Genomic DNA, 72,089 nt, shown 5'->3' on the forward strand with positions numbered 1-72,089 from the left:
TTGACAAAACCTTCTGGTTGCATCATATACAACTCTTCTTTAATAAATCCATTAAAGAATGCAGTTTTGTTTATCCATTTGCCAGATTTCATAAAATGCGGCAATTGCTAACATGATTCGGACAGACTTAAGAATAGATACGAGTGAGAAACTCTCATTGTAGTCAACACCTTGAACTTGTCGAAAACCTTTTTGCGACAATTCTAGCTTTGTAGATAGTAACACTACTATCAGCGTCCGTCTTCCTCTTGAAGATCCATTTAATCTCAATGGCTCGCCGATCATTGGGCAAGTCAATCAAAGTCCATACTTTGTTCTCATACATGGATCTCATCTCAGATTTCATGGCCTCAAGCCATTTCGCGGAATCTGTGCTCATCGTCGCTTCCTCATAGTTTGTAGGCTCGTCATGGTCAAGTAACACGACCTCCAGAACAGGATTACCATACCACTCTGGTGCGGACCTCACTCTGGTTTACCTACGAGGTTTGGTAGTAACTTGATCTGAAGTTACATGATCATCATCATTAGCTTCCTCACTAATTGGTGTAGTAGTCACAGGAACAGATTTCTGTGATGAACTACTTTCCAATAAGGGAGTGGGTACAGTTTACCTCATCAAGTTCTACTTTCCTCCCACTCACTTCATTCGAGAGAAACTCCTTCTCTAGGAAGGATCCATTCTCAGCAATGAATATCTTGCCTTCGGATCTGTGATAGAAGGTGTACCCAACATTTTATTTTGGGTATCCTATGAAGACGCACTTCTACGATTTGGGTTTGAGCTTATCAGGTTGAAACTTTTTCACATAAGCATTGCAACCTCACACTTTAAGAAACGACAGCTTAGGTTTCTTGCCAAACCATAGTTCATACGGTGTCGTCTCAACGGATTTAGATGGTGCCCTATTTAACGTGAATGTAGATGTCTCTAATGCATAACCTCAAAACTATAGTGGTTAATCGGTAAGAAACATCATATATTGCACTATATCCAATAATAGTATGGTTATGATGTTTGGACACACCATTATGCTGTGGTGTTCCAGGTGGCACAATTTTGTGAAACTATTCCACATTGTTTTAATTGAAGACCAAACTCGTAACTCAAATATTTGTCTCTACGATCATATCGTAGAAACTTTATTTTCTTGTCACGATGATTTTCCACTTCACTCTGAAGTTTTTGAACTTTTCAAATGTTTTGGACTTATGTTTCATCAAGTAGATATACCCATATCTGCTCAAATCATCTGTGAAGGTCAGAAAATAACGATACCCGCCACGAGCCTCAACATTCATCGGACTGCATACATTAGTATGTATTATTTCCAATAAGTTAGTTGCTTGCTCCATTGTTCCGGAGAACGGAGTCTTAGTCATCTTGCCCATGAGGCACGGTTCGCAAGCATCAACTGATTCATAATCAAGTGATTCCAAAAGCCCATCAACATGGATTTTCTTCATGCGCTTTACACCAATATGACCTAAACGGCAGTGCCACAAATAAGTTGCACTATCATTATTAACTTTGCATCTTTTGGCTTCAATATTATGAGAATGTGTATCACCACGATCGAGATCCAACAAACCATTTTCATTGGGTGTATGACCATAGAAGGTTTTATTCATGTAAACAGAACACCAATTTATTCTCTTACTTAAATGAATAACTGTATTGCAATAAACATGATCAAATCATATTCATGCTCAACGCAAACACCAAATAATACTTATTTAGGTTCAACACTAATCCCGAAAGTATAGGGAGTGTGCGATGATGATCATATCAATCTTGGAACCACTTCCAACACACATCGTCACTTCACCCTTAACTAGTCTCTGTTCATTCTACAACTCCCGTTTCGAGTTACTACTCTTAGCAACTGAACCAGTATCAAATACCGAGGGGTTGCTACGAACACTAGTAAAATACACATCAAAAATCTGTATATCAAATATACCTTTGTTCACTTTGCCATCCTTCTTATCCGCCAAATACTTGAGGCAGTTCCGCTTCCAGTGACCAGTCCCTTTGCAGTAGAAGCACTTAGTCTCAGGCTTAGGACCAGACTTGGGCTTCTTCACTTGAGCAGCAACTTGCTTGCCGTTCTTCTTGAAGTTCCCTTTCTTTCCCTTTGCCCTTTTCTTGAAACTAGTGGTCTTGTTAATCATCAACACTTGATGCTCTTTCTTGATTTCTACCTTCATCGATTTCATCATCATGAAAAGTTCGGGAATCGTTTTCATCATCCCTTGCATACTATAGTTCATCACAAAGTTCTACTAACTTGGTGATGGTGACTAGAGAATTCTGTCAATCACTATTTTATCTGGAAGATTAACTCCCACTTGATTCAAGCGATTGTAGTACCCAGACAATCTGAACACATGCTCACTGCTTGAGCTATTCTCCTCCATCTTTTAGCTATAGAACTTGTTGGAGACTTCATATCTCTCAACTCGGGTATTTGCTTGAAATATTAACTTCAACTCCTGGAACATCCATATGATCCATGACATTCAAAACATCTTTGAAGTCCCGATTCTAAGCTGTTAAGCATGGTGCACTAAACTATCAAGTAGTCATCATATTGAGCTAGCCAAACGTTCATGACGTCTGCATCTGCTCCTGCAATAGGTCTGTCACCTAGCGGTGCATTAAGGACATAATTCTTCTGTGCAGCAATGAGTATAAACCTCAGATCACGGATCCAATCCGCATCATTTCTACTAACATCTCTCAACTTAGTTTTCTCTAGGAACATATCAAAAATAAAACAGAGGAGCTAAACGCGAGCTATTGATCTACAACATAGATATGCTAATACTACCAGGACTAAGTTCATGATAAATTTAAGTTCAATTAATCATATTAGTTAAGAACTCCCACTTAGAAAGACATCCCTCTAATCTTCTAAGTAATCATGTGATCCAAATCAACTAAAGCATAACCGATCATCACGTGAAATGGAGTAGTTTTCAATGGTGAACATCACTATGTTGATCATATCTACTATATGATTCACGCTCGACCTTTCGGTCTCAGTGTTCCGAGGCCATATCTGCATATCCTAGGCTCGTCAAGTTTAACCTGAGTATTCTGCGTGTGCAAAAACTGGCTTGCACCCGTTGTAGATGGACGTAGAGCTTATCACACCCGATCATCACGTGGTGTCTGGGCATGACGAACTTTGGCAATGGTGCATACTCAGGGAGAACACTTTTATCTTCAAATTTAGTGAGAGATCATCTTATAATGCTACCGTCAATCAAAGCAAGATAAGATGCATAAAAGATAAACATCACATGCAATCAATATAAGTGATATGATATGGCCATCATTATCTTGTGCTTGTGATCTCCATCTCGGAAGCACCGTCATGATCACCATCGTCACCGGCGCGAAACCTTGATCTCCATCATAGCATCATTGACGTCTCGCCAATCTTATGCTTCCATGACTATCGCTACCGCTTAGTGATAAAGTAAAGCATTACAGCGCAATTGCATTGCATACAATAAAGTGACAACCATATGGCTCCTTCCAGTTGCCGATAACTCGGTTACAAAACATGGTCATCTCATACAATAAAATTTAGCATCATGTCTTGTCCATATCACATCACAACATGCCCTGCAAAAACAAGTTAGATGTCCTCTACTTTGTTGTTGCAAGTTTTACGTGGTTGCAACGGGCTTAGCAAGAACCGTTCTCACCTACGCATCAAAACCACAATGATAGTTTGTCAAGTTGATGCTGTTTTAACCTTCGCAAGGACCGGACGTAGCCACACTTGGTTCAACTAAAGTTGGAGAAACTGACACCCGCCAGCCACCTGTGTGCAAAGCACGTCGGTAGAACCAGTCTCGCGTAAGCGTACGCGTAATGTCGGTCCGGGCCGCTTCATCCAACAATACCGCCGAACCAAAGTATGACATGCTGGTAAGCAGTATGACTTATATCGCCCACAACTCACTTGTGTTCTACTCGTGCATATAACATCAACGCATAAAACCTAGGCTCGAATGCCACTGTTGGGGAACGTAGTAATTTCAAAATTTTCCTACGCACATGCAAGATCATGGTGATGCATAGCAACGAGAGGGGAGAGTGTTGTCTACGTACCCTCGTAGACTGAAAGCAGAAGCGTTAGCACAACGCGGTTGATGTAGTCGTACGTCTTCACGATCCGACCGATCCAAGTACCGAACGCACGTCACCTTCGAGTTCAGCACACATTCAGCTCGATGACGTCCCGCGAACTCCAATCCAGTAGAGCTTCACGGGAGAGTTCCGTTAGCACGACGGCATGGTGACGATGATGATGTTCTATCATCGCAGGGTTTCGCCTAAGCACCGCTATGATATGATCAAGGTGGATTATGGTGGAAGGGGGCACCGCACACGGCTAAGAGATCTAGAGATCAATTATTGTGTCTTTGGGGTGCCCCCTACCCCCGTATATAAAGGAGTGGAGGAGGGGAGGGTCGGCCCTCTCTATGGCGCGCCCTAGGGGAGTCCTACTCCCACCGGGAGTAGGATTCCCCCTTTCCTAGTAGAACTAGGAGCCCTTCCAAGTAGTAGGAGTAGGAGGGAAGGAAAGGGAAGGGAAAAAGAGAAGGAAGGAAGGGGGCGCCCACCTCCCTAGTCCAATTCGGACCAGCCCATGGGGAGGGGTGCGGCCACCCTTTGAGGCCTTTCTCTCCTTTCCCGTATGGCCCATTAAGGCCCAATACGATTTCCCGTAACTCCCCGGTACTCCCGAAAATACCCGAATCACTCGGAACCTTTCCGATATCCGAATATAGTCGTCCAATATATCGATCTTTACGTCTCGACCATTTCGAGACTCCTCGTCATGTCCCCGATCTCATCCGGACTCCGAACTCCTTCGGTACATCAAAACTCATAAACTCATAATATAACTGTCATCGAAACCTTAGGCGTGCGGACCCTACGGGTTCGAGAACTATGTAGACATGACCGAGACACGTCTCCGGTCAACAACCAATAGCGGAACCTGGATGCTCATATTGGCTCCCACATATTCTACGAAGATCTTTATCGGTCAGACCGCATAACAACATACGTTGTTCCCTTTGTCATCGGTATGTTACTTGCCTGATATTCGATCGTCGGTATCTCAATACCTAGTTCAATCTCGTTACCGGCAAGTCTCTTTTACTTGTTCCATAATACATCATCCCGCAACTAACTTATTAGTTGCAATGCTTGCAAGGCTTAAGTGATGTGCATTACCCAGAGGGCCCAGAGATACCTCTCCGACAATCGGAGTGACAAATCCTAATCTCGAAATACGCCAACCCAACAAGTACCTTCGGAGACACCTGTAGAGCACCTTTATAATCACCTAGTTACGTTGTGACATTTGGTAGCACACAAAGTGTTCCTCCGGTAAACGGGAGTTGCATAATCTCATAGTCATAGGAACATGTATAAGTTATGAAGAAAGCAATAGCAACAAACTAAACGATCAAGTGCTAAGCTAATGGAATGGGTCAAGTCAATCACATCATTCTCCTAATGATGTGATCCCGTTAATCAAATGACAACTCATGTCTATGGCTAGGAAACATAACCATCTTCGATCAACGAGCTAGTCAAGTAGAGGCATACTAGTGACACTCTGTTTGTCTATGTATTCACACATGTATTATGTTTCCGGTTAATACAATTCTAGCATGAATAATAAACATTTATCATGATATAAGGAAATAAATAATAACTTTATTATTGCCTCTAGGGCATATTTCCTTCATATGTGACATAGGTGCTAGCGTGAGTGCTATTCCTTTTACCTTATATCAAGAAATTATGAATGATATAGACCCGCTGAAATAAAAGACATAGATGTTACTATTAAACTTGCTAATAGAGACACCATCACACCACTTGGGATTGTTAGAGATGTTGAAGTCTTGCGTGGGAAAATAAAATACCCTACTAATTTTCTTGTTCTTGGTTCCCCACAAGATGACTTTTGTCCCATTTTCTTTGGTAGACCTTTCTTAAACACCATTAGTGCTAAAATAGATTGTGAGAAACAAACTGTCAGTGTTAGCTTTGGTGATGGGTCTCATGAATTTAATTTTTCCATGTTTAGTAGAAAACCTCATAAAAAGAATTGCCTAATAAGGATGAAATTATTGGTCTTGCTTCTATTTCTATACCTCCTACTGATCCTTTAGAACAATATTCACTAGACCATGAAAATGATATGCATATGCATGAAAGAAATGAAATAGATAAGATTTTGTTTGAACAATGTCCTCTGCTTAAACACAATTTACCTATTGAAACTCTAGGAGGTCCTCCTCCACCTAAGGGTGATCCTGTGTTTGAATAAGAAAAATTGTCTGACACTTTGAAATATGATTATCTTGATGAGAAAAAAATTTATCCTGTTATTATTAGTGCTAACCTTTCAAAACATGAAGAAGAAAGATTATTGAAAGTTCTAAGGAAGCACCGAGCTGCTATTGGATATACTCTTGATGATCTTAAGGGCATCAGTCCCACTCTATGTCAGCACAAGATTAATATGGAACCTGATGCTAAACCCGTTGTTGATCACCAACGTTGGTTAAATTCGAAGGTGAAAGAAGTGGTAAGAACAGAAATATTAAAATTTCTAGGAGCAGGTATAATCTATCCTATAGCTGATAGTAGATGGGTAAGTCATGTTCATTGTGTCCCTAAGAAAGGAGGTACTACTGTTGTTCCTAATGATAAGAATGAACTTATTCCACAAATAATTATTACACGCTATAGAATGGTAATTGATTTTAGAAAATTAAACAAAGCAACTAGAAAAGATCATTACCCTATACTTTTATTGATCAAATGCTAGAAAGATTATCTAAGCACACACATTTTTTCTTTCTTGATGGATACTCTGGACTTTCACAAATACCTGTTTCTCAACCTGATCAAGAAAAGACCATTTTTACTTGTCCTTTCAGAACTTATGCTTATAGACGTATGCCTTTTGGTTTATGTAATGCACCTACTACATTTCAAAGATGCATGACTGCTATATTCTCTAACTTTTGTGAAAATATTGTTGAGGTTTTCATGGATGACTTTTCTGTTTATGGGAAGTCTTTTGATGATTGTTTGAGCAATCTTGATAGAGTTTTGCAGAGATGTGAGCAAACAAATCTTGTCTTGAATTGGGAGAAGTGCCACTTTATGGTTAAAGAAGGTATTGTTTTGGGCCATAAAATTTCTGAAAGAGGTATTGAGGTGGAAAAAGCCAAGGTTGATGCAATTGAGAAAATGCCATGTCCTAAAGATATCAAAGGTATCCGTTTTCCTTGCTCATGCTAATTTCTATAGGAGATTTATCAAAGACTTTTCTAAAATTTCTAGGCCTCTTACAAATCTTTTGCAAAAGGATATTCCATTTGTTTTTGATGATGATTGTTTAGAAGCCTTTGAAACACTCAAGAAAGCCTTAATATCTGCACATATTGTTCAACCACCTGATTGGAACCTGCCTTTTGAAATTATTTGTGATGCTAGTGATTATGTTGTTGGTGCTATTCTGGGACAAAGAGTTGATAAGAAACTGAATGTTATTCATTATTCTAGTAAAACTCTCGACGGTGCTCAACGAAATTATGCTACTACTGGAAAAGAATTTCTAGCAGTGGTGTTTGCTTGTGATAAATTCAGATCTTACATTGTTGATTCTAATGTTGTTGTTCACACTGGTCATGCTGCTATAAAATATCTTATGGAAAAGAAAGATGCTAAACCTAGACTCATTATGTGGGTTCTCTTGCTACAAGAATTTGATTTGCACATCATTGATAGAAAAGGAGCGGAGAACCCCGTAGCTGATAACTTGTCTAGACTTGAAAATAACCTTGATGACCCACAACCTATTGATGATAGTTTTCCTGATGAGCAATTAGTTGCAATAAATGTTTCTAATAGTACACCTTGGTATGCTAACTATGCTAATTATATTGTTGCTAAATACATACCCCCTAGCTTTACATACCAACAAAAGAAAAAATTCTTCTATGATTTAAGACACTACTTTTGGGATGACCCACATCTTTATTATTAGACGTTGTGTACCTGAGCATGAACACGGACAAATCCTACGGAAATGTCACTCGGAAGCTTATGGAGGACATCATGCGGGAGACAGAACTGCTCATAAGGTATTGCAATCTGGGTTTTATTGGCCTACTCTCTTGAAGGATGCTCGTAAGTTTGTCTCATCTTGTAATGAATGTCAAAGACTAGGTAATATCGGTAAGCGTCAAGATATGCCTATGAATTATTCACTTGTTGTTGAACAATTTGATGTTTGGGATTTTTATTACATGGGACCTTTTCCTTCCTCTAATGGGTATACTCATATTTTGGTTGCCGTTGATTATGTTAGTAAGTGGGTAGAAGCTATTCCAACTAGTAGTGTTGATCACAACACCTCTATTAAAATGCTTAAGGAAGTTATTTTACCAAGGTTTGGAGTCCCTAGATATTTAATGACTGATGGTGGTTCACACTTTATTCATGGTGCTTTCCATAAATTGCTTGCCAAGTATGATGTTAACCATAGAATTGCATCACCCTATCATCCTCAGTCTAGTGGTCAAGTTGAACTTAGCAATAGAGAAATAAAATTAATTTTACAAAAGACTATCAATAGGTCCCAGAAGAATTGGTCTAAGAAATTAGATGATGCACTTTGGTCTTATAGAACAATATATAAAAATCCTATAGGTATGTCTCCTTATAAAATGGTTTATGGAAAAGCTTGTCATTTGCCTCTTGAGTTAGAACATAAATCATATTGGGCAATTAAAGAACTCAACTATGATTTCAAACTTGCCGGTGAAAAGAGGTTATTTGATATTAGCTCACTAGATGAATGGAGAACCCAAGCTTATGAAAATGCCAAGTTATTTAAAGAAAAAGTTAAAAGATGGCATGATAGGAGAATCCAAACGTGTGAGTTCAAAGTCGGAGAATATGTTCTTTTGTACAACTCTCATTTTAGTTTCTTTGCAGGAAAACTCCTCTCCAAATGGGAAGAACCCTATGTTATAGAGGAGGTTTATCGATTTGGAGCCATCAAAATAAATAATGCCGAAGGTACTAACCCGAAGGTTGTTAATGGGCAACAAATAAAACATTATATCTCAAGTATGCCCATTAATGTTGAAAGCAATATTATTATCCAAACTATGACACCGGAAGAACACACAAAAGAAACCTTCTGGAACACTCCAAAATCGTGAAAAAGAGGAGAGGTGTGTGATAATGTAAGTAAACGGACTCCGAAAAATCCGCAAAAATATTTTTTGTCAGTTTTGGAATATTTAAAAAATTAGGAAAATAAGAAACTACCAGGGAGGTGACCCTGGTGGGCACAAGACACCAGGGCATGCCAGGTGCGCCCAGGTGGGTTGTGCCCACCTCGGGTACCTTTCGGACTCCGTTTTTCTTCTGTTTGCTGGTTTCTCAAGATAAAAAAATCTTTATATACCCCCCGAACCTATTGACCACAATATCATGGAAAAATCTTCGGTTTTCTTTTCCTTGCTGTTTTGTCAGATCTAATCCATCATGGACGCTTCAAGCTCCTCCAAGGACAAGTTCTTCGATAATGTCATCAACCCATATTTGCGGGAGGTGATGCAGCACCCACAAGCTATCCAGATGCGTGAGGGGGTGCTCCACATCCGCAATGTGCAAGGCCCCAAAGGGACTGGATCCATGGAGGCTAGGCTTAAAGCTATGGAGCAGGAAGTCTTCCAGTGTAAGGGGATGGTGGAACATGGACTCAATGCCAATAACCCATGATCGCGGACTACACCCATGATCTCAAGGTGGATAGAAAGTCCATGAAGGACATCATCTTCTCCTTCAACGAGCAAATCAACTTCCTCCAAAGCCAGATCTACGATCTCCAAAACCAAGTCTTTGAATACGAGGCAAGGGTTAAAGGTATGAGTTTGGCTGCCAGTTGCAGGACCCGTGAGACTCACTCCTCCTCTTATGATGGCAAGCCTCTGCCATGGAAACCCGAGGATAAGATCGCTTCTTCATCACTACCACCTCTTTCTTCATCACCAAAAGAAAATTGAGTATCGGGTATGGGCACTCCCCTTGGCTTGCACCAAGCTTGGGGGAGGTGCCTCGGTATCGTATCACCCCCACTATCTTTTGCCTTTACTTATCTTAGTTCGATCCATAGTTATCTTTTGCTTTAGATGAATAAAAGTTTAGTTCGATCCTTTCTCTTTGAGAGTTTGCTTAGTGATCTATCTTTGCAATCATGTGCAAGATATATAATAAAGCATAGTTTGAGTTTTGCTTTCTTTACATTCATGTTTCAATAAAACGAAAGGAAATAAATGAAAAAGATCATATGTTAATCTTATGGCAAGTAATGACACCACGTAAGGAAAATATAAGTAGAAAATTTTATTGGAGATTGACAAACATAGCATTGGTCAATGATGCAATTCATGAAAGAATTAATAAAGGAAGAGAATATTCACATGAAAATATACTATCTTGGAAATCTTTTGTGATTGTGAGCCCTCATCAAAATATTATATGCCAAAATTGTTGACATCGGACAAGGAAGACAACGTAATTATTTATGTTTGTTCATATTCACATAGAAGTTATATTGTCATAGATCCTTCAACATGTGGTGCTTGACCCCATCTTTGCTAGCCAAAAATTCCGCACCAAGTAGAGATACTACTTGTGCATCCAAAACCCTTAAACCCAAATATTATTTTCAAGAGTACACCATACCTACCTAAGGATAGAGTAAGATCCTTCAAGTAAGTTGTCATCGGTGCAATAAGGCAATAAGATTGTTTCTAAAAGTGTTAGATCATTTAGTGTAAGAGAAAATTGAGCGTTGTACAAACTTGTGATGGCAAAGAATAAAAGCGACAGACTGCATAATAAAGGTTGCTATCACAAGGGGCAATATAACGTGATGTTCTTTTGCATTGAGGGATTGAGCATACAAACAAAAAGCGCATGGAAACCTCTGCTTCCCTCTGCGAAGGGCCTATCTTTTACTTTTATGCAAGAGTCAAGGTTCTTCTCTCTATTCCTTTTTATTTTCTCTTTTGGCAAGCATCATGTGGTGAGGAAAGATCTAGGCACATATATCCAGTTGGATATGGGTAGCATGAGTTATTATTGTTGACATCACCCTTGAGGTGAATACGTTGGGAGGCGAAACTATAAGCCCCTATCTTTCTATGTGCCCGATTGAACCATTTTGCTCATGTTTATGCGGTGAGTGTTAGCAATCAGAGAAGACTATATGATGGTTGAGTATGTGGACTTGCCTAAAGGCTCCGATATGTGACCCTTCCTGAAAAGATGATGAATTGTAGTTGCAAAGTTGACTGAGAACATAGTTTGTTGGTTTCTAATAGAGTCTATGCTTTATACTTTGATGTTGTGATGAATTGTTACTTATTCATGAGAAGTCTATGATAAAAGTTTTATGCTAAATTTGTTGCTGTTATAATAATTTACATGATGCTTCCATGTTTGTATTTTGTTTTTATTGACACCTCTCTCACTCTCTCTAAGCATGTGGACATGTTCTTCGATTTTGGTTTTCACTTGAGGACAAGCGAGGTCTTAGCTTGGGGGAGTTGATATGTCCATTTTGCATCATGTTTACCTACTATTATTTATAATGTTTTTATGCGTAATAATGCTTTTTTGAGTAATTCTAATGTCTTTTCTCTCATAATATGCAAGGTTCACACAAAGAGGGAGAATTCCGGCAGCTGGAAATCTGGACCAGAAAAAGCTACATCAGGCTACCAAGTCCTTTCACTAGGACATCCGCCGTGACAAATCCACGACAGTGGGCGCCCACTGTGGGTCACTTGGGGGCTTCCTGCTCAATGAGCATAGCTATTCATACCCTCTTGATCCGGTTTATAAGCCGTCTTATTGGTCACTTGGGGGGCTTCCTGCTCAAAGAGCATAGCTATTCATACCCACTTGATTCGGCTTCCATGCCAGAGGTCAATTGGGGGCTTCTTACTCAATGAGTATAGCTTTCATACCCACTTGGTCGGCTTGCATGCCAAATCCGAGTTAAACCTGCCTGTTTGCAACTTGCTACTCCGCTAGGTGACCCGCCGAACTCTTGACAGTTACTCTTTTCAATAAGACCCTGAACTTGTCAAGGTTAAAATGACGGCTTTTGTCACGTGAGAGCCGGCTTACAGGGAGGTAGGATAAACTCACTTGTTGTCATAGTCTCTTCGCTATGTGGCCTGTTCGTACTCTCGACAGTCAATCTTTTCAATAAGACCCTAAACTAGTTACGGTTAAAACAACGAATTTATGTCACGTGAGAGCCGGCTTATGGGATAAAAGGCTTTCATGCCAAGCTTCTTTGAAGCAAAACTGGAATTTTTCAAAACAAAATAGAGCTAGTCTCTTCTGGTCTTGCGCAGTTTCTGGCTTACAAATTTTAAGGTGCCAGGGTAATTTGCCTTTAAAGAATTCAAGTCATGATTTTTCATATTTACGGGTTAAATACCCATGCTGGATTACAATCATTGCAGTGTCATTATGATATCAGCGTACATGTATGATTTTCATATTTGAATAAAATATTTCAGGTTTCTTCTAACCCACCTAGCCTTCGATTTTAAGTCGTCGGTATATTTCCAGCTTAAATAACCTTTTAGTTTTTTTATGAAAGACCATATATCAGGGTTTTTCAAAGATATTTGTGACCCACCCTCATGTAAACCGCCAGGGCATATGTTGTTTCCTTGTATACAGGAAATATGATGATGCTCGATCTGATTCCCATAATTGATAGTGTTATATGCACAAGTGGCGGGTGATAAAAATCAAGCATGTCAGTTCAAACATTCAATGGATAACACATGCACGATGGCATGGAATAGTATTGTTTCAACTAGCCTATTATATGGCTTTCAAAAGCCCAGATATTAAGAGTTTTCAAAGAAAGCATTCAACATTGTGATCTCAAAGCCGCCCCTTGGATCAGTTCTGGTCTGGATGAGTGGAAGCTTTCGGGTTATCCTGCGCTGGCTCTTCTTCTTCCTTCATTGTCTGGAAGTCAGATGAGGTCTAGTCGATGCCGGTGAAAGCTTGGAACACAGCCTTGTCATCTATAAGGTTGGACGGATCAACATCAGGAGCAAAAGTGTGCTTACATATTGGAGGAATGAGCTCTACAATTTCATATGCCGGCGCTTTCACTTTTTCGTTCTCCTGGGTATAAGCCGCCTGATACTTAGACAAGTCTGTCTCTTCAGCCAATTTGCTTGCCAGAGGGTGGATCTCTTTAACACATTTAGTAAAGTCGCTGGCATCAAAGGGAGACCCGTCTTCTTTGACTCTCGGGCAGCCAGCGGCCAGCTCCTCTGGGTCTAACTTAGCTTGCCATGCCTTGGCCCGGCTTAAAGTAGTAATGGCACCGGCTCGGGCAGATGATCGCTTGATCTCTTCAATCCTCTTGGGCATGAGAGATAGTTTATCAAGCACCTCCCTGATGAGTGAAGGTGGTTGTTTGCTGTGTGAGATGGCCACTATGGCTCGCTGAGTTCATGTGTACTGTTGTTCAACCAAAGTATAGACCGCCTTCAGCTTCACTAACATGTCTGGTCCAAGATTGGAGCTTCTGGGGCATGCATGTGTAAACATATGATAAGTCGCCCGGCGGGTCAAAAGGAATTATTAGTATAAAAGTGTGATGCGATGCCACTTACCAAAGATGGCGGCTGTCATATGATTCACATGCCGCTTTAAACCGGATAACTCTTCCCTCGCCGGCTTAAGAGCAGCTTTAGCATCTTCAATAGAGCTTCCTTCTTGGTCTCCCATCCGGTTCTTTGTGTGTGGAAGTTCGTCTTCAATTTTTTGATATTTCCAAGGCGGCTTTCAGTTCGTATTTGGCCTTGGACGTCTCTAATTGTTGCAATTTAATGTTTTGACGCAGATTGACCAACTAAGACTCCTTCATGCTTAGTTCAGCCTGCAAAGGTAATCTAGCAGTACTTAGGAAATATGATATTCCTTCTATTGAAGTCCCAAGCACAGTACAAGTATTCTACTTGGCACTTGGGGCTAATGTGGATCATTTTTTATATAGAATACTTAATGACCCGGGTCAATTTTCAATTTGAGTCGGCTCATGGGGGCTACATATTTGGATTTCTTGCAATATGGTCTTAAGTACCGGCTAAACTATTCAGTTTAAACCGGCCCTTGGGGGCTACTCGTTTAAATCTAATGAAGATCAACTGGCCTGGAGAAGCTACAAGATCAAGGATTTTTCTAAGTCTACAGCATTTTCGATTCTTTCATATTCTTTAGACTTGGCGGCTAACATATATTCATATGAGAAGAATTTCAGTGTTACCTCAAAGCGCTCCTTCATTAAATTAACCGAGTTTGCTTCCGTGTCACAGCTGGAATGAAGGCGGCTTAAATAGCCCACATGAATCTCATTGGCGGTGAAGCCGGCGTAGCTTTCCAAGTCCAATTTCCATTTGCATTTGTCAGCAGCTGAAAATCCTTCCTTGGCGTTGTGCTTTGACAAGACTGTGGGGTTTCTTGGCTCAGTATAGCCAATCCCAGTGACTACAACGTATTTAGCCTCTTCCTCAGAAGGCTTTATGGGGCTTGGCGGCTTAGCACTGCGCATAGCAATGCCCATTGGATCCACTGAGATATTGAGAGTCTTTGGTGGCGGGTCATCAGCAGGAGTATGGTGTGAAGCTTCAGATATGGTTTGCTCAGCGACCTTGGGGTCTTCGTCCGGCTGGTTTATCTTCACTTTCTTGCTTGGTTTGGCTTTTCCACTGAAAATAAGACATATGAAGATGTTAATATGACAATTTGTAAAGTGTTTAAAAAACAAAGAAGTTAAAGGTTCTCACCCAGGAGCAACTTTGAAGAGTGGAATTTGGGTTCTAGTAGAATCGCCAGAAGAGGAGTGAGAGGTTCCCTGATAATTTGAGTCGGAAGGATTAATTGGTTGACGGATAAGACCCGCCTTGGGAAAAGAAAAGTTTAAGTTCTGAGGCACCTCTGCTCGGTGTTTTCGAGGGACCGACGTATTGGGTAAGCCGGCGTGAAGTTCTCCCCCTCCGCTGTTCCGAGTTGTACGCCGAGCCTCATGATGTTGTTTCTTCAAAATAAAGTTTGGGTCCAAGTAAGCCAAAGGGTGAGAAAACCTTACTTTCCGGGTCACTCGCCGAACATTCTATCTTGGTAAAGGCTCTGAGTCAGAGGAAATAATAGTTACCTCTACAGCCTCAGCCTGGCTGGTCTCTGCATCATCCTGAGAGGGGTCAGCGTCAATAAGATCTACAAAAAAGGAGCCAAGGGAATCAAGTTCTACCTCCGACTCATCATCATTCAATGCAAAGAGTTCTGATGTGTTTGCCTTCTTCTTGGCGGTTTCTTGGAAGCTTTCGTCTTGTCTCTAGTCTTCTTGCCCAGTTTATCTTGCAATTTCTTGCTCCAGAAAGGAGCGTCAGCCTAAAAAAGAAGCAAACCAAGATGAAGAATGTGCAATGCAGTATGAATAATGACTATAGAAAAATCAGGTTAAAATACTTACGTCTGGAGCCGGGTTAAGAGTGCAGAAGGGGTTTAGCCCCGCTTTACTGCAAGTTCTAAACTCTCGTTGAGTAGCATCTTAGTCATGTCATTGATCTCCTTCTCTTCCAGACGGATTGAAGAGTAATGTAGCGGGTCTTTGACATCACCAGTATATTCACACATTAAACTGGAGCGGCGGCTTAAAGGTATGATTCTCCAAGCGACCCAGCACCGAACCAGGTCCACTCCGGTCAATCCATTGGCTAGCAAGGCCCTCACCTTTGAGAAGGTAGGCATATACGTAGCACGTTCAATAGTGGTGAGCCAGTCTGGAAGTGGATGATTCGGGCTAAGCCAACGATCACAGAAACCCGATAAAGGATTTTCATCAGATGGAGAAGTATCTTGACAGTAAAACTAGGTATGATTCCAGTCCTTAGAATGACTGGGAAGTGAATCTATGAGAAAGATGGCATCTCTACGCCTTCGGGTTGAAATGCCCCCAAGTTCCAGGCAAGGTCCATCTGTGAACTCAGTCTGGCGGTTTATATAGTAATACTTTCGAAAAAGATTGACGTTGGGCTCCTCTTGAAGATAGACTTCGCAAAAGACTTGAAAGTTGCAGACGTTGTAGATGGAACTGGGTCCAATATCTTGGGGATGCACGTTGAAAAAGTGCAACACATCGCGAAAGAATTTTGAGCCGGACGGTGAGAAATCACGGTTTATGTGGTCAGCAAAGACTATGACCTCGCCCTCCTTCGGCTCCGGTCTCACCTCTGTTCCTGGGGCTCGCCAGTGAATAACATCTTTGTGGATAGGAAGCCCACTTGAACGTATTCCGTGAGAGTTTGTTCTGTGATAGTGGAGGTGACCCAGTCGCATGAGGTGACAGTCTTGGTCATTTTTAAACAACAGACGCCTAAGAAATATAGTATGATGGATCAGTATTGAGAGGAAGAACCACCCAATGTTTTTAAGGTTCATGTTTAAGTCGGTTGTTTTCATAGTAAAAGGCTATTGATATTCAATGGGTGAGTCGGCTAAAGGTTTTGGCGGGTTACAGAAGATTGACGGTTAAGCCGCCCGGTGATTAATGGCAGGTTAAGTAACTTATCAAGGCAATTGAAATTTCACCAAGTGTTACACAAACAGGTTCCACAAATCTGTTCTAGAATTTTGGATCTATAGCAGGTTCAGAAAAAGGGAATAATTGCTAAACCTAAATATGACAGTGTAAGAACACATAAGTGGAGCTTGAATCTCAGGGAGACATGACGCATCTACGATTGGAAAGGGATGTTAAAACTGCTACCACACAAACTTTGCACTACTTTTCATATTGAACTAAGCGATGGCGGAGAGGCCACGATGAACTCCGACAAACACCAACAAACGCTGATAAACTAGGGCACCCTAACGTAGATTGGGGGTAAGGAAAGAGGAGTACACATGTTGATGCTGACGAGCAGCGGAAGAGTGCCGCGATCTCTCGACACGATCAGGTTGATGCAGCGGCCTGGGTCGGAGTTGTTGAAGACGGTCGATGGCAGCGGCAGAGCTCAGGTCACGGCGTCACGAGGAAAGAGAAGAAAAGGAAGATGCAGGGGTAAAAAATGAAGAAGAGGCCCCCCCTGTGGTGTCATGTGAACATTGACTACATGACACTTCACCATATTTGGGCCTAAGGGAATGCATCGTGGAGTAGTTATTAGATAATGGGTTGCGAGAGTGATAGAAGGTTAAACCCTAGTTTATGCGCTATTCCGTAAGGGGCCGATTGGATCCAAAAGTTTAATGCTATGGTTAGAATTTATTCTCAATACTTTTCTTGTAGTTGCGGATGCTTGCGAGGGGGTAATCATAAGTAGGAGGTTTGTTCAAGTAAGAACATCACCTAAGCACCGATCCACCCACATATCAAATTATCAAAGTAGCGAAGACAAATCAAACCAGCATGATGAAAGTGACTAGATGAAATTCCCGTGTACCCTCAAGAACACTTTGCTTATCATAAGAGACTGTTTTGGCCTGTCCTTTGCCTCAAAAGGATCGGGCTACCTTGCTGCACTTTTGTTACTATTATCATTACTTGCTCATCACAAATTATCTTGCTATCAAACTACTCGTTACTTACAATTTCAGTGCTTGCAGACATCACCTTGCTGAAAACCACTTGTCATTTCCTTCTGCTCCTCGTTGGGTTTGACATTCTTACTTATCGAAAGGACTATGATTGATCCCCTATACTTGTCGGTCATCATATTACATGTACAATCTTGGTTCAGTTTCCATCTCATTGAAATCATTTTGACATCCATCTATCATATCTCATAATTGAAATATTAGTAATTGCTAGTATAACCTGAACAGACTTTAAGCATTTCTATGATGAGACAATCTCGTCATCGTTAACTCCTTGATCTTGTCATAGCTATTTGTAACAAGTCGAGTATTATGAAACATTTGTATCTTTGTCGGTTTATAGATCCATTGCTATTCTTTATACTCTAAGTCTTCCGGAGGGTTCATCAAGTTCTAAGTTGAATTGTGTGTATGGATACTATCTTGATTTATGTTGGCATATAGCCAATTTCTAGAGTCAGGGCCCATTAGCACTTCTTTGTGTATTATAGGTTCATTGTTTGTTCAATAATATCTCGTCTGCACACCATGAAGGTTTCCACGAGTTTTCCCAAACTATATAGTTTAGTTGCAAGTTTGGCCGAAGTCTCTATATCTCATGTAGAGGCTTTCGTATCAGTCGTAGCGGGAAATCCCGGAACTACTTCTAGTGTTTCTTTTTTCTAACCTGATCAGGAAGAATCTATAATCTCGTCAAGTTGCACTATCTTCTCACTCACTCTTTTGTAGATTTTTTTCAAACTTTACTGCATTCTCTGGCAAGACACTTTGCCTCTACGTACTGATAGAGGAATACCCACTTATTTGGGATAACAAACAATGTAGCACTTATTTGATTTGATGGTGCTCCTTTTTTAGTGTAAAAGCCATAGTCTCTAAAGCATTACATTAAAAAGTATTTGGCAAATTTGATTTAATGTCATCAGACAATTGCTAAACTTGTGTCTCGAATATTCTTTCTGCAACCCAATTGTAGAAACATAATTTTTCTTGTCACGATTTATTTTACTTCATTTTGAAACTCTTTTGAAACATTTCAAAGAATCCAGATTTATGTCTCATTAAGTAAATATAAATATCTACTTGAGTCATCCTTCAAGATAGATAAATTCCCTTCTTGCAACAACACTTATTAGACTACACACATCAATATGCATGTTTTCAATTATTTTGTTGCTCGTTCTTTTTGGTCTGTGAACGACATTTTAGTTCACTTCACTATCTAGATGAAAGTTTCAATTGTCAGATGATTCATAATCAAGTGACTTTCAAAAATTCATCACTATGGAATTTCTCCATGTGGGTTTTCCAATGTAAATGCAGTGCCACACATATGTGGTATTCTTTTAGTCTTGTGACATTTAGCGCTAGTGTTATGGATGTTTCAATTTTATCATCAACATTCATAACATACAATCTATTCACACTAGGAGTATGGCCTTTTGTTCATAACATCATCCAACTATTGTTTTGTCATGAACAACCTTTTTGAACTGAGTATTATGCAATATGCTAGAGTATACAAAACTCAAAAAATCTATGATGAATAAACATAGAGGTAATACACTGTTGGGAATTCCTGTAACTTTTACAAAGTTTCCACCATGTATTTTAACCTTGTTATTTGTTGGTCATTTAGGCCGTATTATTTCTTGCATCAACTCGCAACAACATGCAATCGAGTCGGTATCCTTGTGATCCACTTTTAACCACAATCCTGGGGAAGTAGTGTTTAACAATTTAATCACAATTCTCAAGAATTACACTTTCCTTGACGGACTTTCTCTACATCTTATAACTTGTATGACATTCATACCTGAGCTGGATATTCCGGTCTTCTTTTCTTTTGCCTTTATACTTCTTATAGTTTTATTTCCAATATTTCTCCTACTCAACAGAAGAACAATCCAACTTTAAGAGTGGCATGAGCCCCGAACTTCCCTAGGCTTGCAAGTCTTACTACATCCTTCAAAATTGTTCTTTCTCTTTAAGTGCTCATCATCCAAACATGACTGGCATTCTTCCAGATCTCACACCTTTAGTCTTAAACATAGTTGAACATTTCACTAGAACTTGAAAATAAAACACTTCTTTAAGCATCACATATCCTTCAGCCTTTGTTTGTTTCCGAAAAGAATTTCCAGTTCCAAGAATATCACATAACTATCTCCAACATTTTGAAGTTCGGGTTTCTCGGAAGCAAGTAGACCATAATGTAATTCTAGCCTTTTGGATCAAAGGACGTGAGTCTTGTCATCCATAGCATCAGTAAGAAAGTGTTATAAGCATCTAGTAGGAAAAAAATCCTTCTTGGCACTCTAGAGTAAGATCCTCTCATTAGGTTTACCAAGAGTAAAGATTCAACTAGATAAATAACAACTAATAAATTTAAACATGAAAGGTAGAACCGTGAGCCATTATTCTAGAACTATAATGCAAACTACACAAAGACATTATTCAAATTAATATGCACTAGTGATTAAACTTACTTAATTCATAATTGTGCTCCTACTCAAATCAGTATCTCTCATAACTGAAAGTGAGTGATTCAACACCCGGATCTGAATCACGGTCATTGACGTGGACATCACTGATGACGTGAATTTTGACCGGTAGGCAAACTTTTGTTGATCATATCTCCATATGACACTTTTTTATCTTTCGATGCTTCATGCTCCAAGCTCAGAATGATTCTGCCAGAGCTTCAAGACAATCGAGATCTGCTTACATGGTCTGACCATCCACCTGTCTAACACCTCACAATATGTTTGTAGTCATGTGGACATGACACACTCCGGAAGGCTACGTGTTATAGACAGTTGCAACACTGGGAAGAGAACCTTTTAACTTGGTATTTACTGTGAGAGATCACCCTAATAATTGAATACTATGCAATCAAAGGGTGCAAACAACAAAGGGATTAACATTTCAGGAAATTCATAATAGCATGATATGGTATGGCCCTGGGTGCTAGGAAGTCCTCACGGTCTTCTTGAATCTTCAGTTGAAATGTCGCCATGGTAGTAGGATACATTGTTGTTGTGGTAGCCATTTCAAAAATGTTGTTGTGGCAGCAATTCCAGAAAACGTTGCTGTGGCAATCGTTTTAAAAACATTGTCGTGGCGATCGTTTTAAAAACATTGCCATGGCATCAATTTCAGAAAATCTCCATGGCACGAATTTTTTAGCCCTTCCTTCATGCGCCTGGTATAGCTGCCTCATGTCGGGGTCCTTCGTGCAAGCTTGTCACCATCACCTGTAACTTGTAGGCTATCTCTACATCTATTACATTAAAGTGACAATCCCGTGGCTCCAGCCATCATACCGTACAGTGACGTGCATGCCACTTAACATTATAGCATATAGCCATCTCATACATAAACTCGTTATCAGGATGAAGGCTGCCGGTGTATTAAGAATTGGGTCTTTAATACTCCAGACTTATGCATAGGCAGTAGTACCTTCCCGACGGCAAGGCTTGTCGAAGGATAAGTAAAGACAAATTCAAGACCAAATTACAAAACTACAAAGACGATCTCCAAGACAGAGATCAGAAATGCTGAAGATATAGCTCGAGGACCCGGCAAGATCCTTGTCGGGGAGAGCTGTAACACCCTGGATGTAACTTTCCCAATTTGTACTCCAACTCTTGCCGTTTTCAGTGTTAAGTTATTTTATTTTCTCGGGTTCGGGTTCTTTGTCTCCGTGTGTTGTATCATTGTCATGCATCTCATATCATGTCATCTTGTGCATTGCATTTGCATACGTGTTCATCTCATGCATTCGAGCATTTTCCCCGTTGTCCATTTTGCATTCCCGCACTTCGTTCTCCTCCGGTGGTCAATTCTACCTTTCTTTCGTGTATGGGGATTAAACATTTCCGGATTGGACTGAGACATGCCAAGCGGCCTTGGTTTACTACCGGTAGACCGCCTGTCAAGTTTCGTACCATTTGGACTTCATTTGATACTCCAACGGTTAATCGAGGGACCGAAAATGCCTCATGTGTGTTGCAGCCCAACACCCCTCCAATTTGACCCAAAACCCACCTAAGCTTTCTCCATCATCTAGAGCGTTCGATCACGATCGCGTGGCCGAAAACCGCACCTCATTTGGACTCTCCTAGCTCCCTCTATGCCTATAAATAGGTCCTCCTCGAAAATTTCGGATCCCCCTCCCAAAACCCTAAAAATCCACCTCGCGCCACGCCGGACGTGTCCGTTCCGGCCGGACACGCCGCCGCCGCCCGCCCGCGCCTATCAGACGTCGCCATGTGTCCATGCCGCCGCCTCCCACCGCGCGGCCCAGGAAGCCCAAGGCCGGCCCCCACGGGCCCAGTCGCCGCCGCCCACACCCGCATCGCCCCCGCCGCCGTCTCCTCCCGAGCCGGCGCCGCGCCCTGCCGCCTCCGCCGCGAGCGCTGCCGCCCGCCATCGACGCCGTCCGCCAACGCCGCGGCCGCGCCGCCCTTGCCTCCCCGCGCCGGGCCCGGCCGCTCCCTCTCCTCGGCCTCTCCCTCCTACTCCGGCGCCGCCCTACGCCCTCCTCCAGCGAGCTTCGGATCCGGCCAGCTATAGTGCCCGGACCGCGCCTCGATTTCCGCACCGGGTCAAACCCTAGATCTCGGGGTGATTTTTTTTCACCAAGTCCCGGAGATTTTCTAGTCCAAGTGCTCATGTTCATAGCACCGTAACTTTGCATCCGTAGCTCCGATTCATGCATATAGCATATCAAAATGTTCATCTCAGAGAGTACACCATTTCATTCCATTGTAGCATTTTCATTTGAGTTCATCTTGATGCCCGAGATGCTGTTAGAAGAAGGCTACTTGAGATAATTGTCAGATCTGCTGCTCCATTTAGGTTTTTGTCATTTTTGCCAAGATTAACGTGTGCATGATATGCCCTGATGTTCTACATATGTTTTGTTAAGGGTTTTGCCATCTTTCCAGAGGTGCACCCCATGTATTTTTGTGATGAGTATGGTGACTAGTGCAAGCTTGCAAAGTGAGGCACTCGGTAATTCTGTTTTCAGGGACTTAGCAATTCCACCAAGTCCTGGAACTGTTTATCTCATATTGCCTTATGTTCCTGTTGTTTCCTAGTGATCCGTGCCTCTTTTGAGGATGATTAGTAAGGATGTTTTGTTAATATTGTAGTGCTCTATCCATCCATGTCTTTGTTTGCAATTATGTAGCACCCTAGCTTGAGTCAATCGAGCTCTACTTTTGCTACTTCGTGAATCTGGGCAGATTGTCAACTTGTTTGCAATTTTGCCGATGATGTTGTAGTTGATCCGTGCATGCTATGCTATTGTTCTTGCCATGTCTAGCTTGCATTTTGAGTGTTCTTGATATATGTCTGCTTGTCTTTCCATGACTTGCTCTGTAGTGAGTGCATCGAGCTCGTAAACATGCCCACTTGAGATATGTTTCAGCATGTGCCAGTTTTCACTAAGTCTGAAAACTGATTATGTTTTTGCTATGTTCATATGCTCGCAATTGTATTTTCTGATCCCTTTTGGCTGAAGGTCACTAAGGGAATTTTGTTAAGATATTTGAGTAGCTCCATGCCATGTTTTACTTTGCCATGTCAGGTCCTGGAGCATGTAGTTTTGTTGCTCCAAAGAGTGCTACCTGATCTGAAATTCCAGACAAGTGTTAATTTCACTAAGTCTGAGATCTGTTTTCCATATGCATTTTTGCCATGCTTGTTTGAACCTGTTAATGGATGAATTGGCCATAGCTCAGTGCTAGACTTTCGTTAAGCTTCTTGAATGAATCCCTGCCATGTATTTTTTTGTCATGTTTGGGTGCTGTAGCATGTTCACCTCATTGCAATTAGATGGCTACTTGCTGTAAATCGCAGACCGGTGTCATTTTTGAATCGCTTGCCATTTCCAAACCGTAACTCCGATTCCGGTGTTCTTTATATCGTTTTCAAGCGATTTCATCTCATCTTTCCAGTGGCACACTTGGATTTCCAAGTTAAGGCCAGTTTCATGCATTTCCTGTCATATCTTGCATTATGCATCCCGCATCGCATCCCGCATAGCATACCATCTTTGCATCGTTTTGTTTGAGTCTTGCACGTGGTTGATTGTGCCTTTGTTGCTTGTTTGTATTGTTGGGTAGAGCCGGGAGACGAGTTTGCTAACGAGGAGCCCGTTGAGTTTGCTTTCGAGGATCCAGTCAACTCTGACAACTGTGCGGGCAAGATGATCACACCCTCGAAATCACTACTATCTTTGCCATGCTAGTTTGCTCGCCCTTTTGCTATGCCAATGCTACGATGCCTACCAACTGCTTTCAAGCCTCCCCAAATTGCCATGTCAAACCTCTAACCCACCATGTCCTAGCAAACCGTTGATTGGCTATGTTACCGCTTTGCTCAGCCCCTCTTATAGCGTTGCTAGTTGCAGGTGAAGATTGGAGGCCGTTCCTTGTTGGAACATTTATTTACTTGTTGGGATATCATTATATTGCTATGTTATCTTAATGCATCTATATACTTGGTAAAGGGTGGAAGGCTCGGCCTCTCGCCTAGTGTTTTGTTCCACTCTTGCCGCCCTAGTTTCCGTCATATCGGTGTTATGTTCCCGGATTATGCGTTCCTTACGCGGTTGGGTTATAATGGGAACCCCTTGATAGTTCGCCTTGATTAAAGCTTTTCCAGCAATGCCCAACCTTGGTTTTACCATTCGCCACCTAGCCTCTTTTTCCCATGGGTTTCCGGAGCCCGAGGGTCATCTTATTTAACCCCCCGGGCCAGTGCTCCTCTGAGTGTTGGTCCGACCGAGTAGACTGCGGGGCCACCTCAGGGCAACTTGAGGTTTGGTTTTACTTGTAGGATGTCTCATCTGAGTGTGCCCTGAGAACGAGATATGTGCAGCTCCTATCGGGATTTGTCGGCACATTCGGGCGGTGTTGCTGGTCTTGTTTTAACCTGTCGAAGTGTCTTGAAGAACCGAGAAACCGAGTCTGATCGGAACGTCTTGGGAGGAGGTCTATTCCTTCGTTGACCGTGAGAGCTTGTCATGGGCTAAGTTGGGACTCCCCTGCAGGGATTTGAACTTTCAAAAGCCGTGCCCGCGGTTATGGGCAGATGGGAATTTGTTAATGTCCGGTTGTAGATAACTTGAACCTTAACTTAATTAAAATGGATCAACCGAGTGTGTTACCGTGATGGCCTCTTCTCAGCGGAGTCCGGGAAGTGGACACGGTGTTGGAGTAACGTTTGCGCAGGTTGTTCTCTAGTTTCTCGCTCGCGCTTTGCCTCCTCTTCTCGCTCTCTTTTGCGAATAAGTTAGCCACCATATATGCTAGTCGCTTGCTGCAGCTCCACATATTTACCTTGTCATACCTAATGAGCTTAAATAGTCTTGATCGTGAGGGTGCGAGATTGCTGAGTCCTTGTGGCTCACAGATTACTATTACACCAGATGCAGGGCCTGATGATTCCGCTCCAACAGACGCGTATGAGCTCAAGTGGGAGTTCGACGAAGACTCTCAATGTTACTATGTTTCCTTTCCCGATGATCAGTAGTGGTGCCCAGTTGGGGGTGATTGGGACCGTTGTTGCATGTTGGGTTATCTTTTATTTTGGCGCCGTAGTCGGGCCATGAGTGTTTGGATGATGTAATGTTATTTATGTACTTGATTGACGTGGCGAGTGTAAGCCAACTATGTTATCTCCCCTTTATTATTTATATTACATGGGATGTTGTGAAGATTGTCTAACTTGCGACATATGCCTTCAATGCGATTATGCCTCTAAGTCGTGCCTCGACACGTGGGAGCTATAGTCGCATCGAGGGTGTTACAAGTTGGTAATCAAAGCCTTCCCCGACCTTAGGAGCCCCATTGCTTGATCGTTTTTAGCGGCCGAGTTGTGTCTAGAAAAATGTTTTGAGTCATTTAGGAATTATATATCGGAGAGTTTAAGAATTCTTTTTACTTCCCAGTCTCCTCATCGCTCTGGTAAGGCATCCTGACGTAGAGTTTTGACTCTTCTCTTCTCAAATTTCACTAAAAAAAATTTAGGATCACACGGGTATCTTGGAATTGTTCCGATGGTTTTATGATGAGAACATTGTCTTGGTGCCTCCTGTCAGGGGTTTTGTGGAAGTGTCCCAGGGAGTTGAGCTCTGAGGTGTTGTCATCATAATTTTATCGTTGCAGTTCTGGAATACCTGAGTTTAGTATGCCGACATCGAAAATCTCTTTTATGCAGTTCGTTGGTGAGCTAACCTCGACGCCACCCAGTACTGGGGCGGGAGTTCGGGAGTATCGCCATAACTTGTATAACGGATGCTTTTCGAAGGTTGAGGTAGATGGTTTCCGAAGGTTTCTTGGTTATGTGTTGAAGGATGGATACAGCTGGATGTAGGATTTGCTAGTTTGGGTGAGATATTATGCTTCCCCTGTATCCCCAACACCTGATGGCATAACCGGAAAGGTTCGGGAGTTTCATAGGTGGGAATTCTAGTAGCTCTACTTCTTCTTCCACGGATATTGGTTTGGGATTGGGATTTCTTATCGATTATTCATTCTTGATCCGTACCTTGTTGATTTATTTCTCTACCTTAATTCTAAGTGGCTTCTCAATTTATGGATATGTGACCATTTCAAGAGGAATGCATTCATTCATTTTGTTCGGATGTGAAGACTATATGTTGCAATTTTCATTCCATTGGATTCAGCTTCAATAGTTGTCCATCAATGTGCTAATAGATGTCAACCTCTTCAGGATGGCTCCTCCAACGCGCACGACTCTGAATCCTAATCCGCCACCACCTCCACCTCCTCCGGAGGCATGGCAAGCTGTGATGGGCGCAACCAATGCAAACACATAGTTGATCATGCAAATTCTTCAAGAGCGCTATCAAGGCAACCAAGGGAATCAAGGCAACAATCAGAATCACTTTGCTACACTCAACCAGTTCCTTGCTAATGGGCCAAAGACTTTCAGCAATTGTGTTGAGGCAACCGATGCTGACGATTGGCTAGTGGATCTGTGCAAGCATTTCGAGTGCAGTAACGTCAGGCCTGAGGACTTTGTCAAGTTCGCTTCCTTCCAACTCAAAGATCAAGCTGCAGAATGGTTCCAGCAGTACAAGGATTCCAGAGGTGGACGTGTTATCACTTGGGATGATTTCCGTCGAGATTTCCGAGCTCATCATATTCCCCAGAGCGTGGTTGAAAGCAAGCGTGAGGAATTCCGCAACCTGAAGCAAGGCTCTTTGTCTATCTATGACTACAACAAGTTGTTCCAGAAGCTCGCCTGCTTTGCCAAGCAGGACGTCCCTGATGAGAAGAGCATGATATATCAGTTCAGGGGTGGTCTCAGAGAAGAAATTCAGCTAGCTCCTGTTCTCTTTGAACCCTTGAGATACAATGAGTTCTACAACATGGCATTGAAGCAAGAGGCTGCTCAGTTGAGGTGTGATGCTTCCATGAAGCGAGTCAGAGATGTTACTCCTTCTTCCTCTATCCAAGTGGCCAAGCAGCAGAAGTATTGGCTTCCTCCTCCTCCGTTTCGTCAGCCGTATCAGCAGAAGAGCAAAGGTGGCAGTGGTTCTTCCCACCCACCCAACCCTGGCTTTCAGAACAAGACTTCATCTCAAGCTCCAAGATCGAGTGCTCCGTATCACCGTCCGCTTTCAAAGGTCACGTGCAACAAGTGCCAACAGAAGGGTCACTATGCCAACAAGTGTTTCAATCAGAGGCGTCTTCCTCCTCCTCCTCCTGTCAGATCGGCAAGTACAGCTGTGGTCAAGCATAATCCCAAGCACGCCAAGGTCAATTTGATGAATGCAGCTCAGGCAGAGGACTCGTCGAATGTGATCATGGGTAACCTTCCTGTTAATGATGTTCCTGCAAAAGTTGTTTTTGACACTGGTGCATCGCATTCCTTTTTGTCATGCCCTTTTGCATCGAAGCATAATGTTGAGACTGAGTTCATGCCCAAAGTCATGCAAGTTGTTTCTCCCGATAAGCTTTTGACTTCTAGTTTGGTTGCTCCCGATATCTCTATCACATTGGGTGACTACAAATTTCTCTCTTCTCCGGTGGTTCTTGGTAACTCGGATATTGATCTTATTCTCGGAATGGATTGGCTTTCTAAGCACAAGGCACATCTTGATTGTGCTGCAAGGCAGATTCAATTGACTCATTCGTCTGAGGATGTAATTGTCTTTGCCACTCGTGATGATACCATCCGTCTGTTTTCTCTCAATGAGAAGGGTGAATTGGATGCCATCTTGCAAATTCCAGTCCTTTGCGAATATCAAGACGTCTTTCCAGAAGAGCTTCCAGGAATGCCTCCACACCGGCCAGTTGAATTCATTATTGATCTTGAGCCTGGCACGGAACCTGTGTGAAAACGTCCTTACAAGATCGGACCTGAAGAGTTGAAGGAGCTGAAGAAGCAACTCGATATTCAAGAAAGAATGGGTCTCATCCGGCCTAGTTCTTCTCCGTGGGGTTGTGGTGTTCTTTTTGTGAAGAAGAAGGATGGAACGGACCGACTTTGTGTTGATTAACGTCCAGTGATCATGAACGAGGCTCACAATTCTCTCCTCTCCATCCACCCTGGGAGCACGAAGATGTATCAGGACCTTAAGCAAGCTTATTGGTGGACTCGAATGAAGCGCGAGATTGCTCAATTCGTGAATGAATGTGATGTCTGCAGAAGAGTGAAGGCAGAACACCAAAGGCTAGCTGGTCTCCTCCAACCTCTTGCCATTCCAGAATGGAAGTTTGACCACATTGAAATGGACTTCGTGACTGGGTTTCCAAAGTCCAAGCGTGGCAATGATGCTATATCCGTTGTCATCGACAAACTCACTAAAGTGGCTCACTTTATGCCTATCAAAGAGTCGATCACTGCATCTCAATTGGCGGAACTCTATACCTCTCGAATTGTCTCACTGCACGGTATTCCTCAAGTGATCTCTTTAGACCGTGGCAGCATCTTTACATCCAAGTTTTGGGATTCTTTTCAGAAGGCCATGGGCTCCAACATCCGCTTCAGCACAGCTTTCCATCCTCAAACTAGCGGTCAAGTCGAGCGTGTCAACCAGATTCTTGAAGATATGCTCAGGGCTTGTGTGATCTCCTTCGGCATCAAGTGGGAGGTTTGTCTTCCTTATGCTGAATTCTCCTACAACAACAGTTTTCAAGCAAGTTCGGGCAAGGCCCCATTTGAAATTCTGTATGGCAGGAAGTGCCGTACCCCTCTCAACTGGTCTGAAACCGGTGAACGTCAGCTTTTCGGTAATGACTTAATCACAGAGGCAGAAGAAATGTGCAAAGTCATTCGTGATAACCTCAAAGCAGCCCAATCCCATCAGAAGAGCTACTATGATAGTAAGCACCGTGATTTGCCTTTCGAGATCGGAGATCATGTTTACCTCCGCGTCTCTCCTATGAAAGGTACTCGTTGCTTCGGTATCAAAGGGAAGCTTGCCCCCAGATACGTGGGACCTTTCAAGATTGTCAGCAAGAGAGGCGACCTCGCCTATCAACTCGAGCTTCCTTCAAACTTTGCAAATGTTCATGACGTGTTCCATGTCTCTCAGCTTCGAAAGTGCTTCAAGACTCCTGGCCGCACCGTCAACTTCGAGGACATTGAGCTCCAAGAAGATCTCTCTTATCGTGAGCACCCAGTTGCTATTCTTGAAGAGACTGAACGCAAGACTCGCAACAAGTCAATCAAATTTCTCAAAGTCAAGTGGTCACACCATTCCGACCGTGAAGCTACCTGGGAACGCGAGGATCACCTCTGTTCTGAGTACCCGGCATTCTTTCAATCCTAGATCTCGGGACGAGATCCTTTCATAGTAGTGGAGTGTTGTAACACCCCGGATGTAACTTTCCCAATTTGTACTCCAACTCTTGCCGTTTCCGGCGTTAAGTTATTTTATTTTCTCGGGTTCGGGTTCTTTGTCTCTGTGTGTTGTATCATTATCATGCATCTCATATCATGTCATCTTGTGCATTGCATTTGCATACGTGTTCATCTCATGCATTCGAGCATTTTCCCCGTTGTCCGTTTTGCATTCCGGCGCTTCGTTCTCCTCCGGTGGTCAATTCTACCTTTCTTTCATGTATGGGGATTAAACATTTCTGGATTAGACCGAGACTTGCCAAGCGGCCTTGGTTTACTACCGGTAGACCGCCTGTCAACTTTCGTACCATTTGGACTTCGTTTGATACTCCAATGGTTAACCGAGGGACCGAAAAGGCCTCGTGTGTGTTGCAGCCCAACACCCCTCCAATTTGACCCAAAACCCATCTAAGCTTTCTCCATCATCTAGAGCGTTCGATCACGATCGCGTGGCCAAAAACCGCACCTCATTTGGACTCTCCTAGCTCCCTCTATGCCTATAAATAGGTCATCCTCGAAAATCTCGGATCCCCCTCCCCAAAACCCTAAAAATCCACCTCGCGCCACGCCGGACGTGTCCGTTCCGGCCGGACACGCCGCCGCCGCCCGCCCGTGCCTATCAGACGCCGCCACGTGTCCACGCCGCCGCCTCCCACCGCGCGGCCCGGGAAGCCCAAGGCCGGCCCCCACGGGCCCAGTCGCCGCCGCCCGCACCCGCGTCGCCCCACCGACGTCTCCTCCCGAGCCGGCGCCGCGCCCCGCCGCCTCCTCCGCGAGCGCCGCCGCCCGCCATCGCCGCCGCCCGCCATCGCCGCCGTCTGCCAACGCCGCGGCCGCGCCGCCCCTGCCTCCCCAACGCCGCGGCCGCACCGCCCTTGCCTCCCCGCGCCGAGCCCGGCCGCTCCCTCGCCTCGGCCTCTCCCTCCTACTCCGGCGCCGCCCTGCGCCCTCCTCCGGCGAGCTTCGGATCCGGCCGGCTACAGTGCCCCGACCGCGCCTCGATTTCTGCGCCAGGTCAAACCCTAGATCTCGGGGTGTTTTTTTTTTCACGAAGTCCCGGAGATTTTCTAGTCCAAGTGCTCATGTTCATAGCACCGTAACTTTGCATCCGTAGCTCCGATTCATGCATATAGCATATCAAAATGTTCATCTCAGAGAGTACACCATTTCATTCCATTGCATCATTTTCATTTGAGTTCATCTTGATGCCCGAGATGCTGTTAGAAGAAGGCTACTTGAGATAATTGTCAGCTCTGCTGCTCCATTTAGGTTTTTGTCATTTTTGCCATGATTAACGTGTGCATGATATGCCCTGATGTTCTACATATGTTTTGTTAAGGGTTTTTTCATCTTTCCAGAGGTGCAACCCATGTATTTTTGTGATTAGTATGGTGACTAGTGCAAGCTTGCAAAGTGAGGCACTCGGTAATTCTATTTTCAGGGACTTAGCAATTCCACCAAGTCCTGGAACTGTTTATCTCATATTGCCTTATGTTCCTGTTGTTTCCTAGTGATCCGTGCCTCTTTTGAGGATGATCTGTAAGGATGTTTTGTTAATATTGTAGTGCTCTATCCATCCATGTCTTTGTTTGCAATTATGTAGCACCCTAGCTTGAGTCAATCGAGCTCTACTTTTGCTACTTCGTGAATCTGGGCAGATTGTCAACTTGTTTGCAATTTTGCCGATGATGTTGTAGTTGATCCGTGCATGCTATGCTATTGTTCTTGCCATGTCTAGCTTGCATTTTGAGTGTTCTTGATAGATGTATGTTTGTCTTGCCATGACTTGCTCCGTAGTGAGTGCATCGAGCTCGTAAACATGCCCACTTGAGATATGTTTCAGCATGTGCCAGTTTTCACTAAGTCTGAAAACTGATTATGTTTTTGCTATGTTCATATGCTTGCAATTGTATTTTCTGATCCCTTTTGGCTCAAGGTCAGTAAGGGACTTTTGTTAAGATATTTGAGTAGCTCCATGCCATGTTTTACTTTGCCATGTTCAGGTCCTGGAGCATATAGTTTTGTTTCTCCGAAGAGTGCTACCTGATCTGAAATTCCAGACAAGTGTTAATTTCACTAAGTCTGAGATCTGTTTTCCATATGCATTTTTGCCATGCTTGTTTGAACCTGTTAATGGATGAATTGGCCATAGCTCAGTGCTAGACTTTTGTTAAGCTTCTTGAATGCATCCCTGCCATGTATTTTGTTGTCATGTTTGGGTGCTGTAGCATGTTCATCTCATTGTATTTAGATGGCCACTTGCTGTAAATCGCAGACCGGTGTCATTTTTGAATCGCTTGCCATTTCCAAACTATAACTCCGATTCCGGTGTTCTTTATATTGTTTTCAAGCGATTTAATCTCATCTTTCCAGTGGCACACTTGGATTTCCATGTTAAGGCCAGTTTCATGCATTTCCTGTCATATCTTGCATTATGCATCCTGCATCGCATCCCGCATAGCATACCATCTTTGCATCGTTTTGTTTGAGTCTTGCACGTGGTTGATTGTGCCTTTGTTGCTTGTTTGTCTTGTTGGGTAGAGCCGGGAGACGAGTTCGCTAACGAGGAGCCCGTTGAGTTTGCTTTCGAGGATCCAGTCAACTCTGACAACTGTGCAGGCAAGATGATCACACCCTCGAAATCACTACTATCTTTGCTATGCTAGTTTGCTCGCTCTTTTGCTATGCCAATGCTACGATGCCTACCAATTGCTTTCAAGCCTCCCAAAATTGCCATGTCAAACCTCTAACCCACTATGTCCTAGCAAACCGTTGATTGGCTATGTTACCGCTTTGCTCAGCCCCTCTTATAGCGTTGCTAGTTGCAGGTGAAGATTGGAGGCCGTTCCTTGTTGGAACATTTATTTACTTGTTGGGATATCATTATACTGCTATGTTATCTTAATGCATCTATATACTTGGTAAAGGGTGGAAGGCTCGGCCTCTCCCCTAGTGTTTTGTTCCACTCTTGCCGCCCTAGTTTCCGTCATATCGGTGTTATGTTCCCGGATTATGTCTTCCTTACGCGGTTGGGTTATAATGGGAACCCCTTGATAGTTCGCCTTGATTAAAGCTTTTCCAGCAATGCCCAACCTTGGTTTTACCATTTGCCACCTAGCCTCTTTTTCCCTTGGGTTTCGGGAGCCCGAGGGTCATCTTATTTAACCCCCCCCCCCCCCGGGGCCAGTGCTCGTCTGGGTGTTGGTCCGACCGAGTAGACTGCGGGGCCACCTCAGGGCAACTTGAGGTTTGGTTTTACTCGTAGGATGTCTCATCTGAGTGTGCCTTGAGAACGAGATATGTGCAGCTCCTATCGGAATTTGTCGGCACATTCGGGCGGTGTTGCTGGTCTTGTTTTAACCTGTCGAAGTGTCTTGAAGAACCGAGAAACCGAGTCTGATCGGAACGTCTTGGGAGGAGGTCTATTCCTTCGTTGACCGTGAGAGCTTGTCATGGGCTAAGTTGGGACTCCCCTGCAGGGATTTGAACTTCCGAAAGCCGTGCCCTCGGTTATGGGCAGATGGGAATTTGTTAATGTCCGGTTGTAGATAACTTGAACCTTAACTTAATTAAAATGGATCAACCGAGTGTGTTACCGTGATGGCCTCTTCTCGGCGGAGTCCGGGAAGTGGACACGGTGTTGGAGTAACGTTTGCGCAGGTTGTTCTCTAGTTTCTCGCTCGCGCTTTGCCTCCTCTTCTCGCTCTCTTTTGCGAATAAGTTAGCCACCATATATGCTAGTCGCTTGCTGCATCTCCACATATTTACCTTGTCATACCTAATGAGCTTAAATAGTCTTGATCGCGAGGGTGTGAGATTGCTGAGTCCCTGTGGCTCACAGATTACTATTACACCAGATGCAGGGCCTGATGATTCCGCTCCAGCAGACGCGTATGAGCTCAAGTGGGAGTTCGACGAAGACTCTCAACGTTATTATGTTTCCTTTCCCGATGATCAGTAGTGGTGCCCAGTTGGGGGTGATTGGGACCGTTGTCGCATGTTGGGTTATCTTTTATTTTGGCGCCGTAGTCGGGCCATGAGTGTTTGGATGATGTAATGTTATTTATGTACTTGATTGACGTGGCGAGTGTCAGCCAACTATGTTATCTCCCCTTTATTATTTATATTACATGGGATGTTGTGAGGATTGTCTAACTTGCGACATATGCCTTCAATGCGATTATGCCTCTAAGTCGTGCCTCGACACGTGGGAGCTATAGTTGCATCAAGGGTGTTACAAGAGCCCACCAAGACTGAAGCCTGGCAAGCTCGAAGCCCGGCAAGAATCCCCCTACCTTGCCACCGCTCCGCCTCATCAATCAGCTTGTCACTTGTCGATTAGGTGTCGAGTAGGTAGGTGATATCTACTACACAACCTTCTTCTTGTAGACGTTGTTGGGCTTCCAAGTGCAGAGGTTTGTAGGATAGTAGCAAATTTCCCTCAACTAGATGACCTAAGGTTTATCAGTCCGTGGGAGGCATAGGATGAAGATGGTCTCTCTCTAGCAACCCTGCAACCAAATAACAAAGAGTCTCTTGTGTCCCCAACACACCCAATACAATGGTAATTTGTATAGGTGCACTAGTTCGGCGAAGAGATGGTGATACAAGTGCAATATGGATAGTAGATAATGGTTTTTGTAATCTGAAAATATAAAAACAGCAAGGTAGCAAGTGGTAAAAGTGAGCACAAACAGTATTGCAATGCTAGGAAACAAGGCCTAGGGTTCATACTTTAACTAGTGCAAGTTATCTCAACAATAATAAGATAATTGGATCATATATCTATCCCTCAACATGCAACAAAGAGTCACTCCAAAGTCACTAATAGCGGAGAACAAACAAAGAGATTATTGTAGGGTACGAAACCACCACAAAGTTATTCTTTCCGATCAATCCGTTGGGCTATTCCTATAAGTATCACAAACAGCCCTAGAGTTCGTAGTAAATAACACCTTAAGATGCAAATCAACCAAAACCCTAATGTCACCTAGATACCCCAATGTCACCACAAGTATCCGTGGGTATGATTATACGATATGCATCACACAATCTCAGATTCATCTATTCAACCAACACAAAGAACTTCAAAGAGTTCCCCAAAGTTTCTACCAGAGAGTCAAGACGAAAACGTGTGCCAACCCCTATGCATAAGTTCACGAGGTCACGGAATTCGCAAGTTGATCACCAAAACATACATCAAGTGGATCATATGATATCCCATTGTCACCATAGATAAGCACATGCAAGATATACATCAAGTGTTCTCAAATCCTTAAAGACTCAATCGGATAAGATAACTTCAAAGGGAAAACTCAATTCATCACAAGAGGGTAGAGGGGGAGAAACATCAAAAGATCCAACTATAATAGCAAAGGTCGTGATACATCAAGATCGTGCCAAATCAAGAACACGAGAGAGAGAGAGCTCAAACACATAGCTACTGGTACATACCATCAGTCTCGAGGGTGAACTACTCCCTCCTCATCATGGAGAGCACCGGGATGATGAAGATGGCCACCGGAGAGAGATTCCCCCCTCTGGCAGGGTGCCGGAATGGGTTTAGATTGGTTTTCGGTGGCTATGGAGGCTTTTGGCGGCGGAACTCCCTATCTAGGTTCCTTTCTGGAAGTTTCTGTATATATATGAGGTTTTGGCGTTGAGAACAAGTCAGGGGGGTCTCCAGGCTGTCCATGAGGCAGGGAGCCGCGCCCAGGGAGGGTGGGCACGCCCCCGCCCTCGTGGGCAGCCCGAGAGTCTTCTGGTCCAACTCTTTTACTCCATGGCCTTCTTCTGGTCCAATAATAAGTTCCGTCAAGTTTCAGGTCAATTGGACTCTGTTTGGTTTTCCTTTTCTGCGATACTCAAAAACAAGGAAAAAACAGAAACTGGCATTGGGCTCTAGGTTAATAGGTTAGTCCCAAAAATCATATAAAATAGCATATGAATGTATATAAAACATCCTAGATGGATAATATAATAGCATGGAACAATCAAAAATTATAGATACGTTGGAGACGTATCAAGCATCCCCAAGCTTAATTCCTACTCGTCCTCGAGTAGGTAAATGATAAAACAGAATTTTTGATGTGGAATGCTACCTAACATAATTATCAATGTAATTTTATTTATTGTGGCAAGAATATTCAGATCCATAAGATTCAAGACAAAAGTTTAATATTGACATAAAAATAATAATACTTCAAGCATACTAACCAAGCAAGTATGTCTTATCAAAATAACATAGCCAAAGAAAGCTTATCCCTACAAAATCATATAGTTTGGCCATGCTTCATTTTCGTCACACAAAATGCTCCCATCATGCAGAACCCCGATGACAAGCCGAGCAATCGGTTCATACTTTTTAACGCGCTTCAGCCTTTTCAACCCTTACGTAATACACGAGCGCAAGCCATGGACATAGCACTATGGGTGGAATAGAGTATGATAATAGGGTTTATGTGAGAAGACAAAAAAGAAGAAAATCTCACATTGACATGGCTAATCAACGGGCTATGGAGATGCCCATCAATTGATGTCAATGCGAGGAGTAGGGATTGCCATTCAACGGATGCACTAGAGCTATAAATATATGAAAGCTCATCAAAAGAAACTAAGTTGGTGTGCATCCAACTTGCTTGCTCACAAAGACCTTGGGCATTTTGAGGAAGCCCATCATTGGAATATACAAGCCAAGTTCTATAATTAAAAATTCCCACTAGTATATGAAAGTGACAACATAAGAGACTCTCTATCATGAAGATCATGGTGCTACTTTGAATCACAAGTGTGGAAAAAGGATAGTAATATTGTCCCTTCTCTCTTTTTCTCTCATTTTTATTTGGGCCTTCTTTCTTTGTTCTTTTTTTTCTTTTGGCCTCTTTTTCTTCTCTTTTTTTTCTTACGTTCGGAGTCTCATCCCGACTTGTGGGGGAATCATAGTCTCCGTCATCCTTTCCTCACATGGGACAATGCTCTAATAATGATGATCATCACACTTTTATTTACTTACAACTCAAGAATTACAACTCGATACTTAGAACAAAATATGGCCCTATGTGAATGCCTCCAGCGGTGTACCGGGATATGCAATGAATCAAGAGTGACATGTATGAAAAATTAGCATGGTGGCTTTTCCACAAATACGATGTCAACTACATGATCATGCAATGCAATATGATAATGATGATGCATGTCATAATAAACGAAACGGTGGAAAGTTGCATGGCAATATATCTTGGAATGGCTATGGAAATGCCATAATAGGTAGGTATGGTAGCTGTTTTGAGGAAGATATAAGGAGGTTTATGTGTGATAGAGTGTATCGTATCACGAGGTTTGGATGCACCGGCGAAGTTTGCACCAACTCTCAAGGCGAGAGAGGGCAATGCACGGTACCGAAGAGGCTAGCAATGATGGAAGGGTGAGAGTGCGTAATATCCATGGAATCACATTAGTCATAAAGAACTCATATACTTATTGCAAAAGTTTATTAGCCCTCGAAGCAAAGTACTACTATGCATGCCCCTAGGGGGATAGATTGGTAGGAAAAGACCATCGCTCGTCCCCGACCGCCACTCATAAGGAAAGCAATCAAAAAACACCCCATGCTTCAAATTTGTCACACAACGTTTACCATACGTGCATGCTACGGGACTTGCCAACCTCAACACAAGTATTTCTCAATTTCACAATTACTCAACAAGCACAACTCTAATATTACCACCTTTATATCTCAAAACAATTATCAAGTATCAAACTTCTCATAGTATTCAATTCACTTTATATGAAAGTTTTTATTATATCCCTCTTGGATGCCCACCATATTAGGACTAAATTCATAACCAAAGCAAATTACCATGTTGTTTAGGACTCTAAAAATAATATAAGTGAAGCATGAGAGTTCATCTATTTCTTCAAAATAAAACTACGATCGTGCTCTAAAAAGATATAAGTGAAGCACTAGAGCAAATGACAAACTACTCCAAAAGATATAAGTGAAGATCAATGAGTAGTCGAATAATTATGCAACTATGTGAAGACTCTCTAACATTTAATAATTTCAGATCTTGGTATTTTATTCAAACAAAAAGCAGAAAAGAAAATGACGCTCCAAGCAAAACAAATATCATGTGGTGAATAAAAATATAGCTCCAAGTAAAGTTACCGATGAACGAAGACGAAAGAGGGGATGCCTTCCGGGGCATCCCCAAGCTTAGGATCTTGGTTGTCCTTGAATATTACCTTGGGGGTTCCTTGGGCATCCCCAAGCTTAGGCTCTTTCCACTCTTTATTCCATAGTCCACCGAATCTTTACCCAAAACTTGAAAACTTCACAACACAAAACTTAACAGAAAACTTGTAAGCTCCGTTCGTATAAGAAAATAAATCACCACTTAGGTACTGTTGAGAACTCATTCTAAATTCATATTGGTGTAATATATACTGTATTCTAACTCATCTATGGTTCATACCCTCCGATACTACTCATAGATTCATCAAAATAAGCAAACAACACATAGAAAACAGAATCTGTCAAAAACAGAACAGTCTTTAGTAATCTGGATCAAACGTATACTTCTGGAACCCCAAATATTCTAAAATAAATTTCGGGACGTGAGTAATTTATCTATTAATCATCTTCAAAAAGAATCAACTAATTAGCACTCTCCAGTAGAACATAGCAGCAAATCTCGTGAGCGCTAAAGTTTCTGTTTTTTTATAGCAAGATCGCAAAGACTTTCCCCAAGTCTTCCCAAAGGTTCTACTTGGCACAAACACTATTTAAAATATAAAAACTCAATCATAACATAGAATATATAAATTATTTATTACTAAACAGGAACAAAAATCAAGGAACAAAAATAAAATTGGGTTGCCTCCCAACAAGCGCTATCGTTTAACGCCCCTAGCTAGGCATGATGATTTTAATGATGCTCACATAAAGGATAAGAATTGAAACATAGCAGGAGCATCATGAAGCATATGACAAGCACATTTAATTCTAACCCACTTCCTATGCATAGGGATTTTGTGAGCAAACAACTTGTGGGAACAATAATCAACTTTCATAGGAAGGTAAAACAACGATAACTTCAAGATTTTCAGCACATAGAGAGGAAACTTGATATTATTGCAACTCCTACAAGCATATGTTCCTCCCTCATAATAATTTTCAATATCATCATGAATGAATTCAACAATATAACCATCACATAAAGCATTATTTTAATGATCTACAAGCATAGAAAATTTACTACTCTCCACATAAGCAAAATTCTTCTCATTCGGAAAGTGGGAGTATCATAAGAAACTTGAATACTATAAATTGTTTCCACATTAAAAGAGTAATGTTCAGAAAAAAGGGTAATCATAATCATGACAAGTTTTAATATAATCATCACTACTTTTTATAGCATAAGTGTCATCACAATAATCATCATAAATAGCAAGTTTGTTCTCATCATAATCAATTGAAACCTCTTCCAAGATAGTGGAATCATTACTAAATAAAGTCATGACCTCTCCAAATCCACTTTCATAATTATCATAATAAGATTCAACACCCTCCAAAGTAGTGGGGTCATTACTTCCTAAAGATGACACTCTTCCAAACCCACTTTCATCAATATAAGCATCATAAATAGGAGGCATGCTATCATCATAATAAATTTGCATATCAAAACTTGGGAGGTTAAATATATCATATTCATAAAACATAGCAACCCCAAGCTTGGGACAAACATTAATTGTAGAAAATAAATTCTCAAACATGTCATTCTCATCAAGCACAACATCCCCAAGCTTGGACCTTTTCATATCATAAGCATAATCACTCTCATCATTAATAGTATGGATAGCACCAATAGTATAGCAATTATCATCATCACATTGAGTCATAGGAGCAACATCATTTGGGAGGGATACCTCTTTGCCTTTACTTATCTGTCTTTTCTTTTTCTTCTTCACATTAAGTATGGGTTTAACCCTCCTTTTGGACCTCCTTATTAATGAGATTGGTTAAATAGAAGGATCCTCCTCGTTACCTGATTCATCATAAGAAATAATAGGAGGGTATTGGGAAGTCTCTTCCCTTTCATTAGCATTCTCTTCATCTTCTATTTGTTTTCTAGACTTTATGTAATTGGCAATATAAGGATTCTCGGTGAAATTCACAGCAAAATACATATAAATTTCCTCTAGATCAAAATCAAGAACTTTATCAAGGGCAAATTCTGGAATATCCTTAGTTATACGTTTCATTTCTTCATAACCCAGAAGCAAACTAAGTTCACTATGATGTGCAAGGGAAATCAAGTCATCACAATTTTTGGACATGATTTGATCATGAAACAATTTGCATTGGATATTTAAATGATCACGTTCATTGCAAAGTTCACAAGGATGGCAAAGAAACTTTAAATCTTTAGGACAAGCATCTAGCCTTTCTTGCAACCATTTAGTTTCTAAATACTTATGCCTCTTGCAAAATCTATCTTTCCTATTTGGTGTGTACTCGCAAACTCTATGCACTCCACAAAAATTGACATGCTTATAAGAGACATTTTCATCATGACTAGTGCAATCATCATTACTACCATGGATATTCAAAGAATTCATGCTAACAACATTGCAATCATGCTCATCATTCAAATATTTAGTGCCAAACATTTTAATGCATTCTTCTTCTAGCATTTTGGCACAATTATCGGAATCCTTATTTTCATGAAAGATATTAAAAATATGAAGCATATGAGGTACCCTCAATTCCATTTTTTGTAGTTTTCTTTTATAGACTAAACTAGTGATGAAACAAGAAACTAAAAGATTCGATTGCAAGATCTAAAGATATACCTTCAAGCGCTAACCTGCCCGGCAATGGCGCCAGAAAAGAGCTTGATGTCTACTACACAACCTTCTTCTTGTAGACGTTGTTGGGCCTCCAAGTGCAGAGGTTTGTAGGACAGTAGCAAATTTCCGTCAAGTGGATGACCTAAGGTTTATCAATCCGTGGGAGGCGTAGGATGAAGATGGTCTCTCTCAAGCAACCCTGCAACCAAATAACAAAGAGTCTCTTGTGTCCCCAACACACCCAATACAATGGTAAATTGTATAGGTGCACTAGTTTGGCGAAGAGATGGTGATAAAAGTGCAATATGGATAGTATATAATGGTTTTTGTAATCTGAAAATATAAAAACAGCAAGGTAGCAAGTGGTAAAAGTGAGCACAAATGGTATTGCAATGCTAGAAACAAGGCTTAGGGTTCATACTTTCACTAGTGCAAGTTCTCTCAACAATAATAACATAATTGGATCATATAACTATCCCTCAACGTGCAACAAAGAGTCACTCCAAAGTCACTAATAGCGGAGAATAAACGAAGAGATTATTGTAGGGTACGAAACCACCTCAAAGTTATTCTTTCCGATCAATTCATTGGGCTATTCCTATAAGTGTCACAAACAGCCCTAGGGTTCGTAGTAAAATAACACCTTAAGACGCAAATCAACCAAAACCCTTGTCACCTAGATACTCCAATGTCACCTCAAGTATCCGTGGGTATGATTATACGATATGCATCACACAATCTCATATTCGTCTATTCAACCAACAGAAAGAACTTCAAAGAGTGCCCCAAAGTTTCTACCGGAGAGTCAAGACAAAAACATGTGCCAACCCCTATGCATAAGTTCACGAGGTCACGGAACTCACAAGTTGATCACCAAAATATACATCAAGTGGATCACGTGATATCCCATTGTCACCACAGATAAGTACATGCAAGACATACATCAAGTGTTCTAAAATCCTTAAAGACTCAATCCGATAAGATAACTTCAAAGGGAAAACTCAATTCATCACAAGAGAGTAGAGGGGGAGAAACATCATAAGAACCAACTATAATCGCAAAGCTCGCGATGCATCAAGATCATGCCAAATCAAGAACACGAGAGAGAGAGAGAGAGAGAGAGAGAGAGAGAGAGAGAGATCAAACACATAGCTACTGGTACATACCCTCAACCCTGAGGGTGAACTACTACCTCCTCGTCATGGAGAGCACCGGGATGATGAAGATGGCCACCGGAGAGGGATTCCCCCCTCCGGCAGGGTGCCGAAATGGGTCTAGATTGGTTTTCGGTGGCTACGGAGGCTTCTGGCGGTGGAACTCCCGATCTAGGTTTCTTTCTGGAAGTTTCTGTATATATAAGAGGTTTTGGCGTCGAGAACAAGTCAGGGGGGCCCCCGGGCTGTCCACGAGATAGGGAGGCGCGCCCAGGGGGGTGGGCGCGCCCCCCACCCTCGTGCGCAGCCCGAGACTCTTCTATCCCAACTCTTTTACTCCATGGCCTTCTTCTGGTCCAAAAATAAGCTCCGTCAAGTTTCAGGTCAATTGGACTCCGTTTGGTTTTCCTTTTCTGCGTTACTCAAAAACAAGGAAAAACGGAAACTGGCACTGGGCTCTAGGTTTATAGGTTAGTCCCAAAAATCATATAAAATAGCATATAAATGCATATAAAACATCTTAGATGGATAATATATAGCATGGAACAATCAAAATTATAGATACGTTGGAGACGTACCAGTAGGTAGTTAGGTGAGCCTTGTCTGGGCATGTGGTAGCTCACCGCCGAAGATATAGCTTTAATGACACCTGTCCAAATGATGTGTCAAATGAATAGAAGGTACATGGGCGAACGACACAGAAGGAGAGACCAACCTCATCGGGGAGCTTCGTCCACAAGACACCTCACAGCACATTTAATGTGTTTGTCCTAACCCGTGAGAGTTAGATATTTGGCACTATAGCCACTATTTACAGTGTGTATTTACCATTTTTCTATTGTGGTGACCCCTTAGTCTATAAAAGGAGGCCCGTGGCTACCTTAACAAGGGTCGAAACCCTGTCCATTTGCACGTGTAGCAGCACTTTCTAAGCACCTTGCCGGACGTAAGCTCCTTGAACTAGACACATACACATCTAATATACAAAGCAGGAGTAGGGTTTTATGCTTCATGAAAGTGCAACTAATCCCCGGATGGTTTTGGTAATTCATAACAACATATAGCTCATTGAACTAATATCCATTCAAGTTTAATATTTTAGAAAGTTTAATCAATGGCATGGCATGGACTAGAGATATGGAACCCTCAAAATGCTAAGGACATATATTGGCAAAAGCTCAAGACTCTTCATTTATATTTTAGTGATCCAAGATCACCTTGAGTCCATAGGAAAGACAATACTATTAAAAGGGGATGAGGTGTTGCTTAATGGCTTGCTTGCTCAAATGCTTAGTGATATTGCTCCAAATCCCTCAACCACTTTCTCATTCTAGATATGTCAAAACCCAAAGTCAAACTCAGCCCCACCAATATTTCCTATCCAGCGCCACCGAGTTCATATGACATAGCCACTGCCGAAATCCCTAAACAGTTCGATCACACCGATACGGATCTTGGTCTCACCCAGATGGCCTTGCAAAATTTCTATTGCCCATTGCAATTGTTTCGGTCTCATCAAAATAGCGATCGGTCACACCGAGTTGGCTTGGCATCTTCTCTATTGCCTTATTGCCTCACATCGGTCTCACCGAGTTGATGCAATCGGTGCCACCAAGTTGATGTGTTCCCTAAGCCCTAGCATATCGGTCCCACCGAGTTGTTCCAGTCGGTCCCACTGAGATTCCCAACATTCACATTTTGAACTGAATCACTCTCACCGAGTCCTTCTATTCGGTCTGACCAAGTTGGGTCAAATGTGTGCAATGGGTGGATTTTGTGTGTATATACCCCTCCATCCTCTTCTCCATATGTGAGAGAGCCATCAGAACATGCCTACACTTCCAGCATACATTTTCTGAGAAAGAACCACCTACTCATGTGTTGAGATCAAGATATTCCAATCCTACCACAAGATTATTGATTTCTAGCCTTCCCCAAGTTGCTTTCCACTAAATCATCTTTCCACCAAATCCAAATCTGTGAGAGAGTTGAGTGTTGGGGATACAATCATTTGAAGCACAAGAGCAAGGAGTTCATCATCAACACACCTACTATTACCTTTTCGAGAGTGGTGTCTCCTAGATTGGTTAGGTGTCGCTTGGGAGCCTCCGACAAGTTTGTGGAGTTGAACCAAGAAGTTTGTAAGGGCAAGGAGCTCGCCTACTTCGTGAAGATCTACCCAAGTGAGGCAAGTCCTTTGTGGACAATGGACATGGTGAGATAGATGATACGTCCATTTTGCATCATGTTTTCTTACTATTATTTATGATGTTTTTATCCATAATAATGCTTTTTGGAGTAATTCTAATGCCTTTTCTCTCATAATATGCAAGGTATACACAAAGAGGGAGAATTCCCACAGCTGGAAATCTGGACCTGGAAAAGCTACGTCATGCCACCTATTGTACACAACTCCAAACAAGCTGAAACTTCACAAAGATTCTTTTATAAAAGATATGAGGAATATTGGAGCAAATAACTACCAGAGGGGCCCACCAGGTGGGCACAACCCACCTGGGCGCGCCAAGGAGCCCAGGCGCACGCTGGTGGGTTGTGCTCACCCAGGCCCACCTCCGGTGCCCATCTTCTGGTATATAAGTCATTTTTACCTGGGAAAAAATTAGGGGAGGACTTTTGGGACAGAGCGCCACCGTCTCGAGGACGAACTTGAGTAGGAGCACTTTTGCCCTCCGGCGGAGCGATTACGCTGGGGAACTTCCCTCCCGGAGGGGGAAATCACCGTCATCATCATCACCAACAACTCTCCCATCTTGGGGAGGGCAATCTCCATCGACATCTTCAACAGCCCATCTCATCTCAAACCCTAGTTCATCTCTTGTGTTCATTCTTGTTACCGTAACTATAGATTGGTGCTTGTGGGTGACTAGTAGTGTTGATTACATCTTGTAGTTGATTACTATATGGTTTATTTGGTGGAAGATTACATATTCAGATCCAATGTGCTATTTAATACCCCTATAATCTTGAGCATGATTATCATTTGTGAGTAGTTACTTTTGTTCTTGAGGTCATGGGAGAAATCATGTTGCAAGTAATCATGTGAACTTGATATGTGTTTGATATTTTTGATAGTATGTATGTTGTGATTCCCTTAGTGGTGTCATGTGAACGCTGACTACATGAGACTTCACCATATTTGGGCCTAAGGGAATGCATTGTGGAGTAGCAATTAGATGATGGGTTGCGAGAGTGTCAGAAGCTTAAACCCTAGTTTATGCGCTATTCCGTAAGGGGCCGATTGGATCCAAAAGTTTAATGCTATGGTTAGAATTTATTCTTAATACTTTTCTCGTAGTTGCAAATGCTTGCGGGAGGGTTAATCATAAGTAGGAGGTTTGTTCAGGAAAGAACAACACCTAAGCACCGGTCCACCCACATATCAAATTGCCAAAATACCGAACACAAATTAAACCAACCAGATGAAAGTGACTAGATGAAAATCCCGTGTACCCTCAAGAACGCTTTGCTGATCATAAGAAACCATTTTGGCCTGTCCTTTGCCTTAAAAGGATTGGGCTACCTTGCTACACTTTTGTTACTACTATCGTTACTTGCTCGTTACAAATTACCTTGCTATCAAACTACTTTGCTACTTATAATTTCAGCACTTGCAGACATTACCTTGTTGAAAACCACTTGTCATTTCCTTCTGCTCCTCGTTGGGTTCGACACTCTTACTTATCGAAAAGAGCTACAATTGATCCCCTATAATTGTGGGTCATCAAGGCTATTTTTTGGCGCCATTGTCGGGGAGTGAAGCGCCTTTGGTAAGTGGAATTTGATAAGGAAACATTTTATATAGTGTGCTGAAATTTATTGTCACTTGTTACTATGGAAAACAATCCTTTGAGGGGTTTTTTCGGGGGTATCTTCACCTCGACTATAACCACAATTAGCTACCCCTCAACCTACTGCACCTACTGAAAATATTGAATATGAAATTCCTTTGGGTATGATAGAATAACTACTAGCTAATCCTTATGTAGGAGATGGAACCGAACATCCTGATATGCACTTGATATATGTAGAACAAATTTGTGGACTGTTCAAGCTTGCAGGTTTACCCAGAGATGAAGTTATGTACATGGTTTTCCCTTTATCTTTGAAGTGAAAAGCATTGCATGGTATAGGCTATGCGATGGTATTGGATCTTGGAATTGGAATCAATTGAAATTGGAGTTCCATCAAAAAAATATCCTATGCATCTAGTTCATCGTGATCGGAATTATATATAATATTTGGCCTCGTGAAGGAGAAAGTATCGCTCTAGCTTGGGGAGGCTTAAGACAATGTTATATTCATGCCCCAATCATTAGCTCTCAAGAGAAATTATTATCCAGAACTTTTATGCTCGGCTTTCTCGTAATGATCAAACCATGCTTGATACTTCTTGTGTTGGTGATAACCCGCAAGTATAGGGGATCAATTGTAGCCTCTTTCGATAAGTAAGAGTGTCGAACCCAACGAGGAGCTAAAGGTAGAACAAATATTCCCTCAAGTTCTATCGACCACCGATACAACTCTACGCACGCTTAACGTTCACTTTACCTAGAACAAGTATGAAACTAGAAGTACTTTGTAGGTGTTTTTGGATAGGTTTGCAAGATAATAAAGAGCGCGTAAATAAAAGGTAGGGGCTGTTTATATAAAGAAACAATAAAGTAAATATAGCAAGTGTGGAAAAGTGGTGGTAGGAGTTGCGAAATTGTCCCTAAGCAATTGACTACTTTACTAGACTGATAGCAAGTTTTATGTGGGAGAGGCCACTGCTAGCATGTCACCCCTGACTTGGAATTCTATGCACTTATGATTGGAACTATTAGCAAGCATCTGCAACTGCTAACATTCATTAAGGTAAAACCCAACCATAGCATTAAGATATATTGGCCCCCCTTTAATCCCATATGCATCAATTTGTATGCTAGGTTAAATCTTCTGTCACTCTTGCCCTCCAATACATAGTCCTATCAACATACAACTAACCCTATGGTGTGATCCACGCGCGCGCTCATATGATGGGGAGAAAAGGATAGCAACATAACCACAAGAAAATTAAATCAATCATAGCAATTCATCAACCACTGACAGGACAATGAAAATCTACTCAGACATCATAGGATGGCAACACATCATTGGATAATAATATGAAGCATAAAGCACCATGTTCAAGTAGAGGGTACAGCAGCTTGCGGGAGAGTGGAACGCTGTAGATACAGGGCGAAGGTGATGGAGATGTTGGTGAAGATGGCGGAGGTGTTGGTGTAGATCGCGGTGATGATGATGATGATGGCCACGGCAGCGTTCCGGCGCCACCGGAATAGAAGGGGAGAGGAGGCCCTTCTTATTCTTCTTCCTTGACCTCCTCCCTAGATGGGAGAAGGGTTTCCCCTCTGGTCCTTGGCCTCCATGGCATGGGAGGGGCGAGAGCCCCTCCGAGATTGGATTTGTCTCTCTGTCTCTCTCTGTTTCTGCGTTCTCCGATTTTGCCCTTTCACCGTTTCTTATATTCCCGGAGATCTGTAACTCCGATTGGACTGAAACCTTCGCCTAGATTTTTTTCTTGAAAATTAGCTTTCTTGCGGCAATAGAATAGCAGCAACCGCCTTACGAGGGCCCCACGAGGGTCAGGGGGCACCTAGGGGGATGGGCTGCACCCCCTGCCTCGTGCCCCCCTCGGGAACCGTCTCGCGTGGATTTTTCTTCCCATATTTTCCAAATTTTGCAAAAATATTCTCCGTCCGTTTTTATCCCGTTTGGATTCCGTTTGATATGGGGTTTCTGCGAAACATAAAACATGCAACAAACAGGAACTGGCACTGGGCACTGGATCAATATGTTAGTCCCAAAAATAGTATAAAAGTTGCCAAAAGTATATGAAAGTTGTATAATATTGGCATGGAACAATCAAAAATTATAGATACGACGGAGACGTATCAGCATCCCCAAGCTTAATTCTTGCTCTTCCTCGAGTAGGTAAATGATAAAAAACATAATTTTTGATGTGGAATGCTACCTAGCATAATCTTGATCATCTAATCTAATCATGACATGAATATAAAGACACGAGTGATTCAAAGAAATAGTCTATCATTTCACATAAAAACAATAATACTTCAAGCCCACTAATAAAGCAATCATGTCTTTTCAAAATAACATGGCCAAAGAAAGTTATCCCTACAAAATCATATAGTCTGCCTATCCTCCATCTTCACCACCCAAAATATTCATATCATGCACAACCCCGATGACAAGCCGAGCAATTGGTTCATACTTTTTAATGTGCTTTAGCTTTTTCAACCCTCACGCAATACATGAGCGTGAGCCATGGACATAGCACTATAGGTGGAATAGAATATGATGGTGGAGGTTGTGTGGAGAAGACAAAAAGGGAGAAATTCTCACATCGACGCGGCTAATCAACGGGCTATGGTGATGACCATCAATTGATGTCAATGTGAGGAGTAGGGATTGCCATGCAATGGATGCACTAGAGCTAAGCTCAAACTGAAACTAAGTGGGTGTGCATCCAACTTGCTTGCTCATGAAGACCTCGGGCATTTGAGGAAGCCCATCATCGGAATATACAAGCTAACTTCTATAATGAAAAATTCCCACTACTATATGAAAGTGAAAACTCAAGAGACTCTCTATATGAAGAACATGTTGCTACTTTGAAGCACAAGTGTGGTAAAAGGATACTAACATTGCCCCTTCTCTCTTTTTCTCTCATTTTTTGGGCCTTCTTCTTTTTTTGGCCTTTCTCTCTTTTTTTATTTATTTATTTGTCCAGAGTATCATCCCTACTTGTGGGGGAATCATAGTCTCCATCATCATTTCCTCACTGGGGCAATGCTCTAATAATGATGATCATCACACTGTTATTTACTTACAACTCAATATTACAACTCGATACTAGAACAAAGATATGACTCTATATGAATGCCTCCGACGGTGTACCGGTATGTGCAATGATCTAGCGTAGCAATGACATAAAAACGGACAAGCCATGAAAACATCATGCTAGCTATCTTAGGATCATCCAAAGCAATACGACAATAAATGCTCAAGTCATGTATATGATGATGATGGAAGTTGCATGGCAATATATCTCGGAATGTCTATGGAAATGCCATGATAGGTAGGTATGGTGGCTGTTTTGAGGAAGATATAATGAGGCTTATGTGTGATAGAGCGTATCGTATCACGGGGTTTGGATGCACCGGCGAAGTTTGCACCAACTCTCGAGGTGAGAAAGGGCAATGCACGGTACCGAATAGGCTAGCAATGATGGAAGGGTGAGAGTGGGTATAATCCATGGACTCAACATTAGTCATAAAGAACTCACATACTTATTGCAAAGGTTTATTAGCCCTCGAAGCAAAGTACTACTACGCATGCCCCTAGGGGGATAGATTGGTAGGAAAATACAATCGCTCGTCCCCGACCGCCACTCATAAGGAAGACAATCAATAAATACATCATGCTCCGACTTCGTTACATAACGGTTCACCATACGTGCATGCTACGGGAATCACAAACCTCAACACAAGTATTTCTACTAATCCACAACTACCCACTAGCATGACTCTAATATCACCATCTTTATATCGCAAAACTATTGCAAGGAATCAAACATATCATATTCAGTGATCTACAAGTTTTATGTAGGATTTTATGACTAACCATGTGAATGACCAATTCATGTGCTCTCTCTAAATAGATATAAGTGAAGCAAGAGAGTTTAGTTCTTTGTACAAAATATATGCCCATGCTCTAACAAATATAAGTGAAGCAAAAGAGCATTCTACAAATGGCGGTTTTCTATGTAAAGAGAAACAGGCAATCCTAACTTCAAATGATATAAGTGAAGCACATGAAGCATTCTATAAAGCCATACTCAAAAGATATAAGTGAAGTGCAATGAGCATTCTATAAATCAACCAAGGACTACCTCATACCAGCATGGTGCATAAAATAAAAATGAAAACTAAATGCAAAAGACGCTCCAAGATTGCACAAATCGCATGAACGAAACGAATCCGAAAACATACCGATACTTGTTGAAGAAAGAGGGGATGCCTTCCGGGGCATCCCTGAGATTAGACGCTTGAGTCTCCTTGAATATTTACTTGGGGTGCCTCGGGCATCCCCAAACTTGAGCTCTTGCCTCTCTTCCTTCTTCTCACATCGATACCTTCTCTATCATCGAACACTTCATCCACACAAAACTTCAACAGAAAACTCGGTAAGATCCGTTAGTATAATAAAGCAAATCACTACTCTAAGTACTGATGCAAACCAATTCATATTTTGTTTTAGAATTGTAGCTACTGTAATATAACTTTTTCATGGCTTAATCCAATGATATAAATCGATAAGTTTCATCAAAACAAGAAAACTATGCATCAAAAACAGAATATGTCTAAAACAGAACAGTCTGTAATAATCTAAACATTCACCATACCTCTGGTACTCCAAAATGCTACCAAAATTAGGAAAAATAAACAATTTTTATAGGAAGACAGTTCAAAAGGAATCAGAACCATTTGACGTTCCAGTAAAAAATGTAAAACCGCGCACTACAACCAAAGTTTCTGTCCTGCACCGCACAAACCAACAAGCATTGTAAACATCCTAAAGGCAAACCTTGGCACATTATTTTATTTTAAAACTTTATAAAAGCACACAACAGAAATAAATGACTCTCTAAAACTTTCGGGTTGTCTCCCTGGCAGCGCTTTCTTTAAAGCCATTAAGCTAGGCATATAGTGCTCAAGTAGTGAATCCACCCGGATCCCAAGGTATGTCAAAGCCAATTTTAATTAACAATGATTTGTGATTTAGTAGTGAGCACAAAGTAACATATATCATGCAATGAAGAAATCTAACTCTCTTCCTATGCATCGGCATGTCATAAAAGAACAATTCATGCACACATAGTAAAGGCCAACACATAGTATAAACAATTTCTTGCAATTCTATCATATTGGAAACATAGAGAGGTGGAGATATAGTTCCTCTCTCATAATAATTGCAAGTAGGAGCAGCAAGCACATGCATATTATATTCATCAAAATCATCATGTGCAACGGTAAAAGGCAACCCATCAATATAATCCTTAATAAGGGCAAACTTCTCCGATATAGTGTAGGTGGGAGAATTCAAAAGGATAATAGGACTATCATATGTGGGTGCAATAGCAACAATGTCATGTTTAACATACGGAATTATAGAAAGTTCATCTCCATAAGCATAATTCATATTGGCATCTTGGCCACAGGCATAGCAAGCATCATCAAAAAGGGATATTTCAAGAGAATCAACGGGATCATAACAATCATCATAGCATTCATCCTTCGGTATGCACGAAGGGAAATTAAACAATGTATGAGTTGAAGAGTTACTCTCATTAGAAGGTGGGCACGGGTAGCTAATCCGCTCTTCCTCCTTTTGTTCTTCGCTCTCCTCATCATCTTTTTCATCCAACGAGCTCACCGTTTCATCAATTTCTTCTTCCATAGACTCCTGCAAAATATTAGTCTCTTCTTGGACGGAGGAGACTCTCTCAATAAAATCATCAATATCGGAATTGAATTCATAATTCTCATAGAAATATCTAAGTATAGCATATTTCTATGAGAATTATGAATTCAATTCCGATATTGATGATTTTATTGAGAGAGTCTCCTCCGTCCAAGAAGAGACTAATATTTTGCAGGAGTCTATGGAAGAAGAAATTGATGAAACTGTGAGCTCATTGGATGAAAATGATGATGAGGAGAGCGAAGAGCAAAAGGAGGAAGACCGGATTAGCTACCCATGCCCACCTTCTAATGAGAGTAACTCTCCAACTCATAAATTATTTAATGTCCCTTCGTTCTTACCGAAGGATGAATGCTATTATGATTGTTATGATCCGGTTGATTCTTTTGAAATATTCCTTTTTGATGATGCTTGCTATGCTTGTGGCCAAGATGCCAATATGAATTATGCTTATGGAGATGAACTTGCTATAGTTCCTTATGTTAAACATGAAATTGTTGCTATTGCACCCACGCATGATAGTCCTATTATCCATTTGAATTCTCCCGGCTACACTATAGCGAGAAGTTTGCCCTTATTAAGGATTATATTGATGGGTTGCGTTTCACTACTACACATGATGATTTTGATAGATATAATATGCATGTGCTTGCTGCTCCTACTTGCAATTATTATGAGAGAGGAACTACATCTCCGCCTCTCCATGTTTCCAATATGATAAAATTGCAAGAAACTATTTATACTATGCATTGGCCTTTACTATGTGTACATGAATTGTTCTTTTATGACATGCCGATGCATAGGAAGAGAGTTAGACTTCATCATTACATGATATATGTTTCTTCGTGCTTACTACTAAATCACAAATCATTGTTAATTAAAATTTGCTTTGATATACCTTGGGATCCGGGTGGATTCATTACTTGAGCACCTTATGCCTAGCTTAATGGCTTTAAAGAAAGCGCTGCCAGGAGACAACCTAGAAGTTTTAGAGAGTCATTTATTTCTGTTGAGTGCTTTTATAAATATAGTTTAAAAGAAAAAAAATAAAGAGGGGAACCCAAAACTTTTCAAAAAAGGGAAGTGTAAGTGAGAGAGAAGCATTGTTGAAGTGGGGGAGCTCCTTGAACTTTGTTCATGCTCACGGAAACTTTGTGAATCTTGATTACAGAAACTTTTCAACAAAAATAATTATCCCCTTGTACAATTCCATTGTATTATAAAAATAATGTGCCAAGATTTGCCTTTAGGATGTTTACATTGCTTGCTGGTTTGTGCGGTGCAGAACAAAAACTTTGGTTGTAGTGCGCAATTTTACATCTTTTTTACTGAAACGTCAAACGGTTTGGAAACTTTTGGCACCGCCTTTCTATACAAATTGTTTATTTTTCCTAATTATTTCAGAATTTTTGGAGTACCAGAGGTATGGTGAATGTTCAGATTACTACAGACTATCTTGTTTAAGACATATTCTGTTTTTGATGCATAGTTTGCTTGTTTTGATGAAACTATCAATTTCTATCAGTGGATTAAGCCATGAAAAAGTTATATTACAGTAGCTACAATGCAAAAATAAAATATGAATTGGTTTGCAATAGTACTTAGAGTAGTGATTTGCTTTATTATACTAACGGATCTTACCGAACTTTTTGTTAAGTTTTGTGTGATTGAAGTTTTCAAGTTTTGGGAGAGATCACGATGGATGAAGGAATAAGGAGTGGCAAGGTCCTAAGCTTGGGGATGCCCGAGGCACCCCAAGGAAATGTTCAAGGAATCCGAAGCAACCAAGATTGGGGATACCCCGGAAGGCATCTCCTCTTTCTTCTAGCGATTATCGGTAATTTGACTTCGAGCTGTATTTTTATTCGTCACATGAAATGCGTAAATCTTGGAGCGTCTTTTGCATTTAGTTTTAACTTTTCTTTGATGCACCATGCTGGTATGAGATAGTCCATGGTTTATTTATAGAATGCTCATTGCACTTCACTTATATCTTGTGAGTATGGCTTTATAGAATGCTTCATGTGCTTCACTTATATCATTTGAAGTTTGGGTTGCCTGTTTCTCTTCACATTGAAAACCGCCATTTGTAGAATGTTCTTTTGCTTCATTTATATTTGTTAGAGCGTGGGAATATCTTTTGTAGAAAGAATTAAACTCTCTTGCTTCACTTATTTCTATTTAGAGAGAGCACATGAATTGGTCATTCACATGGTTAGTCATAAAATCCTACATAAAACTTGTAGATCACTGAATATGATATGTGTGATTCCTTGCAATAGTTTTGCGATATAAAGATGGTGATATTAGAGTCATGCTAGTGGGTAGTTGTCGATTGTAGAAATACTTGTGTTGAAGTTTGTGATTCCCGTAGCATGCACGTATGGTGAACCGTTATGTAACGAAGTTGGAGCATGAGGTATTTATTGATTGTCTACCTTATGAGTGGCGGTCGGGGATGAGATATGGTCTTTCCCTACCAATCTATCCCCCCTAGGATCATGCACGTAGTACTTTTTTTCGTTGACTAAGAGATTTTTGCAATAAGTATGTGAGTTCTTTATGACTAATGTTGAGTCCATGGATTATACCCACTCTCACCCTTCCATCATTGCTAGCCTCTTCGGTATTGTGCATTGCCCTTTCTCACCTCGAGAGTTGGTGCAAACTTCGCCGGTGCATCCAAACCCCATGATACGATACGCTCTATCACACATAAGCCTCCTTATATCTTCCTCAAAACAGCCACCGTACCTACCTATCATGGCATTTTCATAGCCATTCTGAGATATATTGCCATGCAAATTCCATCATCTTCATATACATGACTTGAGCATCATTGTAATATTGCTTTGCATGATTGTAAGATAGCTAGCATGATGTTTTCATGGCTTGTCCATTTTTTGATGTCATTGCTACACTAGATCATTGCACATCCTGGTACACCGCCGGAGGCATTCATATAGAGTCATATCTTTGTTCTAGTATCGACTTGTAATATTGAGTTCTAAGTAAATAAAAGTTTGATGATCATCATTATTAGAGCATTGCCCCTAAAAAAAGGAGAGGCTAAAGAAGCCTAAATAAAAAAGGGGGCCAAAGAAGCCCGCCAAAAAAGGGGGGCAATGTTACTGTCCTTTTACCACACTTGTGCTTCAAAGTAGCACCATGTTCTTCATATAGAGAGTCTCTTGAGTTATCACTTTTATATACTAGTGGGAATTTTCATTATAGAACTTGGCTTGTATATTCCGATGATGGGATTCCTCAAATGCCCGAGGTCTTCATGAGCAAGCAAGTTGGATGCACACCCACTTAGTTTTAGTTTGAGCTTTCATACACTTATAGCTCTTAGTGCATTCGTTGCATGGCAATCCCTACTCCTCGCATTGACATCAATTGATGGGCATCTCCATAGCCCATTGATTAGCCGCATCGATGTGAGACTTTCTTCATTTTTGTCTTATCCACACAACCTCCATCATCATATTCTATTCCACCTATAGTGTTGTGTCCATGGCTCACGCTCATGTATTACGTGAAAGTTGAAAAGGTTCGAGAATGTCAAAAGTATGAAACAATTGCTTGGCTTGTCATCGGGGTTGTGCATGATTTGAATATTTTGTGTGGTGAACATGGAGCATAGCCAGACTATATGATTTTGTAGGGATAACTTCCTTTGGCCATGTTATTTTGAGAATACATGGTTGCTTTATTAGTATGCTTGAAGTATTATTGTCTTAATGTCAAATGATAGGCTATTTCTTTGAATCACTCGTGTCTTAATATTCATGCCATGATTAGATTACATGATCAAGATTATGCTAGGTAGCATTCTACATCAAAAATTATCTTTTTACCATTTCCCTACTCGAGGATGAGCAGGAATTAAGCTTGGGGATGCTGATACGTCTCCGTCGTATCTATAATTTTTGATTGTTCCATGCCAATATTATACAACTTTCATATACTTTTGGTAACTTTTTATACAATTGTTGGGACTAACATATTGATCAAGTGCCCAGTGCCAGTTCCTGTTTGTTGCATGTTTTTTATTTTGCAGAAAATCCATATCACACGAAGTCCAAACGGGATAAAAACCGACGGAGATTTTTTTGGAATATATGTGAATTTTGGGAAGTGAAATCAACTTGAGACGATGCTCGAGGGGGCCACGAGGTAGGGGGCGCGCCCCTGACCCTCGTGGACACCCCGTAAGGCGGTTGGTGCCATTCTTTCACCACAAGAAAGCTAATATCCGGATAAAAATCGTGTCCAAAATTCAGCCCAATCGGAGTTACGGATCTCCGGGAATATAAGAAACGGTGAAAGGGCAGAACCTGGAACGCAGAAACAGAGAGAGACAGAGAGACAGATCCAAACTCGGAGGGGCTCTCGCCCCTCCCATGCCATGGAGGCCATGGACTAGTGGGGAAACCCTTCTCCCATCTAGGGAGAAGGTCAAGGAAGAAGAAGAAGGGGGGGGGGGTCCTCTCCCCCTCTCTTCCGGTGGTGCTGGAACGCCGCCGGGGCCATCATCATCACCGCAATCTACACCAACAACTTCACCGCCATCATCACCAACTCTTCCCCCCTCTATGAAGCGGTGTAACCCCTCTTTTACCCGCTCTAATCTCTACTTAAACATGGTGCTCAATGCTATATATTTTTTCCCAGTGATGTATGGCTATCCTATGATGTTTGAGTAGATCCGTTTTGTCCTATGGGTTAATTGGGGATCTTGATTGGTTTGAGTTGCATGTTTTATTATTGGTGCTGTCCTATGGTGCTCTCCGTGTCACGCAAGAGTGAGGGATCCCCGCTGTAGGGTTTGTAATATGTTCATGATTTTCTTATGGTGGGTGGTGTGAGTGATAGAAAAACAGACCCGAGTAAGTAGGTTGTTTGCGTATGGGAATAAAGAGGACTTGATGCCTTATAGTGCTATGGTTGGGTTTTACCTTAATGATCTTTAGTAGTTGTGGATGCTTGCTAGAGTTCCAATCATAAGTGCATATGATCCAAGAAGAGAAAGTATGTTAGCTTATGCCTCTCCCTCAAATAAAATTGCAATAATGATTACCGGTCTAGTTATCGATTGCCTAGGGACAAATAACTTTCTTGTGTGACAACAAGCTCTCTACTAAAACTAATTTAGTTGTGTCTTTATGTAAACAACCCCTAGCTTTTATTTACACGCTCTTTATTATCTCGCAAACCTATCCAACAACACCTACAAAGTACTTCTAGTTTCATACTTGTTCTAGGTAAAGCGAACATTAAGCGTGCGTAGAGTTGTATCGGTGGTCGATAGAACTTGAGGGAATATTTGTTCTACCTTTAGCTCCTCGTTGGGTTTGACACTCTTACTTATCGAAAGAGGCTACAATTGATCCCCTATACTTGTGGGTTATCAATGGATATTCTAGTTTTTCACAAATACATGTTTCTCAACCTGATCAAGAAAAGACCACTTTTACTTGTCCCTTTGGACCTATGCTTATAGACGTATGCCTTTCGGTTTATGTAATGCACCTGCTACTTTTCAAAGATGTATGAATGCTATATTCTCAAACTTTTGTGAAAAGATTGTTGAGGTTTTCATGGATGACTTCTCTATTTATGGGAAGTCTTTTGATGATTGTTTAGGCAATCTTGATCGAGTTTTGCAGAGATGTGAACAAAAAACTCTTGTCTTGAATTGGGAGAAGCGGCACTTTATGGTTAATGAAGGCGTTGTCTTGGGTCACAAAATTTCTGAAAGAGGTATTGTCATGGAATTGTCATGGCAGATGTCCTAGTGAGAGGACTTAGCCGTGAGGCCAAAGCATCTATGTAGTAGCTTGAGAGGGGTTGATCGGAATCAAGGGACGCAACACAAGCCATGGGTTTAGAAAACTTCGGGCCCCGGGAAACATCATCCGGTAACAACCCTACATGTTGTTTGTGGCTAGGTATCATTATCATCATGAGGGAGTCGCCGTATCTTTGGCCATCCTAGTTGTGTCTAGCCTTAACGATTATTCAACATGTCCCTCTTGGGGTGCCCTGCCCCTCCTTATATAAGTAGAGTCCAACTCAGATTAAGACTTAAACTATTCTGACTTCTCTTCACGGGCTTCTCTTCATGGGCTTCTAACCACGGGCTTCTTAACGTCTTAGGCTTCTTAACTCCAGGCGACTCATTTTCATGGCTAAGTACTTGCTGGGTCATAACTGTCTGCCGGCTTACAATCCGGCTTACAATCTGGCTTACAATCTGACCTATAACTATCTGTCGGCTTACAATCTGACTTATAACTATCTGCCGGCTTACAATCTGGCTTATAATCTACCTTATTATCTATGAAATACCAAGTCCTGGTCGGGTCATATCTCCGGCAAGTCATACCACGGGGTATATCCCCGACATTAGCCCCCAGTTTAATTTCAATTCTATCCATGTTAAACTGATCCTATAAAACAAACACAAGAACAATTTTGATAGATTATGCTCCGGGTTAAGAACTCTTGTAAGCCGACACCTGATCATCCTTAATTCCTTGTCATTTCCTTCTTCTAGAAAATCCGGGTCAATAGGCCTGCTTCATAATCAATTTGCTAACCTTGGTTTCTCACAGAGAAAAATTGTGAAGAATAATTCATTTGACTCAGCTCCCAATGCTTAACAAAAATATTGGTCTTTGAAATACTCATCTGATCTTTAGTCGGCTTGAAGATGAAAAACATGTCAGTTTATCATTGCCAAAATTGCCGACTTGTAAATATTGATGGCACAGAGTCATAATTGTTGTTAACATCAAGCTTGAAAATGTACCTCCCTTATATGCATACCACTTGTAGCCCCCAAGTCTTAAGAAGGGAGTGTAGTAACCGCTTAAGACTTGCTTCAATATAAATGTCGCAACCTTGAAGAAATCTGGGTTGTTCATCTCAGTCACTAGTCAAACTGAATATTCCACATGTGTAGCCCCCAAGTGCCAGGTTGTCATGCTTGCAGCAACCTGGGACTTGTAATTGCCTTATGCTCATAAAAACTTCAACCAGTGTAGCCCCCAAGGGTCGGGTCATTATGCAATAATGAGCAGGGACTTTGTAAATACGACCATGTATATTTGAACAGCAACGTGTAGCCCCCAAGGGCCGGCTCAGTAAGATAATACCGAGCCAGGACTTTATATACTTCATTGAAAATAACATCATATGATGTAAACCCCACCATGGGGCTCAAACCCACATCCACAAGGTTAACAACTTTGTACTCTACCAACTAAGCAGTGGACCCTTCAATATAATAGATTAAGGCTTGTGTACTTTGAATTTTTGATAGGAGCAATTGGTAGCCCCCAAGGGTCGTCTCATTACGATGTGATGAGTCGGGTCTTCAATAAGGCAAGTAAAAATGACTTTGCATTAGCCCCCAAGTGTCATGGTGCATGCTTGCAGCAACATGGGACTTCCATATTTGATATAATCATGATCTGAATAATATAGCCCCCAAGTGCCGGGTCATAAGCCTGCAGCGACTCGGGACTATACGTTCCAATGTAAATAAATCATATCCACTATCTGTATGATATTGCTGAATGCCTTGCATATCAATATTGAACCATACTCCTTGTTGCGAGCTGGTATTCTTGAATGAAGAAATAATAGCCATTACTCTGGAGCGGCTTTGAAAACCTCAATCATAATACTGGTTATTGATAACCATAATAAAAATCTAGCCATGTTGGCTATTAAAAATTTGAATAATATAACCTGTTTTGAAAACTGATTCCTGCCATATAAACCAGTATATCCATGCATATATGACGCATGCTATGAGGATGTAATGTATGATGCAATATATGATGATGTATGTGTATGATAACATAATAAAAAATGCCAGCTTTTGAAGCTTGAATCTTACTTCAATGAAACTAGCATGATAGCCACTGGAGTATCCTCGCTTTCCATAAGCCGGCTCTCACATGACCCAATCGATGTTTTAACCTGGATAAGTTCAGGGTCTTGTTTCAAGATTGACTTATCGGGAGTACACGAGGTCAGAGTAGCATCATCCACTAATTGACTTATATCCGCTAATTGCTTATCGGCGTGAACATGCTTAAGATCAATGTCACCCTTAGCAACATGATCTCGAATGAAATGATGACGAACTTCAATATGCTTAGTTCGAGAATGTTGTACAGGATTATGACCAATTTTGATAGCACTTTCATTGTCACAAAGCAGTGGAACATGTTTCACATAAATCCCATAATCTTTAAGAGTTTGGGTCATCCAAAGTAATTGAGCACAACATGAACCAGCGGCAATGTATTCCGCTTCGGCGGTGGATAAGGATACCGAGTTTTGTTTCTTGGAAGACCAAGACACAAGAGATCTACCAAGAAATTGACAAGTACCCGAAGTGGACTTTCTATCAATCTTGTCTCCGGCATAATCCGAGTCGGAATAGCCAACAAGATCAAAAGAAGACCTCTTAGGATACCAAATGCCAAAATTTGGTGTATGGATTAAATATCTCACTATCCTTTTCACAGCCTTAAGATGACATTCTTTAGGAGCAGCTTGATATCGTGCACACATGCACACACTTAGCATAATATCGGGACGTGAAGCACATAGGTATAACAATGAACCAATCATAGAGCGATAAACCTTTTGATCAACTGGTTCACCATCTTTGGTTAAATCATTATGTCCACTAGTAGGCATGGGTGTAGAGATACCTTTGCATTCTTGCATATTGAACTTCTTGAATAAGTCATTGGTGTACTTTGTTTGAGAGACAAATGTACCTTCCTTAGTTTGCTTGATTTGCAAACCGAGAAAGAATTTGAGTTCACTCATCATAGACATCTCAAACTTCTCTGATATTAGCTTTCCAAACTTTTCACTAAAGAGAGGGTTAGTTGAACCAAATATGATATCATCGACATAAATTTGGCATACAAATAGTTCTCCATTAACCCTTTTAGTAAAAATAATAGAATCAATTTTACCAATTTCAAAACCCCTTGTAATAAGGAACTTGGTCAAGCATTTATATCATGCTCTAGGAGCTTGTTTAAGACCATAAAGAGCTTTGTGAAGTTTGTAAACATGATTTGGTTTCTTAGGATTGATAAAGCCGGGAGGTTGTTTGACATAAACTTCCTCCTCTATTTCACCATTTAGAAAAGCACTTTTAATGTCCATTTGGTACAAGGTGATATTATGGTGATTAGCATAGGCAAGTAAGATGCGAATGGACTCAAGTCTAGCAACGGGAGCATATGTCTCACCATAGTCCATACCTTCGACTTGTGTGTACCCTTGGGCGACGAGACTTGCTTTGTTGCGAACCACTTGTCCATCTTCATCTTGCTTGTTGCGAAACACCCATTTGGTACCAATGATGTTGTGGTTGTTGTCGGGCTTCTCAACCAATGTCAAAACTTGGTTTCTCTCAAAATTGTGTAGCTCTTCATGCATAGCGTTTATCCAATTTGGATCTTCCAATGCTTCTTCAACCTTCATAGGTTCAATGCTAGAGATGAATGAATAGTTTTCACAAAAGTTAGCTAAACGATATTTTGAGCAAGTGATTCTCCCGGTTTGTATATCATTGAGGATTTGCTCGACGGGATGATCTTTGGCAATTCTTGCTCGAACTCGTGAGAGCTTTTGCTTGGGTCTTTGTTGAACATCTTCTTCATCTTGTTCTTCTTCTTGGCCTTCTTCATTGTTGACGTCGTCGTTCTCTTGTCGTGGTGGAGAAGGAGGTTGTTGATGTTCGTCTTGACGTATTTCCTCGTTTTCATCATCTTGGTGTGTCCCACTTGTGGATGCTTCCGTGTCGATTCTTGGTTCACCTTGTCGTGAAGTAGAAGCTTCCACTTGGACGGATGAAGTACTCTCCTTCACCTCCGTTGGAAGAATTTTGCCAATGGACAAGTCTTGAATTGCTTCTGAAGGGTCTTTGTCTCCTACATCAATTGGCAATTGCTCTACTTGCAAGCCATTAGATTCATCAAACTTCACATCTACCGTCTCTTCAACCTTTCGGGTGAAATTGTTGTAGACACGGTAAGTGTGAGAGTTTGAGCCATAACCAAGTAGAAAACCTTCATGAGATTTAGGAGCAAACTTTGAACGATGATGCTTATCAAGAATGTAGCACTTTGAGCCGAATACTCGAAAGTATCCAACTTGGGGTTTGTTACCGGTGAGAAGCTCGTATGCCGTCTTGCCGAGTAGCTTGTGAAGATATAAGCGATTTGTTGCATGACAAGCTGTCTCAACCGCTTCTACCCAAAAGTGCTTTGGCGTCTTGTATTCATCAAACATCGTTCTTGCCATTTCGATGAGCGTCCGATTCTTCCTCTCAACAACTCCATTTTGTTGAGGTGTGTACGTAGCTGAGAACCCGTGTGAAATCCCTTCTTCGTCAAGAAAGGTGTCCACATTTGCGTTCTTGAACTCCGTTCCATTGTCACTCCGAACCTTCTTGATCTTCACATCAAACTGATTTGGGCCTTCCTAGCAGTTTCTGAAGATCTTCTGGACCTGCGACTTATCATTAAGAAAGAACACCCACGTAAATCTTGAAAAATCATCAACTATAACTAGACCAAAAGAATTTCCACCGAGACTCTTGTAGGCGTTGGGACCAAAAAGATCCATGTGAAGTAGCTCGAGTGGCCTCCTTGTGGTCATGATGTTCTTCACGGGATGTCTTCCTCCAACCTGTTTACCTGCTTGACAAGCACTGCAAAGTCTATCCTTATCAAATATGACATTGTTGACTCCAAGGATATGATTTCCTTTAATAAGCTTGTCAAGGTTTCTCATGCCAATGTGACCTAGTCGTCTATGCCATAACCAACCTTTTTAGGATTTAGCAACAAAGCAAGTTTTAGGTTGAGCCTTTTTAGAGAAATCGACAATGTAAAGATCACCTCTACGCATACCCGTAAAGACCATTTTATGATTGTCTCGACGAAATACTTGGCAATCTACCTCAGTAAATAGGACATTCAAACCGAAATCAGCAAGTCTAGATACTGAAAGTAAGTTGTAGCCAAGAGATTCAACGAGCATGACATTTTGAATGGAACTATCATGTGAGATGGCCACCTTACCAAGGCCAACCACTTTACCCTTTGAATTATCACCAAAGGTGACATATTTTCGAGGGCCGTCATTTTCAGCAAGCTCACGAAACATCTCTTCATCTCCGGTCATATGATCAATACATCCACTATCGAGAACCCATTCCTTTCCTCCTGATTCATATCCCCGAAGATTTGCCATAAGACCAAAATGTCTCATTGCATCATCAAGATCGAAGTCACTATCATCATCATAATATTCATGTTCATCATGATCTTGTGACTCATCATTTCCTAGAGAGGGTAATTCATTAGATAAATGATCATCAAAGTGGTCACTTTTATGAATTCTTATAGCTTTGAATATGATATCATTAATGATTCCAACATCTCCTTTAGCATGCTTAAGATTGGTAAGTTCAAATAGACAATTACCAAAACTAGGATCACTAGAGTTCATCTTACTCAAGGCAATAGATTTATGGAGAATTTCATCCAAGGTTTTCAAGGAATGATCGGGAAATTGTTCCTCAAGAAATTTCCATATAGTATAGGCACAATTTTGAGTAGGCAAACTAGCAATCAATTTTTTGGGCAATCCTCTAATGATGAGCTCAATAGTTCTAAGATTGCGAATCATGTCAATATCTTCATCTAGGGTAGGATGCAAAGGATCAATATGAGATGCACAAGGGCTAGCAATATACTTGTTCAAATGATATTGATTGAAGATTACAAGCATCTCATTTTTCCACTCATGAAAATACTCTCCATCAAGAATAGGCACTCTATGTCTAAGACTCCCTAATGTAGACACATCCATCTTCCTCCAATGGTGATTAAACCAAGGGAATGGAGACCAAAGCTCTGATACCACTTGTAGGATCTAGAAGTAGATGTGTCTAGAGGGGGGTGATTAGACACTTAATGCTAAAGTTGCAATTTTTAAGCTTTTTCGGTTTAAGTGGAGTTTAGGCACAATTTCAACACACACAATACATATCAAGCATGCATGCAAAGAGTATATGAGCAGCGGAATGTAAAGCATGCAACTTGCAAGAATGTAAAGGGAAGGGTTTGGAGAAATCAAACGCAATTGGAGACACGGATGTTTTTCCCGTGGTTCGGATAGGTGGTGCTATCCTACATCCACGTTGATGGAGACTTCAACCCACAAAGGGTAATGGTTGCGAGAGTCCACGGAGGGCTCCACCCACAAAGGGTAACGGTTGCGCGAGTCCACACAGGGCTCCACCCATGAAGGGTCCACGAAGAAGCAACCACCCACAAAGGGTCCACGAAGAAGCAACCTTGTCTATCCCACCATGGCCATCGCCCACACAGGACTTGCCTCACTAGCGGTAGATCTTCACAAAGTAGGCGATCTCCTTGCCCTTACAAACTCCTTGGTTCAACTCCACAATCTTGTCGGAGGCTCCCAAGTGACACCTAGCCAATCTAGGAGACACCACTCTCCAAGAAGTAACAAATGGTGTGTAGGTAATGAACTCCTTGCTCTTGTGCTTCAAATGATAGTCTCCCCAACACTCAACTCTCTCTCATAGGATTTGGATTTGTGGAAAGAAGATTTGAGTGGAAAGCAACTTGGAGAGGCTAGAGATCAAGATTCATATGGTAGGAATGGAATATCTTGGTCTCAACACATGAGTAGGTGGTTCTCTCTCAGAACATATGAGTTGGAATGGTGTATGTGTTCTGATAGCTCTCTCATCGAATGAAGAGGAGGTGGAGGGGTATATATAGCCTCCACACAAAATCCAACCGTTACACACAGTTTTCCAATCTCGGTGGGACCGAATCAACAAACTCGGTCGGACCGAAAAGGTAAACCTAGTGACCATTAGAGATTTCGGTGGGACCGACTGGATCAACTCGGTGGGACCGATGTGCTAGGGTTAGGGTAAATCCAAAACTCGGTTTGACAGATTACTCAAACTCGATGGGACCGACTTGGGAAATAAGTGAAACTGAGATTTGGCCAAGAAAACTCGGTGGAACCGATTGCATATCTCGGTGGGACCGAGAATATTGCAATGGGTAACAGAGAGTTTGCAAGCCCATCTCGATGAGACCGAGATCCCATCGGTGAGACCGAACTGATTAGGGTTTGGCAGTGGCTTATGACAAGTGAAACTCGGTGGCGCCGGATAGGAAGAATCGGTAGGACCGAGTTTGGCTTAGGGTTTAGGTCATATGTGGAAGTGGGAAAGTAGCTGAGGGTTTTGGAGCATATCACTAAGCACATGAAGCAAGAGGCTCATAAGCAACACCTCATCCCCCCTTGATAGTATTGGCTTTTCCTAAAGACTCAATGTGATCTTGGATCACTAAAATGTAAAATGAGGAGTCTTGAGCTTGAAGCTTTAGCCAATCCTTTGTCCTTAGCATCTTGAAGGAGTTCCCACAACCTTTAGTCCATGCCACTCCATTGTTGAACTTATCTGAAACATGCTAGATCGAAATGTTAGTCCAACAAGAGATATGTTGTCATCAATTATCAAAACCAGCTAGGGAGCACTTGTGCTTTCAGCTGTAGTACTGGCGGCGACTTGGCGATGGTAGAAGCGCGGGGACCCGCAGCTCCTGTATGGCGAAGGCCGCCGCAGCATCTAAAACCAGCAAGGCGGGTTGTCTCGAACGGCAGCGACTTGACGAAACTACGATCGAAACGGCGCGAGGCCGTGGTGGCTCATGGTGCATCGGGTCGCAGAGCAGTGGCGTAATAGCAGCAGTGACTTGTAGAGGCCAGGCAGTTCAGCACGAGATGAAACCCGTGGGGGAGAGGCGGCTGGGCCCTGGCGGCGGCAGCGTCTGACTCATGTGAAAGCTGCGGGCTAGAGGCCACTGCAGCGTGGCTCGTGCGGCCTCGACAGAGCGAGGGTTGGCGGCTCCTTCAGGGCAGAACCAGGTCAACGCTGTTGGATTTCGGGTTCCGGCAGACCCTTGAGGTTCGAACACTGGGGTGCGCGCGGAGATTTCGCCTTCTACCTACCTGCACCCTCCGCCTCGCTAAGATCTAAGCTATGGAAGGAACAACTCAAGAGACACAGGGTTTATACTGGTTCGGGCCACCGTTGTGGTGTAATACCCTACTCCAGTGTGTGGTGTGGTGGATTGCCTCTTGGGCTGATGATGATGAACAATACAAGGAAGAACAACCTCGCGAGGGTCTGTTCTTGGCTGGGGGGGACGAACTGCTAGGGGGAGTTCAGTCACCCTTCTCTCTCTCTCTCTGATTTCGATCTTCTCTTCTTCGTCCTTCGCCTCTTCCTACCTACCCTGTGGGTGGCTGGTCCTATTTATAGAGGCCCTGGTCCTCTTCCCAAATATCGAGCGGGAAGGGAGCCAACAATGGCGGGCTAATTTGAAGGGGGACTGCTAGTACTAGCTATCCTGACAAAAGTAGTCTTCGCCTGCACAAAGCTCTGGTGGTGACGCCGTCTTGGGCTCCACGATGACCTCCGTATTGCAGTCCTCCTGGTCTTGGTCTTGTTGTACCGAAATGGCAACCTTTGCCTAACGCCTTGGTACCCCGCGGCTGCGCTTACTCCCTTTGCACCAAAGAGGAAAGGAGGACACTGCGCGGGCTGGCGCCCGCCTGGCGCCTTTGGTCGTCATGGCTTGCGTCATAGGCACCTCATGAGGTACCCCGCCTTGATCTCTCCGCCTCCTCGTGAGCCAGTCTGATGAGGCCGTGCCTAAGGAAGCTCCGTGTCGTCCGCCCCGCGAGGCTTGGCCCCTCACGAGGGTCTTGGGTCTGTGTTGATGAAGATGGGTCGTGCTGGGCCCCCCTTTGAGCCACGCCGCAGGCCGCAGGCAGGCAAGTCTGGGGACCCCCATTCCCAGAACGCCGACAGTAGCCCCCGGGCCCAAGGCGCGCCCGGACTTGGCCGTGCAGGGAGGCGGAAGGGCAAGAGCGAAGCGCCGCGGGCCCTAACAGCCTGCGGCCTTGGGCGCCGCGTGGCGGTTGATTGGACGTGGGCGTCTCCACTTCCCCATGGCGCCTCAGCAACTGCACGTATTGGACAAGTCCCTGCATGCGAAGTGGGTCATGATTACCTGCGATCGTGGAGGTCGGCGGTTGGCCTTCGCCGGCCATAAGTATGGAACGGCGCACGCCCTTCCAGTCCATCGCTCCTTGCTTCTCCTTCTTCCCGGTACTTGCTCCGTCTCTCTGCGATGGCTCCGATCCACCGGTTCTCGATGGCAGAGAAGGGAAAGGCTCCCTGAGAGGAACCAGACCCGCTCCCGCCGAAGAAACGGCTCGTCCTCCATGGCCCGGATGAGGGGGCCCATCAGGTGGTGTCGATGCCTTGGTGCGAGCGGGCACCGCCGGGGTTCCCGCTTCCCTTGTACGCCCACATCGAGGGCCCTGAAGGAGCTGATGCTGATCGCCACGGGCGGCGCCGCCGTCAGCGCCAATGGGTCACAAAGGTGTGGGTCGTCCCCCCTAGGGTCCACACCGAGGGCTCCTCCCGAGAGTTCGTGCTCCACGTCGCCATGCCTCCTCAGTCTTGGATTCGCCTTCCTCCCTTCTTCGCCTCCATCATCCCGCAGGGAGAACTCCTGGAGCTTTGGCTGCAGCACCCTCGCGACCGAGGCAGAGGTCGCGGTCGTTTCCCCGGGCGAGGTCTTCATGACTCGAGGCAGGAGCGAAATCGCCCGGGTTTGAAGGACAAGAGGCGCCTTCGCGGTCCACTTGGAGTACGATGGTGCTTCGGTGATGTTCTTCAAGGTCTTCGATGCGAACGGGCGCCGGCTGGAGTGCTGCCCCAGGAGAGGTGGTCGGGACCCTGCTGCGGTGAGGACTGGGCCCGCTGACCGCTCCCTTGGCGGCTCCTCAGGCGGTGGAGGCGTCGGAGGTTCCAGCGACTCGGACGAGATCTTCGCGACTCTGGAGACGAGCGACGACAGCTACGAGCCCCCGAGCCGGCGCCGCTCCTGGAGTAGGGCGGGCTCGTCAGGCCGCCGCCGACTCTGATCTGGATGGGGTTGGCGCCGGTGCTTGATGGCCCACTGTTGATGATGGCGTCTTTTGCAGGGGCGCGCGTAGTTAGTGTCCCTTTAGGATCTGTTCCCTGCGAGGAATCAAAGACGCGTCCCGTGGGGGCTTGTAAGGTGCCTGTGATCCTGTTTTGTTAATATAACCCTTGTCGTAGAATTGTGCGAGTTGCTCATTCCGTCTTAGCTCAGTTCTCCCTTTTGAACCTCATGAGGGCTTGGTGCTCTGCGCCGACAGGTCCTAGTCCCAAGGCGGCTTCAGCTGTCGCTGGTATGCCAGGTCGCGATGCCGTGGTCAAGGCCAGGAGGTGAGCGACCCGGAGTCCGGTAAGAGCCGTGATGCTCAGGAGGTCCCCTTTGGCGCTCAAGCAGCCGTCATTCGGTGAGAAAGGGGAGCGGCGTCGCTAACACGGGATTGCATTATGTGCGGGGATGGTGCCACGGTAGCTGGCGCTTCTGGGTGGTGACTTATCTCAAGAATCAGGAGTCGCTCTCTGGTGTGTCGCCGGGTCCGTGCATCGGCAGGCGTGAGGTTGCTCGGCGAGGTCCTCGCATGTCCCTCCCCTCTCGCCTTTGCTCCCCTTTCTGCTCTACGTCCTCGGGTCCCGGCCCTCGATCGAGTCTCAGCCGTCGCTGGTATGCCAGGTCGTGATGCCATGGACAAGGCCAGTGGGTGAGGGCTGGAGAGCCAGTAGGAGCCCTAAGTCGCGATGCTCAGGCACCCCCCCTTTAACGTGCAAGCGGTTCACGCGGATGAGAGTGAAGAAGACACCGCAAGGGCTTCGCCTGACGCAGCTCCTTTAAGAGATCCTGTAGACCCATCAGAGAAAGAACGAGGGGTTGCCACGACAATTGACAGTCAGCCGTTGGTTGCTTCCGAGGGGTAATGAGGCACTAAAGGCTTGACGAGGTGGCACCATGCGGGGCTGCTGTCGCCAGAGCTCAGCCATTCAGGTTTGTAGGCGTTGCAGGGACGGACCCATGCGCAAGCGTCGTGCCGTTTGGGAGCAGTTCCGTCAGTTGAGCGGGCAACTAGGTCAAGCACATTAGCCACGAAGGAGTGGATTCATTCAAATAGATGCTGGGAAGGCGGACATCACTAGGTCAGGCCCGAGCGACTTGGGGATGATGCAGCCCGAGGGGCGCCCCCAACAAGGGAAGCTAACAACATGAAATAAAAGGGATACATGCCGCAGGGACGGACCCACGCGGCCTGGGAATAATGCAGCCCTGGGGGGCGCTCCCAGCTGGAAGTGAAAACTTGAAAGATGTCACCTGATGACGTTGAGGACGAAGGGGTGTTGGTGTAGCAGACTCGGTGGGCTGCGGAAGCCGATCCTCACGAGCCCCCAGACCCAGTGGCCTCGGGAGGCTCTGGAGGCACTAGTGGCTCCTCGCGGACCATCTCCATCTCTGCCAGGGCTGCGGAACGCCTGGCCTCTTGTGCCTCCATGATGCCCCTCATGAGGCGCTAATACGTGGCAACCGCGTTCGGCAAGCTGTAAGGCATGCGAACGTAGCTGTGGGGTGGACCTCCACAGCGCCCCACTCGTGAGGGCCAGAGGCGCTCTAGAGAGGCGACTCGATTGAGCCCTGGTATGTTGATGCAGACGCGCAGCCCACCATCCTCGCCTGGATGGGGAGCCACTGCTGGTAGGCGGCGGCCGCCTTTCATGACTCTTGACTCCTGTAGCTCTTGAATGGCCTGGCTGACGAACTCTTGAGGGTCTGGCTCTCCTTGCCTTACTCCTTCTTGAGGGAAACGTGCTTCGAAACACGCCTCCATGTGGTGCCCAAGTGCCTCCCTCGTGACCTTAGCCAGGTCGGTGGCCCTCCAGGAGAGAGCCCCTGAGCCTTGCCTGAGGAGGGAGCCGGGCGCGCTTTCCTATGCGATGGAAGGAGGTTCCCCCTGGGCAGGCGCGGGCCCAGAGGGGCCTGCCTCCTGAGGGGCCAGGCCGGACGATGTCTTCTTCTTCTTGGGGGCGGTCTCGGGAAGCCTCCTGCTTCCGCGATCCGGATCTTCCAATGACGCGGCCTGAAAGGCTCATTCCAGGGAACACACCGCGTCCTTCTCTTCACAGGGCACCGTGATGACTCCGCCACTTCCTGGCATCTTGAGGACGTTGTAGTCGTGGTGAGTTACGGCCATGAACTTGGCCAGCGCCGGGTACCCAAGGATGGCGTTGTACGGCAGGCGAATGTGAGCGATGTCGAAGTCGATGAGCTTGGTGCGGTAGTTGTCGCGTGCCCTGAAGGTGACAGGGAGGCGGACCTGCCCAATCAGGACTGTGGAGCCGTCGGTGATTCCGGAGAAAGGCTTGGTTGGCTAAAGCTGGTTGTAGGGCACTTGGAGATTGTTGAATGTTTCCACGGACAGGACGTTGAGCCCTGCCCCACCATCGATGAGGGTCCTGGTGACCACCATGTTGCTGATGATTGGGGAACAAAGCATCGGGAGGACTCCGGCTGTAGCCGCACACTTGAGCTGATCTGCTGAGCTGAACGTGATGGCGCACGCCGACCACCTGAGACGGCGCGTGGCTTCGAGCTTGGGGAGGACTGCATTCACTTCGTGGGCGAACTGCTTGAAGATGCGTTGAGAGGCTGGGGCTTGAGCCCCGCCCAGGATGCAGGCGATCGCGCGCGGCTCCTGGAAGCCCCCAGCCCCCTCGTCCTGGTGGCGGTCCTCGTTTCTCCTTAGCTGCGGCGGTAGCGGAGGGAGGCCTGCATTGCCTTGCGGGCGATCCTCGCGAGGCTGATCCCTCCAGTCTCCCTCGCGAGGCGGGTCTTGCCAGCGATCCTCGCAAGGTTGATCGTGCCACCCTTGGCGCGGGCCACGGTCTTCCCAGCGTCCTGCGTTCCTTCCTCCTCCTCGACCGTAGCCCCGGTCACCGCGGTCGGGGCGACGGCCGATCCTTCCTTATCGCACGGCTCGGAGCTCTTGACATTCGTTGGTGTTGTGGGTGTGGAGATCGTGGTACACACAGTACCGACTGCCCTTGGAAGGTTTGGGCTGATCTCTGCCCTGCTTGGTGTCTGGTTCTGCCGCGAGCACGGCAGCCCCCTTGCGCTTCACATCCTTGGCCTTGGGCTTCTTCTCTTCTGGGTCTGCGGCAGGCAGCTCGAGGAGGGAGAGATGCCATTCCTCAGCCCTAGCGCACTTGGTTGCCAAGTTGAACAGCTCCAAGGAAGTGCACAGGTCTTCATGCATCGCCAGCTCCTCCTTCATCTTGACATCTCGCACGCCGTCGAAGAAGGCTGAGATGATGGCCTCCTCAGTCACCTTGGGAATCTTGAGGCGTGTGTTGTTGAAGCGCTGGATGTACTTCTGCAGGGTCTCCCCGGGTTGTTGCTTGATGCGGCGCATGTCGCTCATGGCGGGTGGCCGGTCGCGAGTACCTTGGAAGTTGGCGATGAAGCGGGTGCGCATCTCGTCCCAGGAGGAGATCGTGCCTAGGGTCAGGTTCAGGAGCCAGGTGCGAGCCCCGTCCTTGAGCGCCATGGAAAACCAGTTCGCCATGACCTTCTCGTCTCCGTTGGTAGCTTCGATGCCTAGCTCGTAGAGCTGGAGGAACTCCGCAGGGTCAGCCGTGCCGTCGTAACGAGGAGGCAGGTCTGGCCTGAACTTGCCGGGCCACGCAACGCTGCGTAGCTCGATGGTGAAGGCACGACAGCCTGCTGTGGCCACGGGAGGCCTTGGGTGACGGAGAGCTTGGTCTTGCATGTCCCCACGCGCTGCAGCTGGGAGCAGCGCGGGGTCTTGACGTGCGGGAGCAGGAGCATGGTCGCGACGTGCTGGAGCAGGGAGCGCCCGGGCACCTTCTTGCGGGCGAGGGACTTCTTGGCAGCTCTGCTCTTGCCACGCTGGCACCTGACGGAGCGGGTTCCACCCAAGGGCCACGCGCCTTGGAGCCATGGCGCCTTCTTGAGGAGGAGGCGGGCGGGGCGCCGCCGGAGCCTCGTCGCCCGCGTGGGGCGGGGTGCGGTGCAGCGGAACGGACGATGCAGGAGAGCCCCCTGCGGCGCGGACGAGCTCGGCGACGTGGTTGAGCCATTCTTCATAGACGTCATCGACGGGACGGTAGCGCAGGACCTCGTTTTCCGCGATGAGCGCAGCTCGAGCCTCCATGGGTGCACGGAGCACGCGGGACGAAGAACCAGCTGGGGTGAGCGAGGGAGTAGCGGTGCAGCCGTCTTGCTGTACGGACGGATGCTGAGACGATGCTTGCTGCTCGTCCCCCGCCGGGCCTATGACGGCGTTGACGGCAGGTGATGGGGAACGGCGAGGACGCCCGCCGACAGGAGCCGTCTGGGCGACGCGGGAAGCGAGAGCGGCCCGGCGCTCGGCGCGGGCCCGACGAGCGTCAGACATAGGCGCGATGGTTGGAGGAGAACGGGGTGGTGGAAGACAAATTCCGGCGCACCCCTACCTGGCGCGCCAAATGTCGGATTTCGGGTTCCGGCAGACCCTTGAGGTTCGAACACTGGGGTGCGCGCAGAGATTTCGCCTTCTACCTACCTGCACCCCTCCGCCTCGCTAAGATCTAAGCTATGGAAGGAACACCTCAAGAGACATAGGGTTTATACTGGTTTGGGCCACCGTTGTGGTGTAATACCCTACTCCAGTGTGTGGTGTGGTGGATTGCCTCTTGGGCTGATGATGATGAACAATACAAGGAAGAATAGCCTCGCGAGGGTCTGTTCTTGGCTGGGGGGGACGAACTGCTAGGA

This window comes from Triticum aestivum, chromosome 5A, assembly GCF_018294505.1.
Source record: "Triticum aestivum cultivar Chinese Spring chromosome 5A, IWGSC CS RefSeq v2.1, whole genome shotgun sequence".
NCBI lineage: Eukaryota > Viridiplantae > Streptophyta > Magnoliopsida > Poales > Poaceae > Triticum > Triticum aestivum.